The sequence below is a fragment of the Triticum urartu genome, chromosome 5A, assembly GCF_056163025.1.
Source record: "Triticum urartu cultivar PI428250 chromosome 5A, HENAU_Tu73, whole genome shotgun sequence".
NCBI classification, from domain to species: Eukaryota; Viridiplantae; Streptophyta; class Magnoliopsida; order Poales; family Poaceae; genus Triticum; species Triticum urartu.
In genome coordinates this window covers 620,808,810-620,880,898 of record NC_141877.1, presented here as the reverse complement: position 1 = coordinate 620,880,898, position 72,089 = coordinate 620,808,810, and the positions used below count along the sequence as shown (strand labels likewise).

Sequence of the window (72,089 nt, the reverse complement as noted above, 5' to 3'; positions counted from 1 at the left end):
AAGGCAGGATAACCCGGAATTTTAGTGAATACACCTAGCATCCAAGCCAATCAAAAGGGTAAATATAGCTATGTTCATGGGCTGCACAGCCATTGAGTTAATCCTTTATTCAAACCTGTAAGCCGGGCCTCACATGACCAATTGCCGTTTTAACTTTGACAAGTTCAGGGTCTTTATAAGATTGACTGTCAAGAGTACGGTGGGTCATTCCAGGATTACCTGGGTGGAGTGGTAGACATATAAGGCAGGATAACCCGGAATTTTAGTGAATACACCTAGCATCCAAGCCAATCAAAAGGGTAAATATAGCTATGTTCATTGAACAGGAAGCCCCCAAGTGACCTATAATAAGCCGTCAAGGCAGGTTACCTATGTTTGAACTGCACATTGTAGCAAGTTATCGTTGGTAACTTTTTAATTTGGGAAGAAAGCCCCCAAGTCGTTTCCAACAAGGCGTATAAGACGGATCAAAGGGCAGTCATAGCTATGCTTAGTGAACAGGAAGCCCCCATGTAATTTGTAATAAGGCGTGCAAGCCGGATCAAGAGGGTAGTCACAGCTATGCTAAGTGAGCAGGAAGCCCCCAAGTGATCTTATGAATTGACAATTAAGACTCAGATACTCAGAAATGAAATGACAGAGGGCTTGAATTATCATGGATGCTGACTTTATTATAATGATCATAATATATACAGTGGTGAAAATATGTACAGCACAAGAGCCGATGGCTCAAGTGTAATAAGGCCGAAGATGAGCAATATTCCACGGACGGCGGGTCTCCTCCTCCGACGTGTGTGAGTCCTTGTGGTCTCGAACATCAATGAGATAATATGACCCATTGTTCAGATTTTTGCTGACCACAAAAGGCCCTTCCCAAGGTGGGGATAACTTATGCATATCTGTTTGATCCTGGATTAGCCGAAGCACCAAGTCACCTTCTTGAAAGGTCTGGGTTTTAACCCGGCGACTATGATAATGATGCAGATCTTGCTGGTAGATTGCTGAACGAGCCGCCGCAAGGTCATGCTCTTCATCCAGAAAATCAAGATCATCTTGACATGCCTTTTCATTATCAGCTTCAACATAAGTCGCCCCGCGAGGCGAGTCGTGGCGGATGTCACTGGGGAGAACTACCTCTGCTCCATAAAGCATGAAAAAGGCGTATAACCTATGGACCTGTTGGGGGTAGTACTTATACTCCAAATTACTAAGGGAAACTCCTCAACCCAACAACCCGGCGTCCTCTGCAACTGGACCATAAGCCGGGGTTTTATGCCTCTCAAGATTTCTTGATTGGCTCTTTCAGCTTGACCATTGGACTGGGGGTGAGCCACGAATGAAACGTCAAGACGAATATGCTCTTGTTGACAAAATTCTTTCATAGCACCCTTAGACAAATTAGTTCCATTATCAGTTATGATGCTGTGAGGGTAGCCAAAACGGAAAATCACCTTTTTGATGAATTGAATCACCGTTGTCGCGTCGCACTTGCTGACCGGCTCTGCCTCAACCCATTTTTTAAACTTGTCAACCACCACCAAGAGGTGAGTCTTTTTGTCCTTGGATCTTTTAAAAGGTCCAACCATATCCACCCCCAGACCGCAAACGGCCAAGTGATACGTCTCCAACGTATCTATAATTTTTTATTGTTCCATGCTATTATATTATCTGTTTTGGATGTTAATGGGCTTTATTTTACACTTTTATATTATTTTTGGGACTAACCTATTAACCGGAGGCCCAGCCCAAATTGTTGTTTTCTTTCCTATTTCAGTGTTTCGTAGAAAAGGAATATCAAACGGAGTCCAAACGGAATGAAACCTTCGGGAACGTGATTTTTTGGAACAAACGTGATCCAGAGGACTTGGAGTGGACGTCAAGCAAATCAACGAGGCGGCCACGATGCAGGGGGCACGCCTACCCCCTGGGCGCGCCCTCCCCCCTCGTGGGCCCCTCATAGCTCCACCGACCTACTTCTTCCTCCTATATATGTTCACATACCCCGCAAACATCCAGGAGCACCACGAAACCGTATTTCCACCGCAGCAACCTTCTGTACACAAGAGATCCCGTCTTGGGTCCTTTTCTGGAGCTCCGCCGGAGGGGGCATTGATCACGGAGGGCCTCTACGTCAACTCCATGGCCCCTTCGATGATGTGTGAGTAGTTTACTTCGGACCTTCGGGTCCATAGTTATTAGCTAGATGGCCTCTTCTCTCTCTTTGGATCTCAATACAAAGTTCTCCTCGATTATCTTGGAGATCTATTCAATGTAATCTTGTTTTGCGGTGTGTTTGTCGAGATCTGATGAATTGTGGGTTTATGATCAAGTTTATCTATGAACAATATTTGAATCTTCTCTGATTTCTTTTATGTATGATTGGTTTATCTTTGCAAGTCTCTTCGAATTATCAGTTTGGTTTGGCCTACTAGATTGATCTTTCTTGCAATGGGAGAAGTGCTTAGCTTTGGGTTCAATCTTGCGGTGCTCGATCCTAGTGACAGAAAGGGAAACGACACGTATTGTATTGTTGCCATCGAGGATAAAAAGATGGGGTTTATATCATATTGCATGAGTTTATCCCTCTACATCATGTCATCTTGCTTAAGGCGTTACTCTGTTCTTATGAACTTAATACTCTAGATGCATGCTGGATAGCGGTCGATGTGTGGAGTAATAGTAGTAGATGCAGACAGGAGTTGGTCTACTTGTCGCGGACGTGATGCCTATATGCATGATCATGCCTAGATATTCTCATAATTATTCGCTATTTTATCAATTGCTCGATAGTAATTTGTTCACCCACTGTAATACTTATGCTATCTTGAGAGAAGCCACTAGTGAAACCTATGGCCCCCGGGTCTATTTTTCATCATACAAGTTTCCAATCTATTTTATTTTGCAATCTTTACTTTCAATCTATATCATAAAAATACCAAAAATACTTATCTTATTATTATCATCTCTATCAAATCTCATTCTTGCAAGTGGCCGTGAAGGGATTGACAACCCCTTTATCGCATTGGTTGCGAGGTTCTTATTTGTTTGTGTAGATACGAGGTGACTCGCGTGTGGTCCCCTGCTGGATTGATACCTTGGTTCTCAAAAACTGAGGGAAATACTTACGCTGCTTTACTGCACCACCCTTTCCTCTTCAAGGGAAAACCAACACAGTGCTCAAGAGGTAGCACCAAGTAATTGGAATCATCATCAATTCTTGAGCCGGCACGTGAGCTCATCTGGAAAATTTCTGACAGCCATCACAGTTGCTAACCAGATCCTCTGCATCAGCATGAGCCGTCAGCCAATAAAACCCATGACGAAAAGCCTTAGCCACGAGAGACTTAGAGCCGACATGATGGCCACAATCTCCTTCATGAATCTCCCGTCGAATATCATGGCCCTCCTCAGGAGAAATACAATGTTGAAACACCCTTGTAACACTGCATCGATGCAACTCGCCATTGACAATCGTCATCGACTTAAACCGCCGGTTTATCTGCCTGGCCAAAGTTTCATATTCAAGTAACTCACCCCGGGTCATATAAGCCAAATATGAGACTGTCCAATCCGGAATAACATGAAGATCCGCCACCAACTGTGCCTCCGGGTCAGGGATAGAAAGTTCCTCCTCCGTAAGCAATTTAACTAAAGGGTTATTCAAAATATAAAGGAAAACATTAGGTGGTAGCGGCTTATGTTGGGACCCCAGCCGGCTTAAAGCATCGACCGCCTCATTTTTTCTCCGATCAACATGTTCCACTTGATAACCCTTGAAATAACCAGCAATAGCATCAACCTCCCGGCGATAAGCCTCCATGAGTGGGTCCTTGGAATACCAAGTTCCTGAGACTTGTTGAGCCACCAAATCTGAATCGCCGAAACACCTGACCCGGTTCAGGTTCATCCCTTTGGCCATCCGAAGACCATGGAGTAATGCCTCATATTCAGCTGCATTGTTAGTACAAGGAAACACCAGCCTTAAGACATAACAAAACTTATCACCTCGTGGGGAAGTTAAAATAACTCCAGCCCCTGAGCCTTCCAATTGCCTGGATCCATCAAAATGAATAGTCCAATATGTGTTGTCAGGCTTTTCCTCAGGCATCTGCAGCTCTGTCCAATCATTGATAAAATCCACAAGTGCTTGAGACTTGATAGTTGTCCGAGGCATATACTTCAAACCATGGGGTCCAAGCTCAATGGCCCACTTGGTCACCCGGCCTGTAGCTTCTTTATTCTGAATAATATCCCCCAAAGGAGCAAAACTGACCACAATGATGGGATGACCAAGGAAGTACTGCTTCAGTTTTCGACTAGCCATGAACACTCCATAGAATAGCTTCTGCCAATGTGGGTATCTTTGCTTAGATTCAATTAACACCTCACTGACATAATAAACCAGCCTTTAAACTGGATATTCCTTGCCCGGCTCCTTCCTTTCCACAACAACTACTACGCTGACGGCTCTGCTGTTAGCAGCCACATATAAAAGCAAGGGCTCCTTGTCAATGGGAGTTGCAAGAACCGCCGGCTCAGCTAACTACTTTTTAAGCGCCTTAAATGCCTGATTTGCAGCATCACTCCAGACAAAGTGATCTGTTTTCTTCATCATCTAGTACAGAGGGATAGCCTTTTCTCCCAGATGGCTTATAAACCGGCTCAAAGCCGCAATACGACCCACCAAACGCTGGACATCATTGATACATGCTGGCTTAGCCAAAGAAGTGATAGCCTTAATTTTCTCTGGGTTAGCTTCAATGCCTCTCTCAGAAACCAAAAAAAACAATAGCTTGCCTACTGGCACACCAAATATACATTTGTCCAGGTTAAGCATCATCTTGTAGACCCGGAGATTGTCAAAGGTCTCCTTCAAATCATCTAACAAGGTCTCCTTCTTTCTGGATTTCACAATGATATCATCCACATAAGCATGAACATTGCGCCCAATATGGTTGTGGAGGCAATTCTAAACACAACGCTGATAAGTCACCTGGGCACTCTTGAGCCCAAAAGGCATGGACACGTAGCGGAAGGCCCCAAAAGGAGTGATAAAGGCTATCTTCTCCTGGTCCTTAACTGCCATCTTGATCTGATGATAACCAGAATAAGCATCTAAGAAACTCAAACGCTCACAACCCGTCGTAGCATCAACGATCTGATCAATACGAGGGAGAGCAAAAGGGCCAGCCGGACAAGCCTTATTAAGGTCTGTGTAATCCATGCACATGCGCCAGGTGCCATTCTTCTTATGTACCAGCACCAGGTTAGCCAACCATTAAGGATGAAAAACTTCAATAATTAAACCCAGCCGCCAAGAGTCGGGCCACTTCTTCACCAATGGCCTTGCGCCTCTCCTCATTAAAACGACAAAGGAATTGCTTGAGTTGCTTAAACTTTGGATCAACATTAAGAGTGTGCTCAGTGATTTCCCTCGGTACACCTGGCATGTCTAAAGGCTTCCATGCAAAGATGTCCCGGTTCTCATGGAGGAACTCGATGAGCGCGCTTTCCTATTTCGGATCCATATTGGCACTGATACTGAACTGTTTGGATGAGTCGCCAGGAACAAAATCGACATGTTTGGTATCATCTGCCGATTTAAACTTCAACAAGGGGTCATGCTCCGTGGTTGGCTTTTTTAAGGGGGTCATATCCACCGGGTCAACATTATCCTCGTAGAGTTTCAACTCTTCTGTTGCACAAACAAACTCGGCATAAGCAGCATCACCCTCTTCACATTCCAAAGCTATCTTCCTGTCACCATGCACCGTGATGGTACCCTTACGACCCGGCATTTTAAGTTGCAGATAAACATAGCAAGGCCGTGCCATAAACTTTGCATAAGCCGGCCGCCCAAACAAGGCATGGTAAGGGATCTTGATATTGACCACTTCAAAAGTCAATGTTTCGGCCATGTAATCATGATCCTTGCCAAAAGCGACCTCCAAGGCTATCTTACCCACCGGATATGCCGACTTACCAGGCACCACCCCATGAAAAACAGTAGAAGACTGCTTAAGATCTTTGTCAGTCAAATTCATATGACAAAAGTTATCATAATAAATGATATTGATACTACTGCCTCCATCCAGAAGCACCTTCGTGAACTTGTATCCTCCAACCTGAGGCGCAACCACCAAAGCCAGCTGACCTGGGTTGTCAACCCGGGGCAGGTGATCTTCATGGCTCCATGCAATGGGATGCTCTGACCATCGCAAGTATCGAGGGACTGTCGGCTCAACCGCGCTCACCGCTCGTTTATGAATCTTCTGGTCTTGCTTGCATAAGCTCGTGGTAAACACATGATACTGACCACTATTCAGCTGCTTTGGATTACTCTGATAGCTAGACTGTTGTTGCTGATTCCCTTGATTAGATTGCTGATTAAAACTGCCTTGATTGCCTTGGCCCTGAAAACCAGAGTTTGAGCTGCCACCTCCAAAGGCAGCCCCGTGAGAACTAGATCTTGATCCGACTTGCAGGCCATGATTGTTCTGGAAAAAGCTGGAGTTTCTATACTCCATCATGATGAAGCAATCTTTCCATAAATGATTGGCTGGCTTCTCTTGAGAACCGTGCTTTGGGCAAGGTTGATTCATTATCGGCTCAAGGTTGAACTTTCGCCCGCCAAACCGGGGCCTTGACGATTTCCCCTTACGGCATTGATTGTTGCTCTGCGTGTTTGTATTGGCCACAAAGTCTGAACCGCCGTCCATCTGCTTGTGCTTACCATTATGACCTTGACTCGCCTCATTATGCTATTGTCCCTTTGCATTGCTGTTCTTCTTCCCCTTGCCGGCCTTCTCCTCCTCAGACTCTGGGTCCTTGGTGTTATCAGGGTCAGCGTATTTGATAATAGCCGCCATGAGCTCTCCCATATCATTGCAGTGGCGCTTAAGCCACCCAGTTTCTGTTTGAGGGGAAGAAACATCAATTTTCTCCAAAATCAGGACGGCTGAACCGGCATTGATGCTATTCGATGAATGGATAATAGCAGAAATCCGGTGCACCTAATCGGCGGTTGACTCGCCCTCATCCTGGATGCAAGTGTCTAAGTCAAGAATCGACAGAGGCTGCTTGCATGTGTCCTTGAAATTCTGAATAAAGTGTGTCTTCAATTCAGTCCACAATCTGATGGAGTTAGGGGGCATCCCCTTTAACCAGGTGCGAGCCAGCCCATCCAACATCATGGTGAAATACTTAGCGCACACAGCGTCATTGACATCCAACATCTCCATGGCTAACTCATAGCTCTCTATCTAAGCCTCTGCAGGCTGATTCGCTGTGTAATTAGGCACGTTGCAGGGACCCTTAAAGTCCTTGGGCATACACTCATTACGCAAAGCCGGCACCAAGCACGGCACACCCAGGGTCCAAGATGTCATCCCAGCCTTGATAGACACCAACGGGTTAAACTGCGGTTACTGATGAGCCGCCAGCTCAGCCTCCCGACATGCCCTGCCCTGATCCACCAAAGCCTGAGCATTGTTATCAGCACGTGGCGGGTTATGCCCACGGGGCTAGTTATGGTGCCGCTCACTACTTGAAACCGCTGGCGACTCAATATGCTTGCTATACTTCCAGCTTTGACGAGGGGTTGAATGAATCCGATCACGACTGTATGAGTAAGCCGCCTGTTGAGCCACTGCTGTCTGAAGAAGCTCCCCGGCCCTTCGTATCTCCATCATGGCTGGAGACTCGCCTTCAATGGGGAGAGCCGACAATCGTGTAGTCGCGGCAATCATATTGTCCACAGGGTTAGAATAATGACCCGGTAGCGTCAGTACTTGCTAAGGCGGGGTCAAATTCAAATGAGGCGGGTCTGCAACACGTGGTTGAACCATCGCCTCGGTCATGGGCGCCTCAACGACCCGGTTTACACCGGGCGGGTCACTGGTTCCTGCCCTCGGTGTATTGAAAAGGTTACTTGCCTCAAACTCTGTGGGTAGACGGATCTGGTGCCTCCTCCTCATAACAACATTTGAAGCGTTCTGGTCCAAAGTGAGCCAGAGCAATTCTGCCTGAATCCGTTGTGACACAGCATCCAGAGTGGCTCGTTCAGTTGCCATCCTAGCATTCTCAACATTAAACTCCTCCTTGGCTTGAGATATCTCATCTTGCAGTTTCGCGACATCCACCTTATGCTGTGCTTGATTCTCTGGGGTTACCTCGGCAGCCAATAAGGTTGCCAAAGCCTCCAAGAGCTCAGATAAAACTTGAGTCGGCGGGCGCACAGAGCCGCTTGCCCCAACTGTTTCCACAACCGTTGAACCAGAAGTCATAGCTGCAGCTGTTGATGAATTGAGTATCGGTTGTGTGCTGGCCATGAAGATCGTGACTCTGTTCGGCGGCTCATAGGGGTCCGGGATACTGTCACCATCGGAACAGCCCCCAAGCCCGCCGTCTTGCAGTTGATATATTGAATTGGTCTCACCGGTTGAGGACTCACCATCAGAATAGATTACCGTCTCTCCCCCGGACACAAATCCTTCCTCAAGATCCGCACCATGGACGAAACCAAAGCATGCTTCCTGGCGGTTTGAACCTTGGTGAGTCGTGCGCGCTGAGCCATCTCGAAGATGTCGCTGCAGGTGTCCGGCTTAGGCTCTGACTCACCGGTCTTGCCGATGAAGACATGGATTCCACTGAAGGGGTCCCGGTACCCGTACTCGATTGAACCGGCCTCAGGGTCCCAACCAGCGTCATCGATGTAGAGCTTGCCGCGGAGGCTCTTAGTCATCCGGCCAATGGCGTATCCCTTGATCCCTGCGAAGCTGCCCTTCAAGAACTCGAAACCACCACGTGCTGGCCCACGGTGGGCGCCAACTATCGTGGACTTAACACGGCAGATGCCCTAGCAAAAGGACTTAGGTGTGGAGCCATCACAACTGGGTTAGCATGAAGGGGTTAAACGGAACAAAGGAGACAGAGTTTACCAGGTTCGGCCCCTCTCAATGAGGTAAATGCCTACTCCTGCTTTAGGTTGTATTGCTTGGGTTTTGATTACCAGTGAGCGAATACGCTTGACCTAGTTCTCATTTGATTGTTTCTTGAGTTAATTAACCCGCCATTGGGTCACCGCTTTATATACAGGTGGATGCCCGGCAGCTTACAGAGTCCCGGCCGGCTCACACAAACGTGACCGGCTCGGTTTCTAACTATGCTTGCCTTACAAAACAAGTTAAACATATGGAGGCTCATCCCTTTGGGCCTCAAGTAACCTCTGGGTCTTGGGCCTCCAATGAACCTGCTTCATGAACCGCCATCTTCATATCTTCTTAAACCTTATCGGGCTTCTTTATCTTTAAGCCGCCAGTGGCGTGACCCGGCCCCTCCTGGGCAGGTCATACCCAGTAGTTATTGAAGGAAATATGCCCTAAAGGCAATAATAAAGTTGTTATTTATATTTCCTTATATCATGATAAATGTTTATTATTCATGCTAGAATTGTATTAACCGGAAACATTAGTACATGTGTGAATACATAGACAAACAGAGTGTCACTAGTATGCCTCTACTTGACTAGCTCGTTGAATCAATGATGGTTATGTTTCCTAACCATAGACATGAGTTGTCATTTTATTAATGGGATCACATCATTAGAGAATGATGTGATTGACTTGACCCATCCATTAGCTTAGCACGATGATCGTTTAGTTTGTTGCTATTGCTTTCTCCATAACTTATACATGTTCCTATGACTATGAGATCATGCAACTCCCGAATACCGGAGGAACACTTAGTGTGCTATCAAACGTCACAACGTAACTGGGTTACTATAAAGATGCTCTACAGGTGTCTCCGATGGTGTTTGTTGAGTTGGCATAGATCGAGATTAGGATTTGTCACTCCGAGTATCGGAGAGGTATCTCTGGGCCCTCTCGGTAATGCACATCACTATAAGCCTTGCAAGCAATGTGACTAATGAGTTAGTTGCGGGATGATGCATTACGGAACGAGTAAAGAGACTTGCCGGTAACGATATTGAACTAGGTATTGAGATACCGACGATCAAATCTCGGACAAGTAACTTGCCGATGACAAAGGGAACAACGTATATCATTATGTGGTTTGACCAATAAAGACCCTCGTGGAATATGTGGGAGCCAATATGAACATCTAGGTTCTGCTATTGGTTATTGACCGGAGACGTGTCTCGGTCATGTCTACATAGTTCTCGAACCCGTAGGGTCTGCACGCTTAACGTTCGGTGACGACCGGTATTATGAGTTTATGTGTTTTGATGTACCGAAGGTAGTTCGCAGTCCCGGATTTGATCACGGACATGATGAGGAATCTCGAAATGGTCGAGACATAAAGATTGATATATTAGACGGCTATATTCGGACACCGGAAGTGTTCTGGGTGATTTCAGAGAAAACCAGAGTGCTGGAGGGTTACCGGAACCCCCGGGGAAAGTTGGGCCTTCATGGGCCATTGGGAAGAGGGGAGGCAGCCCACAAGGGGCAGCCACGCCCCCTCCCTATAGGGAGTCCGAATTGGACTAGGGAGGGGCGTGCCCCCCTTTCCTTCTCCTCTTCCTCTCCCTTCCTTCCTTCCCCTTCTCCTCCTAGTAGGACTAGGAAAGGAGGAATCCTACTCCTACTAGGAGGAGGATTCCTCCTCCCTTGGCGCGCTACTAGGGCCGGTCGGCCTCCCCCTTGCTCCTTTGTATACGGGGGCAGGGAGCACCCTAGAACACACAAGTTGATTGTTTCTAGCCATGTGCGGTGCCCCCTCCACCATAATCCATCTCGGTCATATCTTAGCGATGCTTAGGCGAAGCCCTGTTCCGGTAGCATCATCATCACCGTCATCACGCCGTCGTGCTGACGAAGCTCTCCCTCGACACTCCACTGGATCATGAGTTCATGGGACGTCGCCGAGCTTAAGGTGTGCAGATCACGGAAGTGCCGTACTTTCGGTACTAGGATCGGTCGATCGTGAAGACGTATGACTACATCAACCGCGTTGTCATATCGCTTCCGCTTACGGTCTACGAGGGTACGTAGACAACACTCCCCCCTCTTGTTGCTATGCATCACCATGATCTTGCATGTGCGTAGGAATTTTTTTGAAATTACTGCGTTCCCCAACAGTGGCATCCGAGCCAGGTCTATGCGTAGATGTTATATGCATGAGTAGAACTCAAAGGAGTTGTGGGCGTGGGTATATACATATTGCTTGCCATCACTAGTTGATTCTTGATTCAGCGGTATTGTTGGATGAAGCGGCCCAGACCGGCATTACGTGTACGCTTACGCGAGACTGGTTCTACTGACATGCTTCGCACACAGGTGGCTGGTGGGTGTAAGTTTCTCCAACTTTAGTTGAATCGGATTCAATGAACATGATTCTTTCTGAAGATCAAAAAGCAATCACTATACCGCGTTGTGGTTTTTGATGCGTAGGTAAGAACGATTCTTGCTCAGCCTGTAGCAGCCACGTAAAACTTGCAACAACAAAGTAGAGGACGTCTAACTTGTTTTTGCAGGGCATGTTGTGATGTGATATGGTCAAGACATGATGCTAAATTTTATTGTATGAGATGATTATGTTTTGTAACAGAGTTATCGGCAACTGGCAGGAGCCATATGGTTGTCGCTTTAGTGTATAAAATGCAATCGCCATGTAATGCTTTACTTTATCACTAAGCCATATGATGAACTCTCACTAAATTTCAAGGTATAAGTGTTCTCCCCGAGTATGTACCGTTGCTACAGTTCGCCGTGCCGAGACACCACGTGATGATCGGGTGTGATAATCTCTACGTTCACATACAGTGGGTGCAAGCCAGTTTTGCACATGCAGAATACTCAGGTTAAACTTGACGAGCTTAGCATATGCAGATATGGCCTTGGAACACTGAGACCGAAAGGTCGAGCATGAATCATATAGTAGATATGATCAACATAGTGATGTTCCCAATTGAAAACTACTCCATCTCACGTGATGATCGGACATGGTTTAGTTGATATGGATCATGTGATCACTTAGATGATTAGAGAGATATCTATCTAAGTGGGAGTTCTTAAGTAATTTGATTAATTGAACTTTAATTTATCATGAACTTAGTACCTGATAGTATTTTGCATGTCTATGTTGTTGTAGATAGATGGCCCGTGCTGTTGTTCCGTTGAATTTTAATGCATTCCTAGAGAAAGCTAAGTTGAAAGATGATGGTAGCAACTACACGGACTGGGTCTTAACTTGAGGACTATCCTCATTGCTGCACAGAAGAATTACGTCCTAGAAGCACCGCTAGGTGACAAACCCGCTGCAGGAGCAACGTGAGATGTTGTGAACACCTGGCAGAGCAAAGCTAATGACTACTCGATAGTTCAGTGTGCCATGCTTTACGGCTTAGAACCGGGACTTCAACGACGTTTTGAACGTCATGGAGCATATGAGATGTTCCAGGAGTTGAAGTTAATATTTCAAGCAAATGCCCGGATTAAGAGATATGAAGTCTCCAATAAGTTCTACAGCTGCAAAATGGAGGAGAATTGTTCTGTCATTGAACATATACTCAGAATGTCTGGGTACCACAACCACTTGACTCAGCTGGGAGTTAATCTCCCTGATGATAGTGTCATTGACAGAGTTCTTCAATCACTGCCACCAAGCTACAAGAGCTTTGTGATGAACTATAATATGCAAGGGATAGATAAGACGATTCCTGAGCTCTTCGCAATGCTAAAGGCTGCGGAGGTAGTAATCAAGAAGAAGCATCAAGTGTTGATGGTCAACAAGACCACCAGTTTCAAGAAAAGGGGTAAAGGGAAGAAGGGGAACTTCAAGAAGAACAACAAGCCAGTTGCTGCTCAAGTGAACAAACCCAAGTCTGGACCTAAACCTGAGACTGAGTGCTTCTACTGTAAAGGGACTGGTCACTGGAAGCAAAACTACCCCAAGTATTTGGCGGAGAAGAAGGATGGCAAAGTGAAAGGTATATTTGATATACATGTTATTGATGTGTACCTTACTAATGCTCGCAGTAGTACCTGGGTATTTGATACTGGTTCAGTTGCTAACATTTGCAACTCGAAACAGGGGCTACGAATTAAGCGAAGATTGGCTAAGGACAAGGTGACGATGCGTGTGAGAAATGGTTCCAAAGTCAATGTGATCGTCGTCGACACGCTACCTCTACATCTACCTTCAGGATTAGTTTTAGACCTAAATAATTGTTATTTGGTGCCAGTGTTGAGCATGAACATTATATCTGGATCTTGTTTGATGCAGACAGCTATTCATTTAAATCAGAGAATAATGGTTGTTCTATTTATATGAGTAATATCTTTTATGGTCATGCACCCCTGATGAGTGGTCTATTTTTACTAAATCTTGATAGTAGTGATACACATGTTCATAGTATTGAGGCCAAAAGATGCAGAGTTGATAATGATAGTGCAACTTATTTGTGGCACTGCCGTTTAGGTCATATTGGTGTAAAGCGCATGAAGAAACTCCATTCCGATGGACTTATGGAATCACTTGATTATGAATCACTTGGTACTTGCGAACCATGCCTCATGGGAAAGATGACTAAAACTCCGTTCTCCGGAACAATGGAGCGAGCAACAGAGTTATTGGAAATCATACATACTGATGTATGTGGTCCAATGAACATTGAAGCTCGCGGCGGATATCATTATTTTCTCACCTTCACAGATGATTTGAGAAGATATGGGTATATCTACTTAATGAAACATAAGTCTGAAACATTTGAAAAGTTCAAAGAATTTCAGAGGGAAGTGGAAAATCATCGTAACAAGAAAATCCAGTTTCTGCGATCTGATCGTGGAGGTGAATATTTGAGTTATGAGTTTGGACTTCATTTGAGACAATGCAGAATAGTTTCACAACTCATGCCACCTGGAACACCACAACGTAATGGTGTGTCCGAACATCGTAACCGCACTTTATTAGATATGGTGCGATCTATGATGTCTCTCACTGATTTACCGCTATCGTTTTGGGGTTATGCTTTAGAGACGGCTGCATTCACATTAAATAGGGCACTATCTAAATGCATTGAGACAACACCTTATGAACTGTGGTTTGACAAGAAACCCAAGTTGTCGTTTCTTAAAGTTTGGGGCTACGATGCTTATGTGAAAAAACTTCAGCCTGATAAGCTCGAACCCAAATCGGACAAATGTTTCTTCATAGGATACCCAAAGGAGACTGTTGGGTACACCTTCTATCACAAAACTGAAGGCAAGATATTCGTTGCTAAAAATGGATCCTTTCTAGAGAAGGAGTTTCTCTCGAAAGAAGTGAGTGGGAGGAAAGTAGAACTTGACGAGGCAATTGTACCTTCTCCCTTATTGGAAAGTAGTTCATCACTGAAATCAGTTCCAGTGATTCCTACACCGGTAAGTGAGGAAGCTAATGATGATGATCATGAAACTTCTGATCAAGTTACTACCGAACCTCGTAGGTCAACCAGAGTAAGATCCGCACCAGAGCGGTACAGTAATCCTATTCTGGAAGTCATGTTACTTGACCATGACGAACCTACGAACTATGAGGAAGCGATGATGAGCCCAGATTCTGCAAAATGGCTTGAGGCCATGAAATCTAAATGGGATCCATGTATGAGAACAAAGTGTGGACTTTGGTTGACTTTCCCAATGATCGGCAGGCCATAGAGAATAAATGGATCTTCGAGAAGAAGACTGACACTAACGGTAATATTACTGTCTACAAAGCTCGACTTGTTGCAAAAGGTTTTTGACAAGTTCAAGGAGTTGAATACGATGATACCTTCTCACCCGTAGCGATGCTTAAGTCTGTCCGAATCATGTTAGCAATTGCCGCATTTTATGATTATGAAATTTGGCAAATGGATGTCAAAACTGCATTCCTTAATGGATATCTTAAAGAAGAGTTGTATATGATGCAACCAGAAGGTTTTGTCGATCCAAAAGGTGCTAACAAAGTGTGCAAGCTCCAGCGATCCATTTATGAATAGGTGCAAGCCTCTCGGAGTTGGAATATACGCTTTGATAGTGTGATATACAGACTTTTGGAGAAGCCTGTATTTACAAGAAAGTGAGTGGGAGCTCTGTAGCATTTCTGATATTATATGTAGATGACATATTGTTGATCGGAAATGATACTGAATTTCTAAATAGCATAAAAGGATACTTGAATAAGAATTTTTCAATGAAAGACCTCGGTGAAGCTGCTTATATATTGGGCATCAAGATCTATAGAGATAGATCAATACGCTTAATTGGACTTTCACAAAGCACATACCTTGATAAAGTTTTGAAGAAGTTCAAAATGGATCAAGCAAAGAAAGGGTTCTTGCCTGTGTTACAAGGTATGAAGTTGAGTCAGACTCAATGCCCGACCACTGCAGAAGATAGAGAGAAAATGAAAGGTGTTCCCTATGCTTCAGCCATAGGCTCTATCATGTATGCAATGTTGTGTACCAGACCTGATGTGTGCCTTGCTATCAGTTTAGCAGGGAGGTACCAAAGTAATTCAGGAGTGGATCACTGGACAGCGGTCAAGAACATCCTGAAATACCTGAAAAGGACTAAGGATATGTTTCTCGTATATGGAGGTGACAAAGAGCTCATCGTAAACGGTTACGTCGATGCAACCTTTAACACTGATCCGGATGACTCTAAGTCACAAATCGGATACGTGTTTTTATTAAATGGTGGAGCTGTCAGTTGGTGCAGTTCCAAGCAGAGCGTCGTGGCGGGATCTACATGTGAAGCGGAGTACATAGCTGCTTCGGAAGCAGCGAATGAAGGAGTTCATATCCGATCTAGGTGTCATACCTAGTGCATCAGGCCCAATGAAAATCTTTTGTGACAATACTGGTGCAATTTCCTTGGCAAAGGAATCCAGATTTCATAAGAGAACCAAGCACAGCACATCAAGAGACACTTCAATTCCATCCGCGATCAAGTCAAGGAGGGAGGCATAGAGATTCGCAAGATACATACGGATCTGAATGTTGCAGACCCGATGACAAAGCCTCTCTCACGAGCAAAACATGATCAACACCAAGACTCCATGAGTGTTAGTACAATACAATGTAATCTAGATTATTGACTCTAGTGCAAATGGGAGACTGAAGGAAATATGCCCTAGAGGCAATAATAAAGTTGTTATTTATATTTCCTTATATCATGATAAATGTTTATTATTCATGCTAGAATTGTATTAACCAGAAACATTAGTACATGTGTGAATACATAGACAAACAGAGTGTCACTAGTATGCCTCTACTTGACTAGCTCGTTGAATCAATGATGGTTATGTTTCCTAACCATAGACATTAGTTTTCATTTGATTAATGGGATCACATCATTAGAGAATGATGTGATTGACTTGACCCATCTGTTAGCTTAGCACGATGATCGTTTAGTTTGTTGCTATTGCTTTCTCCATAACTTATACATGTTCCTATGACTATGAGATCATGCAACTCCCGAATACCGGAGGAACACTTAGTGTGCTATCAAGCGTCACAACGTAACTGGGTGACTATAAAGATGCTCTACAGGTGTCTCCGATGGTGTTTGTTGAGTTGGCATAGATCGAGATTAGGATTTGTCACTCTGAGTATCGGAGAGGTGTCTCTGGGCCCTCTCGGTAATGCACATCACTATAAGCCTTGCAAGCAATGTGACAAATGAGTTAGTTCCGGGATGATGCATTATGGAACAAGTAAAGAGACTTGCCGGTAACGAGATTGAACTAGGTATTGAGATATCGACTATCGAATCTCGGGCAAGTAACATACCGATGACAAAGGGAACAACGTATATCGTTATGCGTTTGACCGATAAAGACCTTCGTGGAATATGTGGGAGCCAATATGAACATCTAGGTTCCGCTATTGGTTATTGATCGGAGACGTGTCTCGGTCATGTCTACATAGTTGTCGAACCCATAGAGTCTGCATGCTTAACATTCAGTGACGATCGGTATTATGAGTTTATGTGTTTTGATGTACCGAAGGTAATTCGAAGTCTCGGATTCGATCACGGACATGACGAGGAGTCTCGAAATGATTGAGACATAAATATTGATATATTGGATGGCTATATTCGGACACCGGAAGTGTTCCATGTGATTTCGGTGAAAACCGGAGTGACGGAGGGTTACCGGAACCCCCCCCCCCGGGGGGGGGAAGTTGGGCCTTCATGGGCCATAGGGAAGAGGGGAGGCAGCCCACAAGGGGCAGCCGCACCCCCTCCCTATAGGGAGTCCTAATTGAACTAGGGAGGGGGGCACCCCCCCTTCCTTCTCCTCTTCCTCTCCCTTCTTTCCTTCCCCTTCTCCTCCTAGTAGGACTAGGAAAGGAGGAATCCTACTCCTACTAGGAGGAGGATTCCTCCTCCCTTGGCGCGCCACTAGGGACGGCCGGCCTCCCCCCTTGCTCCTTTATATATGGGGGCAGGAGGGCACCCTAGAACACACAAGTTGATTGTTTCCAGCCGTGTGCGGTGCCCCCCTCTACCATAATCCACCTCGATCATATCGTAGCGGTGCTTAGGCGAAGCCTTGTTCTGTTAGCATCATCATCACCGTCATCACGCCGTTGTGCTGACGAAGCTCTCCCTCGACACTCTGTTGGATCGTGAGTTCATGGGACGTCACCAAGCCGAACGTGTGCAGATCGCGGAGGTGTCGTACTTTCGGTACTAGGATCGGTCGATTGTGATGACGTACGACTACATCAACCGCGTTGTCATAATGCTTCCGCTTACGGTCTACGAGGGTACATAGACAACACTCTCCCCTCTCGTTGCTATGCATCACCATGATCTTGCGTGTGTGTAGGAATTTTTTTGAAATTACTGCGTTCCCCAACAGTTTTATCCCCAACACATATGATACTGCTCATGTGGGAAGCTACAGCATCACCACATCATGTTATCAGGTTCAGTAGAGATAAGATGAAGCAAAACCAAGAAGTTGTTGATTCATATTTGAATATACCTATTTATCTTTCTTCATTGGTTATTTTGAAAGTTGTTTTCGTAGTTCTAAAACCTACTTGGCCTTTTCTGGCCTCTTCTCCAATGCGATTTGCTACAAGTCAACGGTTTGCACTAGCTTGGGCTATGTAGCTACATATACATGGGCTTTTGAAGTTGGGAATAACTGCTACTAACCTAACCTTTATTACTGAAAATTAGATAAAAGTAAACGACAATATTCTTCTCTACTTTATTGAGAGAGGTCGGCCCCTTTATATAATAAACAAGACTTGGACAACAAGCTAGAAATCTATTCAAACTCTAATACAATCTCTAAACTGACTGGACTCTTTCCTAACAAAGATACTTAATCAACTAGGACACTAATTAAGGGATAAGACTCCCCGTTTGATTGGGTGGTCCATATAACATCTCTCCCTTCCTTGAAAAATAGCTTGTCCACAAGCTGTAGCTTGTCACGTGCCTCATAGGGGACCATGGGTGCTACCATATGTGGAAGAAAAAAATCTATTTTACTACCTTGAATAAAGTTTGTGGTTCACATTACCCCCTTGTAAGTGCATCTAGTGCCATCCCTAGTTGGTTTTGGAGTATTGATGACAAACATGGTTGAGGGACTAATGGTTTGTGAGAATTGCGGGATAACACAGGTAGTAGTCCTTCATTGATCGATTTACCTACCATAGAGGACCCCTAAAAATGTATGAAGACATTGATGACAATGGTGGTTCGTGAATACATTCACGTTGAAGATAGTGACCTGTGAAGACTATGGAGTGCAAAGACATAGTTTCTTTCGTAGTTTCCTTTTCTTCTTTATTGAGTCATAGGAACCACTGAACTGTTAAGTGGGGTCCTAGTGAACAAAGTCAGATGACTGAAGTGATGCTCAACCAAAATCCTATGTCTTCGAGCGAAGACAATGAGAGCAAATCTTATCCAGAGTTGGATGAGTCAGGTTTGCTTGTAGCCCAAGTCAAGCTGTCGCGTGTGTTTGAAATCTGACCGTTGGACACGTGTTAGTTCCTTAGTGAGCCATGATCATTTCAGACATATCATGTCGGGTTGCCTCCTAGCTATAAATAGCCCACCCCTACACCATAAATTGGTGGCTGCTCAGAGTTAGTGCATGGCTTTTGTCGTTTGAGAGCAACCCACCTCCAAAGCCTTTGAGGGAAAGATCCTTGCGAGGACAAAGCCCAAAATACCTAGAGCCAAAGAGTGTTAGGCATCACTGAAGTCTTTCTGTCCGCGACCTGAAGACTTGTTACATTTGAGGACTGTGCATCCTCCAGCCGTTTAGGCGTCATGTTTTGAGGATCCAAGAGTTATTGTGGATCGGGCAAGGACTAGGTGTCCTTAGCTCAAGGGGAATAAGGTTTGGAAGTTTACCTTGAAGACATACCAGAGTGATTGGGCAAGGACTAGGTGTCCTTATCTCAAGGGGAATAAGGTGAAGACACAGTCTTCTGAGTTCAATCTCAGCCTCCCTAACCAGACGTATAGTTGTCACAGCAACTGGAACTGGTCTACCAAATCCTTGTCTTCACCAAGCTACTAGTTTTATCCCTTCCCTTCTTTACATTTCAGTTTGTCTTCGTGAAGCCTTTGCTTGCTTGCCTGATCTGTTTGACTTCACTGTGCAAAGACTATTAACTTTTTGACTTCATACTATCTTCCATTCCGATCGATACTACCTAGCTGCTATTAGTCTTCATGCTTTCACTATATTGCTTACTTGACTATGGCATGTCTAGTGTAGTTCATCTTCCGCTGCATATCATATAGGTTCAATTGCTTTTTTGTCTTCAAAGACCTCATGTTTTGAATACTTTCATAAAAATTGCCTATTCAGCCCCCTTCTTGTCGATAACCAACACTTTCACCCCTCATCTATTTTTCTGCTCTTTTAACACCCTAAACAAACCCCTACCGGACAAAAAAATCTAGGTGGTTTGTCTCGATGTGCAGCTGACGTGGCATTAGTCAATCATTGTTTTGACCTGCGGGTGGGCCTCCCTTGTCAGGTGTAGGTGAGAAAGAGCTCCCGCACCTCTACGGCTGCCCATGGAAGCTGGGGCTAGGGATTTCGCCCGCGGAGGCCATCCTCATGCACTTGCCTCGGCCGGCAATAAATAGCTGCTTGCTCGAGCTCCTCTAGCACCCACACCACTCCCTTCCCCTCCTAGGAGCCCCAGCTAGAAGCATTCAAACTCCCATGCTCGAATTCCTACGTCATGATCATCATTGATGTCAGCTTCCATCGCTCAAATTCAAGCCAATTACCACCCCCTGCAACTCTACCCACCAAAGAACTCCCCTGTCCACTAGGGATCCATCCCGCACTTCGCCTTCTTCTCCCTGATACGTCTCCTACGTATCTATAATTTTTGATTGTTCCATGCTATTGTATTATCAACCTTGGATGTTTTATATGCATTTATATGCTATTTTATATGATTTTTGGGACTAACCTATTAACCTAGAGCCCAGTGCCAGTTTTTGTTTTTTCCTTGTTTTTGAGTATCACAAAAAAGGAAAACCAAACGGAGTCCAATTGACCTGAAATTTCACGGAGATCATTTTTGGACCAAAATAAGCCCACGGAGTATTAGAGATGGGCCAGAAGAGTCCCGAGGCACCCACGAGGGTGGGGGCGCGCCCTACCCCCTAGGTGCGCCCCCTACCTCGTGGCCACCTCGGGGACCCTGCTGACTTGTTCCCGACTCCAACACCTCTTATATATACCCAAACTTCCAGAAAGAAACCTAGATCGGGAGTTTCGCCGCCGCAAGCCTATGTAGCCACTGAAAACCAATCTAGACCCGTTCCGGCACCCTACCGGAGGGGGGGAATCCCTCTCCGGTGGCCATCTTCATCATCCCGGCGCTCTCCATGACGAGGAGGCAGTAGTTCTCCCTCGGGGCTGAGGGTATGTACCAGTAGCTATGTGTTTGATCTCTCTCTCTCTCTCTTTCTCTCTCTCTCTCTCTCTCTCGTGTTCTTGATTCGGCACGATCTTGATGTATCGCGAGCTTTGCTATTATAGTTGGATCTTATGATGTTTCTCCCCCTCTACTCTCTTGTAATGGATTGAGTTTTCCCTTTGAAGTTATCTTTTCGGATTGAGTCTTTAAGGATTTGAGAACACTTGATGTATGTCTTGCATGTGCTTATCTGTGCTGACAATGGGATATCACGCGATCCACTTTATGTATGTTTTGGTGATCAACTTGCGAGTTCCGTGACCTCGTGAACTTATGCATAGGGGTTGGCACACATTTTCGTCTCGACTCTCCGGTAGAAACTTTGGGGCACTCTTTGAAGTTCTTTGTGTTGGTTGAATAGATGAATCTGAGATTGTGTGATGCATATCGTATAATCATACCCACGGATACTTGAGGTGACACTGGAGTATCTAGGTGACATTAGGGTTTTGGTTGATTTGCGTCTTATGGTGTTATTCTAGTACGAACTCTATGATAGATTGAACGGAAAAAATAGCTTCGTGCTATTTTACTACGGACTCTTGAATAGATCGATCAGAAAGAATAACTTTGAGGTGGTTTCGTACCCTACAATAATCTCTTCGTTTGTTCTCCGCTATTAGTGACTTTGGAGTGACTCTTTGTTGCATGTTGAGGGATAGTTATATGATCCAATTATGTTATTATTGTTGAGAGAACTTGCACTGGTGAAAGTATGAACCCTAGGCCTTGTTTCAATGCATTGCAATACCGTTTTTGCTCACTTTTATCATTAGTTACCTTGCTATTTTTATATTTTTCATATTACAAAAACCTATATCTACCATCCATATTGCACTTGTATCACCACCTCTTCGCCGAACTAGTGCACCTATACAATTTATCATTGTATTGGGTGTGTTGGGGACACAAGAGACACTTTGTTATTTGGTTTCAGGGTTGTTTGAGAGAGACCATCTTCATCCTACGCCTCCCACGGATTGATAAACCTTAGGTCATCCACTTGAGGGAAATTTGCTACTGTCCTACAAACCTCTGCACTTGGATGCCCAACAACGTCTACAAGAAGAAGGTTGTGTAGTAGACGTCACTCCCCGCAACCTAAAGGCCATACCCATCATCAGCCGACGCCGCCGACCACCCTACCTGATGCCGTCGTGGCCCCTATCATTCCCAGACTTTATGAACCAGATGGGAGGACGTGCCGCATCGCGGGGATCACTCTGATGGTCGTAGCTCCGTCGGGGGTGGCCCGTGCCATCGGGACGAGCAACGAGCTCCTCTTTGTCCCACAGGCGAGCGATAGAGGAAGGAGACAGACCAGCCATGCCGGCCCCTGATACGTCTCCAACGTATCTATAATTTTTTATTGTTCCATGTTGTTATATTATCACTCTTGGATGTTTTATAATAATTTTATAGTCATTTTATATCATTTTTTGGTACAAACCTATTGACATAGTGCCAAGTGCTAGTTGTTATTTTTCCATGTTTTTACATCGCAGAAAATCAATACCAAACAGAGTCCAAATGCCATGAAACTTTACATAGATTTTTTATGGACCAGAAGACACGTAATGGGCCCTGATTGCGCCTGGGGGGTGCTCCGAGGAGATCACAACCTACCAGGGCGCGCTAGGAGGCCCAGGCGCGCCCTGGTAGGTTGTGCCCACCTCGGGTGCCCCCCGGACCGCCTCTTTGCTCTATAAATACCCCAATATTCCCAAAACCCTATAGGAGTCGACGAAATATTCATCCAGGCACCGCAGAGTCCAGAACCACCAGATCCAATCTAGACACCATCACGGATGGGGTTCACCACCTCCATTGATGCCTCTCCGATGATGCGTGAGTAGTTCTTTGTAGACCTTCGGGTCCGTAGTTAGTAGCTAGATGGCTTCCTCTCTCTCTCTCTCTCTGAATTCTCAATATAATGGTCTCTTGGAGATCCATATGATGTAACTCTTTTACGGTGTGTTTGTTGGGATCGATGAACTTTGAGTTTATGATCAAATCTATCTTTTTATATCCATGAATGCATTTGGTTTCTTTGATCTCTTTTATGCATGATCTCTTATAGCCTCGTATTTCTTCTCCGATATTTGGGTTTTATTTGGTCAACTTGATCTATTTATCTTGCAATGGGAAGATGTGCTTTGTAGTAGGTTCGATCTTACGGTGCTTGATCCCAGTGATAGAAGGGGAACCGATATGTATGTATCATTGCTACTAAGGATGAAATGATGGGGTCTATCTCTACATAGATGAATCTTGTCTATACCATGCCATCGTTCTTATTGCATTACTCCGTTTCTCCATGAACTTAATACACTAGATGCATGCTGGATAGCGGTCGATGTGTGGAGTAATAGTAGTAGATGCAGGCAGGAGTCGGTCTACTAATCTTGGACGTGATGCCTATGTAATGATCATTGCCTGGATATCGTCATGAGTATTTGAAGTTCTATAATTTTCCCAACAGTAATTTGTTCACCCACCGCTTTGCTATTTTTCTCGAGAGAAGCCACTAGTGAAACCTACGGCCCCCGGGTCTCTTTCTCATATTATTTGCCTTTGCGATCTATTTTTCCTTTGCTTTTATTTTCAGATCTATTAAACTAAAAACACAAAAATACCTTGTTGTAATTTATTTTATTTGGCGTTTGATCTATCAATATTTAAACTTTCTCCCATCCACGCACCAATTTCTGGCACCATACCCGAAAGGGATTGACAACCCCTCTTTTACGTCGGTTTGCAAGTATTTGTTCTTTGTGTGCAGGTACCGTTCACGTAGTGTTGCATGCTTCTTCTACTGGTTCGATAATCTTGGTCTCATCACTGAAGGAAATACCTACCGTAGCTGTGTTGCATCATCCCTTCCTCTTTGGAGAAATACCGACGTAGTTCAAGCCGCATCAGCTGTGCGCTCTCCATGGAAAAACTACTCGCTCCTATGGAGCCAATCAAGAGGATTGACTGAACCATCATACAGAGGAAGTCAAGCTTGTGGAAGTGAGGCACACCTGAACCAGGACCTGAGCCAAGGTGATTGTTAGGTAGGGGTGGAAGGGAGCTGATGGGCGGGGTGGATCCATAGATGGGTTTTGTAGGGGGCGCAACCATAGCGGTGTATGGAATCGGTTCGCAGGCGGAGACAACACTGAATCGAGCCAATCACCAAGCGCACCAAGTACTCTTTATTGAGAGGGTCGGCCCTTTATGTTTGTTCAGGTAAGCATAATGTGGTACAACACTGAATCGAGCGAACATTGTCCGACCTAGGAGGGTGTTGTAGCCGCTTCTAAAGGCTACTACATTGAAGCATAAAGACTCCAAACGATAGTTATCCGGGGTACCAAACACCACGTCTAGGGTGACCCTTTCGATGTAGCAGGCCTCCATGCCTGGGATGATACCTTTGAAATTGGTCCTGGTCAGGTCAAGGCGTGACTCATCGAACTACATCTTCTTCAATGTTTCGGCATAGATGAGGTTCAAGCTGCTGCACCGTCCGTCAGGACCTTGGTGAGGTGGAAACCACCAACAGTTGGGACCATAACGAGTGCGGCAGTTCCGCCGTGGCGGACCCTGGTCGAATGGTCACGTCGATCAAAGGTGATCGAAATTTCCGACCAAGGGTTGTACTTCCGCTCATCGGGCTCCATGGCATATACCTCGCGGAGGGCGCGCTTCCAGCCTTCTTTCAAGGTGTGATATGGATAAATCATGTTCACATCCTCAATGTGGTCGCGGGCTAGAAACGCACATGCAGAGGAAAGGAAAATTGACCACAGAAATGTGGTCGCGGGCGCATGTCAGGCTTTGGGTGCTTCCAAGCCCACTATTAGTTCAAAAAATGGAACTAACCCAAGGTTTCGATGCTCTAGCTCGTATAGAACGCCAATACACACACTTTAGCGAAAGAATATGATGACACAATATTGACTGGGCCAATGAAAAATTGAAGATACCAATTTACAATTACAGGAGTGGCTTGCATGATATAGGCACAAAGTAATTACAATTAAAGAGTGTCTTGCAGGATGTAGCCACAAAAGAAGACACACAAAGAAATAAAAAATAAAATAAATTATAGTTCCATGTCTTTCTATCCCCTCTCCCAAAGCGACTAGGGTAAAGCCTTCCTGGCCTCGATCTTTGTCGGCGAGCCCATGGATTCCCCTTCTATATGGCTGCCGCTTCGGCTACCGGTGGTGGGGAAGGAAATCCTGGTGGCTCGGTTCTAGCTAGTAGATTTGTTAGGGTTATCATCTTGGAGGCAGCGCTCGGACAGATGGTGGCGCTTCTTCTTCGAGTCAATATTCGGGCTCTGATCCTCCTCAAGTCCATCCGTTGGGGTGGATTAGACAGAGCTCCAAGAATCCTACTAGCTATTCGGAGCGACAAGATTTGGTGTTACTTCTTTAGGTAGACTCAAGGGTTCAATGATGACTACTGTGGCTCTCGGACACTGGTCATTAGGGGCATATGGATGAAAAAGACTTGTCAGGTGTCATCGATAAGGTCGGGTCGGCTCCAATATGGCAACGGTGACATCGACGCTCCGGCGGCTCATTATGATGACGGCAGTTGTTGTTCGGTGATCTAGGGACCTTGATGTATCCTTTTTATGATTTGGATGTTGCTTTGTAATTTTTATAACCTTTTATAATAGATTTGAGTCCTTTTCAACAAAAAAAAAGACGCACAAAGAGAATGAAATAATCCTAAGAGGCGCACATGTCCGGCAGAGGCAATGGACGTCGAAGCTTGTTGTGAGGTGGTACGAAAATTAGCCTCACCCTCGTGCTCACAACAGATGCACCTCGACGCGGTGTCTCAAGATATATTTGTTCTCTCTCAAAAAAAAATATTTGTTCATTCCATATATATTTGTTCAGTTTGTACTAGCCAATTGTTCATTTTTCTTCGTATATAGTTTAAATTAAAATCTTTAAAAGGACTTATATTTTGAACTAGACGGAGTAGCAAAGTGCGGCTGTGCGGGCAATTGGCTAGTCTTCACCTAGAAGTGAGCGGGGGTACTACATCTGTTGCGGTTTTTATTTATTTTGTGAAACAGTGCATAAGGTGTATAGTAGCTCCATTTTTTTTCTGAAGAAGAAAATATCAACGTGTGGTGCTGTCGGAAGATAGACATCAGGTTCGCCGATGGTTCCGGCAAACTCACTTATCTCTTTATCATCCTCATAGTTTTTGTCGAGAAAATCAGAAAAAAAGATTAGGCCTTCTTTGCTTCATAGGATAGAAATTTTATAGAAATAGAAAAATCATAGGAAGTGAGATGACATGCATGTCAATTCCTATACAGAAAAAGATGTCGGTGCATATGATAGGATTTTTTCCATTGAGTCTAGACTAATGTTTTTTCCCTCCAAAACGTGAAGGATTGATTCCTATCCTACATAGGAATAAGAATTTATTCCTATAAACCAAAGGACTTCACATTGATTTTTCCTTTGCAAATTCTATTCTATAAAATTTTTACAAAAATCCTACAAACCAAACCAAAGGAGGCTTATAGACCAAGCAATGCCCCTGACGAGGCTTCCTACATAAGGACAACCGACAACCTAGTAAACATCGGTGGTCGGCAGATACATTTGGGTGCTGATGTATGTAGCGCAGGCTGCCGACCGGACCGACCACGTTTGCATGCATGCATGTAAAGAACAAATGAACTATACGTCGGTGGCCGCTGCCTTCCCGCCAGCAAACCAGCAGCGCCATGATTCAGAGCTAAGATTATTGCCCCTGTCCATGTTTCGTGCGAGCTTCCGTCTTGGTCAGGCGCGCATCGGCCATATCCCTCACCTTCCAAAATGTAATTTGCAGTCAACATTTTGTTTTGGCCAGTACTCCCTTCGCAAGTGTACATCTAACTTTTGTCTTAAGGTTTTAAAACTTTAATTAATTTTATAGAGAAAAATAGCAACATTATTTATGGCACTAAATTAGTATCGCTGGATTCGTTTTGAAATGTACTCCCTCCATCCTAAAATGTAAGATGTTTTAAAAACGTCTTACATTATAGGACGGAGGGATTAGTTCACAATATACCAATCTGATGTCATATATGCTACTATTCTTTTTTATAAAGTTTGTCAAGATTTTAAAATTTTGACTTAGACACAAGGTAGAAGTACTTATTCGCTGACGGAGGGAGTACTTGCTGCAACTGGAAGGGAGAATTGCACGCCAAGGCATCGGAACGTACGTGTGTTGTGTACCTTGTCTGCTAAGGAAGACCACTCGATGCACGGTGCTAGTCTGCTAGAGCAGCATGTCAAGCAAAATGAGCATCGATGTCACTGCCCACTCAGAAGCCAGAAGGACCTTGTGTTACTTGGTCAAGGCACACACTTGGGCCGTGCATTTCCTGTCAACTAATTAATTAATTAACGTGAACCTTGTACACATCGATCTTATTATTCAACAACACTGATAAAACATACATTCGATTTCGAACGGATTGAGGAACAACCCGAAGCTACACACCAACGAAACAATGAAAAATATGGACATGAGGCACGCGACTTGAACAGTCTGACTTCACAGTGCACCACTGTTTAGCGAATTACGTACTTCGTACGTGCTTAAACCGCGTGCTCCATCATGGCTTTGAACTCGGGGAACCCGAGCCCGCCGTCCGCGCCGCCGTGGCGGGCGGCCGCGGCGGCGACCATCCTGGCGCAGTCCTCGTACCTGGCGCCCTCGGTCATGCCGAGCCGCCGCAGCACGCCCCACAGCTCCGCCGCGCTCACCAGCCCGTCCCCGTCCCGGTCGAACACACCGAACGCCTCCCGCAGCTCCGCCTCCCCGGCCTCCTTGCTCCCCCACGCCACCTCCTCCACCACCCCCATCGCCTCGCATCCACCACACACAACCATCCCGTCGTCGTCGTCGTCGTCACTGCCGCGTCGGGGTGGAACCAGGCCCAGGGTCGCCATGACCGCCGCCGCGTCGGAGCTCCACAGGCGCGCGCCGTCCCTCGCGGCGCACTGCTCGCAATGCTGCCCACGTGGAGCGGCCGCGGCGCTCGCGTTGCCGGCGCCGTCGCCGGCGAGGAGGGCGAGGATGCTCCGGCCCGTGAGGATGGCGTTCTTGGCCAGGGGCTTGATGACGAGCGAGATCAGGAGAGATGAAACCGACGCGACCATGCCATTGTTGTGGCACACTCTCGCGGCTTGGCACATACTTGCGGTTGCGGCTGGCACTTACAGAGTTACAGTAATATGCAGATCGACAAACACGTGGAGATGGCGTTGTAAATTACAGGAAGCTGTGCTGTTGATGTATAACCATGGACCCTCGACTGCATATATATAGGGAGACAGGATCAAACTTGGAGCGGGATGCACGCAAGTGCCAAAAGGTGGTGCAAGTTCGCGGCAAGTCGCTACTGTTTTGGTCTTCTCGACCGTTGTCTTAATCCACTTCTTGTACTGATACGTGTATGACTTTCGGACTTCGGTGAGTGATGATTAGTTTCCTACTAGCTGGTCTACATGTCTAAAAAAAACTCTTCATGTGAGTGGTACAAGATGAAAGCACAGTCGAGTCGTCGTGGAAGTTTCGCGTTAATTGTTCTTTGAGTACAATGTAGATGTATGGCGCGTCATTCGAAAGTTTAGTTTTAATTCTCATCGAGAAGAGAAACACCAAGTACTACAATGAAGAAGCATGGCGCGTCATAGTAGAAGTTTCCTTTTAATTCTCATTGAGAAACACCAGGCACAACGTCTACTAGCTACAGATTAGAGTTCTTCTTTTTTTGCGAGAAAGCTAGAGATTAGAGTTAAAGAAGTTCAAGATTAACGAAACCAACATATGTGTCCCGCCATCGCCTAAACTAAGCTATGCAATCCACAAGGTATCAAGGATTTAAAATAGAAGTAAAGCTCAAATTCGTGGAATGTTTTTTAAGGACGATAACCTATGGCCCTTGCATCGATTGGCGTAAGTACCATCTATTGACGTATCCATCATTTAATTACAACACATACACTCCTACAAAATAACGCAGCTCATGCATCGAAAATGCAAGTGTGAGCTCAGGCTCCCATGGGCCTGAATTTTTGAAAATCCAAAATGCAAATGTGACCAGGTAGTTTAAATTTTGGGAAAGATCTGAAAAAAGTTAACATGATCGACGGATGGGAGTTTAGTTTCCCCGTATTGGGGCATTAGGGCATCCCTAGCCGATCCCCTAAAAATAGTGGAGTAAAGCGCCAAGTTAGCTATAGTGAAGTAAATTTACATCACTAAGTTTCGGCCGGACCTAACCGAACTCTTGAATTTGGTGGAGTAAATTTTTGTTTTTGTCAAATTATTTTCATTTGTGGCCACCGAAATAAACCTGACTACTTTTTTATTTTCTTCAATGACATCTTGATGACCGGAGTACATAATTTACCAATTTTTTGCTAGAGAACCGATCCAAAGAAAATTAGAACCATAATTAGCCACTTTAATAGAAATTCAACTTCCATAACTACTCCCACTAATTGACTGATATTTTCACTATGTCTTCGTTTCCCACGCTGTTGCGGTTCTCGGTCGGCTTCTTGAACTTGCACACATTGTTCTTCTCTGCCTCCATGCAATTGGACATTGTGTCGTCTCTATTATCATCTCTAGTCCCAACTTTAGCAAGTAGTGCATAAACATCTAACAATTTTTTTTCTATCCTTAGATCGAAACACTCTTCTTCCAATACCAAACTTGCATCCATCCTGCACACAATTTTGAGCAAACAATAGGCTACAAATTGCGACGAATCCGATGAACAACTGGACAAACAAGCACTCACCGCATCTTTTTTGCACTTGTAGAACGCCCACCCGGGATGTTGCGGCGTGATTAAAACTCGGCGCAGCACCTGCCACGGGCAGTGGTCACACTTGATGATCGGCAACGGGCAGCCGACGGGCTGCTGGGCTAGTGCCGAGCCCGGACGACTGCCGCCATGCGTAGTTGTGCCGGTGGCCAGTCGACGGTTGAGATCCGTGCGCCTAGGGAGAAGCCCATACCAAGATGCGGCGCGGAGTCATTGCGGGGGTTGCACGAGTAGGTACCCGCCAAATCCATCCCAACTCGATGGCGCTGGTGCCCTGATGCGCCGAATCCGGCGCCGGCGGCGAGGCCCATAGACCTGTCGATTTAGGCGCCGACAACGGCGAGAGAGGCCCAAATCCAGGTGGTGCAGACCGTGGCGGGTCCCCCGGAGCGTCGGCGGCGATGGGTAGTCACCGGCGGAGGCGGGAATGGGCGAGCCGGAGTAGATGCAGCGCAGGGTGGGGTGGGAGTGGCCGAAGGGGTGAGAAGAATTTTTAGTCCGCCGCTCGGCGGAGAAGTATATTTAGGCATCCATGGAGCCGAGGAGTAAATTGTTTAGTCCTTTATATGGTTTAGGAGTCCGGCTAGGTGCCGGTTAAAGGAGTAAAACCAAAATTTTACTCCTCTATAGCTTTTTAGGATTGCTTAAAGATGCTCCTAGGTAGGTCTCCACTTGTCTATCACTTTGGCCCTATTGGCGGCGATGGTGGTGGTGGCGGTGTTTACTAATGGTTCGTACGACTTCTTCGGCCTTGGAGATGCGTGCATCGGATCCATCGATGAGATTGGACGGACATGTAGATCTTCATGTCCACCACTTCAGCCCTTCCTGCGGTTGTGGCGCTAGTGTCACGGACAATGTAACTACTCCCTCCTTCCATCTATATGGGGCCTAATGTGTTTTTCAAGACCGTCTTTGACTATTGATAAGACTAATAATACATGAGATGTATAATGTGAAAATTATATCAACGGAAGCTCCTTTCACGTACGAGTTTGATGGTATACTTTGTGTAACTTGCATGTCATATATTATTGCTATAACACTTGGTCAAAGTTAGTCTCGAAAAACGATTAGGCCCTATGTAGATGGAAGGAGGGAGTATGTGTTTTGGTTCTCCGACTCCAATTTGACTGGCAAAGCTTGGCCAACTTCAGCCTTGTTGGAGAGCATGTGAGATTTATGTTCCCGACTTCGTCTAGCCGAACCACAGACATATCTACATGCCGTTTTCAACATTTTCTTCTTTCAGGCAGCGATTTGCTAGCAAATAATGGCGTTGGCGTCTCCTAATCTATATCGACAACTTTCCAACTGTCGTTTTTACAAGCTTCTAGATTTTAACAATTTTGGTCCACTGAGAGGGAGGCTCAGAGGCGGCAATGATCTTTGCTCACGACGCGCCGCTGGTGGATGCATGAGAAAAAAATATGTTGACGCCCCGACAAATTTGGGTGTATTTCTCAATTTCTGTAAGGGTGTTTTTGTACGGGTGTGTGCTACTTATATATTGCTTTTGATATTCTCGCAAATAAGTGAACTGGGTGAATAAACCTCGCGCGGCCATTTCCAACTGGTTGCACCCTGTAGTCATATAATCCGACCGCGCTCCACACGCTGTAGTGTGCACCAAGCATAGATCCAGTGGGTACGTAGCCAGCAGAATGGTCTACAAAAGGTAGAGCACACAAAAGCGTGTGTATGTTTATTTTGAGAAGTCGTGTGTTGGAACTTACACCTACCTAGCTAATTGTTCAGCCAGTCGAATGTGAGAGAGGAGGGAGGATCGAGCGAATTTCCAGAGCTGACCCGCCGGCGTCAAGTCAAGCCCAGTCGCGTGAACAAACGCACGGCGCACCGATCATACACTGCTAATAAAGTCGTGATGACTGATGTATGCATATTCGAATCCAAAGGCGCGGCAAAAGCGCGTGCGGTGCCGGCCCAGGCCAGACCAGACCAGACGAGAGACTCTAGTGTTACATTACTGAAAAGTAGCTAGGTGGGAAACTTCCTGGAAATTTTGATGATAGACGCCCCGTTTACTATTCCTTACCGTACTGTCACCCCTAACGTAAGGGCAACTCCAACGCCGATCATCAAATCGGACACATCAAACATTCACGGACGCATCCATGACCACGTATAGGGGAGTTGGCCATCTAACCGCGTGCACCATACAGAGGTCACTGACGGGCGTTGGATCCACGCTCGGCATCTGTGACCGGACAAGTTGTGGCGGCGGTGACTCGGTGAAGTGAAGTGGCAGCCCGCTTACAGGCCGGTCATATAGGGCACGCGCGGCGCAACAGACATGAACGAGGCTGGAGAATTCTGTTATGCACCAGCTGCGTGGCCGCGTAGTATTACGTTCCATGCAGCTCCTCCGGCCAGAGCAGTGAGTGCACGGGCACTACCTCCCGTCTGGTCACCTTCTTTGCCGCACAAGCGGACGATTGATCAGTCGCCGCAGCTGCTACCTCTATGCTCTTACGTTTGCGGCATCGCTCGGTGCGTATCATCAAGTTGGCCTTGCCACCACCTTTGGGTCCTTCATCTCCGGCTTCGGTGGAACGGCGAACATCTTCAAGGTGTCATTTGACTCCATCGCGATAGTGGATGGCGAAAAGAACGAATACCGGGGTGGAGGGCGGCAATGATCGGAGCGGGGAGGGTGGGAAATGGCAGGCTTTCGCACGAAAACTGCATGGCGACCAAATTCACCACAGAAACTCTCGCATTGCGACCAAATGGATAAACAATCTGCGCCAGCCAAATCCACGCACAAGTCACCGGACTAAAACTTGAAGCGTTTATATCATCACCATACTTATGCGAGAATCATCCATCATGTGTTCGACCTACTTGTTGGCTCAACTCCATCACACAAATGACTCTCTTCTGAAGCCGCTGGTGTGGATTTTTTTTTTTTGAAATAGAGAGTTTTATTAATTAAAATAGGAAACATTGTTCTTACAATCTTGCAAGGACACGCTCAACACGCGGGTTGGCACTGTTCCTTAAATAACACCGTCAAGCAACTCTCTATGCTCAAACTGGGCAAGACTATGGGCTAAACTATTGACTCTTCTATCTACTTTTCGAACTTTAACTTCTCTGCTTCCTTGCTTGATGGTTTGAAATTCCCTCGCAACCACTTTGATTTCCGATATGTCCTTCCATGAAGGGTCAAGTGCCTTTGTCATCACGCTGTTGTTCATCTCAATAACTAAAGGTAGGTCCGTACCCAACATCGCTTTCCGTAGTCCTTCTAGACAAGCAGTAGCTTCTGCAAAGTTTGCTCCTTTGCATCACAGAATATAGTACCAGGCCGATAATATAATTCTCCCATCATGATCTCAAACCATGGCTCCCCACACTCCACTGCCACTCTCCTGCAAAAAAGCTTCCATCCACATTGACCCCGACGGTGTGGAAATTTTTGGTTCCTCCTAAGCATAAATTCTTCACATGGCTCGTCATCGTAGATCGGGTATGGATGGGGAACTGGCTACAACGAAGAGGTTGGCCGAATTGTGGGTTCTGTCAATTATGCAAGAGGGAGCCGAAGATGGCAGCGCACATCTTGTTCAAGTGTAGATTCTCAAGGGCCGTATGGAACGAAATCAAGGGATGGCTTGGGCCGGAGCAAGTGAACTTTGATGAACGGAATTATTTTAACTCCCTTAAAGATCGATGGTCCTCCACGATCAATGGTAACGGGAACACAAGGAAGGGTCTGGCCTCAAGTTAAGTTTGGGTATCTTCGAGGATCACCAAATATCCGTGGACACATCAGAAGATGCCCGCTGAGCAAACCATCCAACAGCGCACTTCAAAAGTCCACGGACACCAGATTTTTTATTGATTTTCGTGTTACATTTTGCAAGGCAAAAGACCCTGAAACAAACTAAAACAACAAAAGAAAACTAATATACTCCTCGTTGCCGTCGAAGGTGAGGTCGAGGATCCTCGCGCCGGACAGTCCAGCCTCGTCGTCGTTGGGGGCGGCATGAACGAGTCAGAGTTGCCGATGTGTGCCTCATTGCCATCATCGTCATGCTGCTTTGACGCCTCGTTGTCCTCGGCCTCTGGCTCCTCGAAAAGTCGGGTACGTCTTGCTTCGTTGACGCGGAGCTGCCAGCGCTCACGGCAGACCGTGGTGGCGCTCTCTACGAACGCGAGCACTGTCCTATTCATGTTGGCGTTGCTCGGGTCCACCTCAGCGATGGGCGCGGCGTCAATGTTGGGCCCACGCTCCGCCTCCAGCTGAGCCTTCGCCAACCGGTGCTCCTCTAGGAGCGCCAGGTTGTCTTGCTGTTTCGCGCGGTATGAATGGGGGTAGCCCGACGAGGACGACCGCTCACATCCGGGTGTGAATGTGCGAACAGTTCTAGAGTCGGACATGCGAAGAGGGTTTTCAGGGTAAGTCCAGCTTGTCGAAGTCCGGCATATGGTGGACGTCCGGACTCCCTTAAAACTTAGTACCTGGTTTGGAGCCGTTTATCGAATTTCGAAAGTTTGAACTGGCCCGGCCTAATTTGATGACATGTGTTGAAGGACTAAAGAGTCGGAACAATTAGCGACAGTTTGGTGTTCCGCGTTGTGTTGGAGATGCCCTTAGCATCAGTATCTCTGGTGTGCTCTGACCACATCAAGACCCGTTCACACCAGAGATACCTCTACGGCTGGCCCAACCGAGCTTGCTTGGATCACTCTCACCCACTGCACTAGCACTACGCATGCGCGTTGGGGTGCCGCGTCGGGGGAGCAGGTTTATACTGTAGGAGTGGTTTTATTTACACACACGGTTCGTCCGCATCCCTAACGGAAACCTGCCCCACCGTAACAGAAAGGGAAAACGACTCTGTCCCATAGGTCATGGCTTGACTCTTTTTTTTGCGAGGATAAGGGAGTTTTATTAATGAGTAACAGTGTTGCAATCAAGAGGCCATATTTCCTCGATACATGGTGGAGCTGAGGTCAACCACACAGCAGTTGTGCTCTCGGTGCGGCTATAATTGGCCAAACGATCTGCAACTCTATTTTGACTACGAGAAATTTTCTGTGGATAAAACTCCCTACCAGACATTAACTCTTTGATCTCACTAACCAAATGCCCATAAGCTGAGCGCTCGAGTCCCCGGTTCAACAAGCAAGCAAGCGCCTCTGTTGAATCTGACTGAACAACCACCGGTAAATACGAGTGTTGGATTGCCAATGCCATACCCTGCATGATCGCATGAATCTCGGCTTCCAGAGAGTCGTTGCAGTTGAATATCACACGGTAAGCCGAGAAGATAATGTGACCGGTGCTGTCTCGCAGTACCATCCCAGCAGCCGCCGAGCCATCCGAAGCACTAAAGGAACCATCCACAGAGAGTGCAACTTGCCCTGGTACTGGATTCGGCCATGGCTCAACTGACGGCACTGTTTTCTCAGCCATAAGAGGGATAGCCGAAGATGGCATCTTCCCTTTGATGATTTCATTCGTTGAAAACCTCCCAGCTAACCTGACCGACTGGTAGTAGCTATCCAGGAAGTCTACCGTTACATGAGCTGGAGGAACTTCTTTCCCATGGGTTTGGTCTGACCGCAGCTGCCATATACGCCAACAAAGCATAATGATCATATCCCGTGTATTCTCTGAACACCTAGACAGAAGATGTAGCAGCCATTCCTTTCCATTGTCAATAAGCATTTCATCTCCCGGTAGTGGCCATCTTGTCCTCATGCTGATCCAAATATTTCTGGCATGAGGACACGCTACCAGGGCATGATAGGAACCTTCCTCCTCGATACCACATAAGGGGCACGTGGACCTAGTTGAGAGATGTCTGAACCTTTTACATTTTTGTGTTGGGAGGGCCCCCGTAGCTACTTTCCACGCTGATATTTTCATTCGTTGGGGAACCGAGGAATTCCATATGCAGTTCCATAGCGTGCGTCGACCACACGGTTCGGAGCTGGAAGACCCTCCTGCAAGGGCGGAATCATGATCACATGTAGCCACTTTGTAAGCGCTCCTCACCGTGAACAACCCACTTTTCTCCGGCGCCCACGCGACAAAATCAGTCTGCAACCTCGGAGAAGTCCGTATCTTTAATATATGCTCTATATCCATTGCCCAGAAATGATCTCTTAGTCTGTCCATCCTCCAAGCACCATTCATATCCAAGAAATCAGAAACTCTATTAAAACGACAATTGCGCTTCGGGGTGATAGGTCTGTAAGATTACGGCCGTGGGATCCAAGGATCTCTCCAGGTCCTGATAAGCGTTCCGTTCCCGATGCGTCAAATTATACCCTTCTTTAACAGCTCAAGCCCATGCAAAATTCCCTTCCACACCGCCGAGCCATTACCTGTGAATACTGTATCAAGAAGATGGCTCGCGGCAAAGTACTTGGCTTTCAGCAGTCTAGCACACAAACTATCAGGTGTTTCAATAAGCCTCCAAGCTTGTTTAGCAAGAAAAGCCTGGTTGAAAGCTCTCATATCTCCGAAGCCCATGCCGCCCATGGCTTTCGGAAGTCTCATCTTCTCCCAACTAAGCCACGCCATTTTCCTTTTTCCTTTTTCCACTCCCCACCAGTACTGACGAATCATACGTGTGAGTTCATCACATACAGACATGGGGAGCTTAAAGACACTCATTACATAAGTCGGAATCGCTTGGGCCACTGACTTAATAAGTATCTCTTTATTGCCTGAGGACATATACTGCTCCCCCCAATCTACCAATCTCTTCCGGAGCATGTCTTGGATAGTTTCAAATTTACCTTGATGCATTCTCCCCTCTGGCACTGGGAGACCAAGATACTTAGGCTCAAAACATTCCTGAGTAATTTCGAGAACACTCTTTACTTCTGTAACGACTTCCGGCGGGCAATGATCGGCGAAAAGGATGGAGCACTTTGATGGGTTAATTAATTGGCCCGTGGCCACCGCGTAAGTGTTCAACAAACCCTTCACCAATCCTGCCTGCTGCTGAGACGCTTGGAAAAATAAAAGAGAGTCATATGCAAATAAAATGTGAGATATCTCGGGAGCACCTCTACAGATTCTTACCCCTTTCAAACCATCCTCTAGCATTGACTTGTTTAAGAGGGCTGACAAGGCATCTGCTACAAAAAGGAATAGAAAGGGGGATAAGGGGTCACCTTGGCGCAGGCCCCTCGAAGGGGTGAATATCTCCGTCAACTTGCCATTGATCTTCACAGAGTACTTGACTGAAGAGACGCATGCCATGACACGAGAAATCCAGTGCTGGGAGAACCCCCACTTAAGAAGTGCCTTCTCCAAAAACTCCCAATCAACACGGTCGTATGCCTTCGACAGGTCAAGCTTGTAAGCACAATAAGCCTCCGAATTTTCTGATAAAGTCTGAATATGATGGATACATTCGAAGGCTATAATGGAGTTATCTGTGATCAGCCTTCCTGGGATGAAGGCACTTTGATTCTCCGAGATAAGTTCTGAGAGCAGAGGCCGAAGCCTGTTTACCATACACTTGGACACTATCTTATACACGACATTACAGAGACTAATGGGTCGGAAGTCCTTCAGTTCCTTTGGATGGGGAACCTTTGGAATCAACACAATGGACGTGTCATTAATCCCATCCGTCATGTCTCCCGTAATGAAGAACTCCTGCACTGCTGCAATAATTTGTTCCTTGAACACAGCCCAATTCCGTTGATAAAAACGTGCTGGGAAACCATCCGTGCCCGGGGCCTTCAACGGCCCGATCTGAAAGAGAGCATCCGAAATTTCCTTTTCAGTATATGGCTGACAGAGTGATTCATTCATTTCCTCTGTAACTTTAGCGGTGATACAGTCTAAAACCTCCCCGGGAACAAGGGTTGGGTCTTTAGTATATACTTCCTGAAAGTACGACTTTGCCATTCGTTCCATTTCAGTCGGGGCTGTGCACCAGGATCCATCAGCCTTTAACAGTCGCTGTATATAATTCCTTCTAGCTTGCCAGACCGCCCTTCTATGGAGATAGCTAGTATTACTTTCACCCTCTTTTAACCACTCAATGCGTGAGCGTTGCAACCACATCATTTCCTCTCTATACAACAATTCATCTAGCTGGTACATTTTACGTCGTATCTGCGAATGTTCAGCCCCGCCGAGCTGAAGTTCAGAAAGTTGTGAACGGAGAATCTCTATCTCCTTTAGCACATTACCAAAATTTTCTTTACTCCATCCTTTTAATTCTTTCATCATCCCAGCCAACGATTCCGCGATCGAACCAAGCCCCTCGGCTGGCTTGTTCTTTGCCCATGCTTTAGCGATCACCTCCGAGAAAGCTGGATGACGTTCCCACATGATTTCATACTTTGGGTGTTGAAATCTCTGACGACGATCTGGTACGTCCTGTAATTGCACTAAAAGCGGTGCATGATCAGAGCATGACATGGCTAAATGCAGGACCTTTGCCGCCGGAAATAACTCCCTCCATACCTCATCTGCATAAGCACGGTTGAGTCGCACCTGCACATTACGCTCACCTATCTGTCCGTTATTGTATGTGAACGGAATGCCAGAAAAACCCAAATCCTCCTGTTCGCATACAAGTAAACAATCTCTGAAAGCAGACATTTGTGACTCTGATCGCATAACCCTAGACAAATGTTCATGTTGCCATAGCGCCTCGTTGTAGTCTCCACAAACGAACCAAGGATCTTGCGAAACAGCTCGTAAACTAGACAAGTGATCCCACATTAAGTATCTGTTCTCGACTCTCGGCTCACCGTAGACGAAAGTCCCTCGCCAAGAGACCCCAGTGCCACCATCTACAATCTGGACATCTATGTAACGATTGCACGAGTCCATGACTGTCACTGTTAGAGACTCGTCCCAAAACAATGCTAAACCTCCACTTCTTCCATCACTACTAACGCCATGAAATCCTTTCAACCCAAGTCTCCACTTGAGTTTCTGTACCTTAACTGAATCTTGCCTTGTTTCACAAAGGAAAACAAAATTGGGGTTATTGGCTTTAGAGAGGGCCAACACCTCGCGAACTGTCCGGCGGTTCCCCGCCCCCCTGCAGTTCCAAGATAATATATTCATTGCGTCCGGCGGTCCTCCTCTAGGGAGGCCGCCGATATCTCATTTTTGTCACTCTCAATGGCTATTTTCATCCTTTTGCTGCTTGAGTTACTGCTTGTGGGCGAGGCGTCTTTTGCAACATGAACATTTGTCTACGGGTGAGGTCATGGCTTGACTCGAGAGGTCTTTTGCCAGGACCAGCACCAGGGAGCGCGACTGGACGGATATTGCACCACAAGTGGTGCACCTCCTATCGTGGTTTCCCATCAGAAAGTGACCTGTCTTTGCACCACAAGTTACGGTTCTGCCTGGCTTGACTTGATGATACTGCACCGTTTCAGTCGAGAGGGTGGATATTTCAGCGCACAAAACATCCATGAGCACTGCTACACGGACGACACTAGTCCGACCAAAACATGCACGACATGCCCATCGCACCATCCATTTGCTAGTCTAGACAGCAGCATGCGGTGGGATTAGCTGTCGTGCATGTGTCGTTCAGCGAAACATCGTCCGCGAAGTACTTCCGAACATCCATCCATCCATGGAAGTCATTGCTGCCAGATGGATAAATAATCTGCGCCAAGTAAAATCTAGACAGCTCACCGGACTTCAATCTGACACGTATGTACTGCTATACGCCCCTACTTATGTGACTAACAACCAACGTTGCGTTCAAGCTTAAACATGAAGACACGAGTTCAAACTTAAGCATAAAGACTCACTACCCACACACTACTCATCATCATCATTCCTGCTGTCGACACGGTTCCAAAGCTCTAGGATCGCCTCATCCTCACAATCCATGTGCTCCTAGGCTTTGTTGTCGCTCGACTCAAGCTTGATCACCGAGGGGCCAGCCTCATCCTCCATTTTGATCGCCTTCTTGCCTTGCGCGTCCCTACTGGCAAAGAGCCCTTACTCCATCTGCAGGAGGTGTAGATTTTCCGCGGCGAACCTCGCCATAGGCACCTTATCGCTCTCGCAGTTGTTGTGCTGCTCTAGGATGATACAGTCTTCCCTCTTCTCCTTGTCGGACACAATCTGTACTTCGGGCCGATGAATTTTGTCACCTCCCAGGATGCAATTTCGAAAAAGTTCAACTCGCACTTCGGTCGGCTGAACCTCCAACACGCAATCTCGAACGCGCTCGCCGCAAGCTCCGACGTGCCGAAGGTCCTTAACCAATGTCGCTCCCCGTCACACAATAACTCGGCGGCATAGCGACCAGACAGCCGGAGTTGAATGACGCGAAAGCCTGCCTTGCTCCTCGACAACATTCTCAGTGGTCGATTCGGTGGTGCGGATGGACACAGGAGGGTGGTGGATCCGGCGACAGGTTGGTGCAGCAAGGGTTGTGGTAGGAATTGATCTGCATGGCGGTGACAGCGGCCGAATGCGGTGCGGTGACGGTCGATGGCGGCGGCGGGACGGTGTGGCTATAGTGGCCGGATTTGGCAGCGACGTCAATGCACTGCAAGGGGAGGGGGCTTTCTTGTTGGTTGGTGTGCACACGGTTGCGTTTTTGGTTTGTGGCAGCCGCGCATGATGTATATTTGCATCACTTTGCTGCAAAATTTTGGGCTGCCGCAAAAAAATTGCATCACCAAATAGAGATGAGGCATTTGCTGGAGGAAGATTTCTGTGTCCAAATGCCCTAAAAACAGTTTTTTGGATAAAGCCATGCCGGAAGTATTGCTTATATTACATATCATACCCAAGAACCTTCTCATACAAATACAAGGAACAATTCCACTCTTGCTGGAACAGCTACACCTTTTTCCAATCTGAAGCTGCAAAACACAAATATAGTCTCTCCGTCCCATAATATAGAACGTTTTTTGACACTACACTAAAACATCTTACATTATGGGACAAAACATCTTACATTATGGGACGAAGGGGGTACCAAACAAACAAGCAAGACAAGCTGGCAGCTTATGATCCCACAATCAACAAACTGTGACAGCAGATCCTTCTCGTGCTCCTTAGACCCCTGCGAATACCAAGAAATAACAGCAAACTGAGCAAGTGAGATGTAAGATCAGATGAGGCAAAACCTGCATCGTTAGCAAACCACTTGCCACCCCCACAACTTCTGGATCAATCTGAGTCCAGAATTCAGTTGGAACAAATTTTGAAGGAACAACAGCAATTTGACAACAAGTATCCTTCTGGTGTGAGGATTTAAGACCAGAGGAAGCAACACCACAGGTTGCCACTTGCCACCACACAAGTTTGGATCAGTATCCTGAATCCTGAATTCAGTAGGAAAAAACTTCAAAGGAATAACAGCAATCTGAGTATTTGACCACAGGATTGTGTAAGCACAGGCTGCAACAAAACCCTGAATTCAGTTTGGATCAGTATCCTGAATCCTGAATTCAGTAGGAAAAAACTCCTGAATCCTGAAGCACGAGCTGCATCATTGTGTAAGCACAGGCTGCAACAAAACCCACACTGGATCAGCATTTGAATCCTGAATTCATTTGGAACACAGGCCCATGGCCCCAAGCAAAGTCACTTCTCACTGCAAAGAGCCTCTTCCAGATCTCTTTCAGAAGATTTCTCTCACACTGATAAGAGTGTTTAGCCTTCGCTGAACAGATGCTCCAGACATAAACCATTCAGCAGGTGCAGGTTTCCTTTCGTCCAACTGCCAGTTGGATAATTATCCCGTTCACATAAACAACATACTAGAGTACTTTTATTTCACACACACGCATACTGTAAACACGGTGGCGGGCATTAAACGGTTACAAGCCACATAGGTTTCATAAGAAGCGAAGATAAACAGCTTTGTCTTGCAGGGTCGAATTGAAATATTTACAGGAAACCACAGCATAAAGACGCCGGCCTCACGAGAGTCTTCTTTCAGGACTCCGTCTACATGTTGGAAGCACAGGAGCCAGGGCGATGCTGGCTACAATAGAGATAACTCAAACCACTCAGCGAGATGTCAAGTATAATCAACAGGAGCGTTCTTACCGTCATTCCCATCAGTAGAAATCGAAGTAGCATAATTACCTTCAGCTCTCAGAAGCACGTGGACCATTTTCATCAGATGAGGATGATGAGGATCCATCTCCGAAGATCGCGTTCAACGCAGACGTCACATCTCTATCATTTATTGAACTTTCATCAAGCAGACTGCCTCCATCATGGTTAGCACCTTCTATATCACTATTACTTGACTCAGCATGATCTCCATCAGCACTCACTGTCCCACCACCACTGCCTGATTCACATGGGTTCTTTGACTCCTCGGTAGGCAACTGAAATCGACAAATTGGGCAAGAACTGTGGAGCTCCAGCCATGGAAGGATGCAATTGGAGTGAAACTTGTGTTGGCAAGGCATCTCCTTCGCCTCCGTCCCCATTTCAAACTCCTCAAGACAGACTGTACAGCCCAATACTTCCTGGATGTTCACAGTTGGCAATGCTGCCACAGATTCCTTTTTGGCAGGCGGGGTCCCAGAACGATTCAGGTCACTGTCTGCCAAACGCTGCAAGAGCATATCCAGGCCAGGACCAAGAAAGTAGTCTCCAAGTGAAACGCCAGTACTTGTGTTGCTTGAGTTCTCTTGGTTGTCACTAGGTCCAAATGTTCCTTGGAGAATAATGGCCTCATTGTTGGAGTTGATCAGTATTAAGCTCTCTGTCCTTTCTCCCCCTCGGTCTCTCTCCCTTGCTCTCTCCCTCTCTCTTCTAGCCCTCTCCCTCTCCCTTCTCTCCCTGTCCCTTCGTTCCCTTTCCCTCTCCCGGTCTCTCTCGCTGTCCCTGTCCCTGTCCCTGTCCCTGTCCCTGCCAATGCCATCCAAGCCCCTTAAGTCATCACGGAGGGTCTGGAGCAGCCTGACAAGCGACGAGCCCCTCCTCCTTCGCCTCCTAATCATGTCTTCAAGCTCACGGTCAGAATCATCATCATCATCTTCATCCTCATCATCAGTATCCCTCAGCGCACTTCTGATCCTTGCTTGGCGTGAGTCCTCATCAGAAGAAGAATCCATCATATCCCTCTGGGGCCTCGACCGCCGCGATGAACCACCCATCATCCCAAGCAGCAGCGGGGCCCAGAGCGAGAGGTTCCGCTCAGACCTCACGTTTGTGGACGGCTCAAAGCCCTCAGACCCCATCTCTTCCACAAACCCGCCATCACAGTCCGGGCACTTCTTCTCCGGCTCCACAGGAACAATCACCTCAGCGCAGCTGTGGCACCAGTACCTGCTTTCCTGACCTTCTTCCATCTTGTGACTCTCCAAATGCTTTCTTCTCCCTTACCCCTACTGTAGTATCTTGCAGTCCTGATCCACAGGCCGAAGCACTTTTATAGCACCCAAACAACTAATAACTACACAGACAAGAAGATGCCTTCCTTGAGCAGCACAGCGAAGCTATCCTTTACAGCACCCTGAAACAAAGTTTCCCCATGAGCATCTCGACTAAATTAGCACCAACACGAGAAGTAACAGATCTACGAACGGAGAAGTAAACCATTTCCTAGTAGTATAAGCCACACTTGACAATCAAGAAAGGAACACATGATACTTCCTGGAAACTTTCTACACGAGCATATCCACTGGATTTGCACCAACACAGAAAGTAAGAGATCTGCTAACAAGGAAAGGCAAACCAGTTCGTTTGGACTAGTGCAAGCCATGCTTAACAACCAAGAAAAGCAGGACAACACTCAGAAGCTTTCTTCTACCATACACCAGCATCTAGTACAAGCATAGCAGGCATGCCTACCACGAAACCGAGCCGAGCATCATTCACACCAAAAAATTAAGAAAAGGGTGGCCGGTTTGGGTGAAACCCAGGGTCCTCCTGCCCTCAGATTCGATTTCAGAGCAGCGAAGCCACTCCTAGTCGCCTACCGACACAGTAATCCAACCCACTACTCAACCAACAGCCAGAGATCCGCATCAGAAACAACCCTAGGCACGCAAGGGCCCAGGATCTGCGACCGCGGGGGCGCGGGGACTACAAGCGAGGGGAACGAATCGAATCGCGCTGGAGTACCGAACTGATCCAGAAGGCTCAAACAAAAGAGGAAGAAGAGGCGCGCAAACCATTCCGCGTCGAGGATCCCGGGCTCGGCTCAGGCCATGATTCTTCCGCCGGAGCGTCGCTCGTCAGTGTGGGCGTCAGCAAATTGGTTGGGTAGGGGTTGGGGGGAGGCGGAGGGGACGAAGGGAGGAAGGGGAGAGGAAAGGGAGGAGGGGGGATAAAGTCGTGCGCCAGTCGAAGACCCCGCCGTCGGGCCGAGTAATTTATATTTTCAGCGGGGACTTCGGTGTAAATGCCGGTTTATTACCGGCTTGTCCCTGGGTTTATTAGATTATTGATTTGAGTGGGTGGGAGGGAGGGAGTGGGGCCTCGGGATTCCGAGACGTCAGTCCGCGTTGTACTCTTTGTCCTTTTTATTATTTGTGGGATGTGGGAGTCCGCGTAACCGCGTTGTACTGCTTGCTTGCTTCGGCTCACTTGTGAAAAGCCGCCCGGTTTTTAATCCAGGCTAGTGTGAGAGTGCGACGTGTAATCCAACGGGCCGTCGCTGATTAGTGGGTGCGACTAGGTGTGCTCGAGTAATTTGGAACGGAGGAAATACCTGTTTGTGTTTTTTGTTCACAAGATTGATTACGTGGCGACTGCGATTTGTTAAGCATTCCTATTTTTTTATCTAAAAATACATTATTCAGTGTGTTATCTTGTGGTGCGAAGAGGTACATAGACGTTTTGAAAGAACACGCCAACATATACTCCATGTGGCAGGTTTTGATAAACATTTCATGTTGGTATTACGGTTTGATCCGTAGAAGTTTCTAAGAAAAAATCTCAAAAAAAAATTGATGTAATTTATTGCCTATGCATCTGCGAACGCACACCACCATGACTTCTATTAAAGTTGATGCAACAGGCGATAATATGGTCCAACCAGTGAAAGACACCACACATGAAAGCAAGGTAAGGCGAAAATGTTTCGATGTTAATATATCATAGTTAAGCAGATTTTTTTTTATTTCACACAGAACTGCCATGGTGTCCACCGTGATGAAAAAAGCCTCTAGCACCCGTATGGCATCTTGCTAATATAGTACTTCCTCCGTCCTATAATATAAAGACGTTTTTGACACTACACTAATGTAAAAAACGCTCTTATGGGATAGAGAGAATATTAAATATACTACTCATTCGTAGATACTCCCTCCGTTCGGAATTACTTGTCTCGAAAATGGATGTATCTAGAACTAAATACATCTAGATACATCCGTTTCTACGACAAGTAATTCCGAATAGAGGGAGTAGGATGGAAAGATGCAAAGTATCCATACTTATTCTAAGTCAAGGCTTCAACCAATTAGACGCCTCAAACGACCGTTGAAAATAAAGTCAAGTCTCCAGCCCTCTCAAGCAGTCTGATTATTTGGGGGACCTCACATGCTTTTGTATTATACTATATAAGATGCTCTTTTTATCTTAGATTATATTAGCATTTGGAAAATAACAAAGGCTGGATTTTGTACCAACTTCATTGTCTCTAGTGCCGAGACAAAAGTTTTGTTCCGTCTAACTAATCTAGAAGAAAGAATAAAATTGGACAATTGATTTAGCTGAAAATGCATTGTGTACTAGAACAAATATTGTGGTTATAAATAGTGTGATTTTTCCATTACGAGCAAACCACCAATAACTGCACGCGTATAGTACGCGCACATGCCGCGCTGAACTGACACACACGTCCTATATTTTTGTATCAAGATAAGTTAGACTTTAGGTTTAAAAATGTTGGCTAGTGCAGACTAGTAAGTCAGTGGAGTAGCAAACTCAAAATTCATATTTATATAGCAACTGGTTGTTTCGAACCGCAAGTTGCGGACGGCGTGACACGCTCGGCGTCATGGGCCGGCTACAAGAAACGAAAAAAACTCGGTGCGTACGCGGGACCCTCCGTCATCCACACAGAACAGACACCGTGGTGGACGGGTAGAAATCATCCGGTGGAAATCACGCCGTTTTGCTCCGTCGTCTCGTGCGTAGGCTTGATGGTGATTAGCAGCTGCATCTCTTCGACTTGATCGCTCCCACCTGTTGTTTTTGCTGACACAGAATGCATCGTGGGATACTGGGATGAGGACTGGTGGACTGCACTGCGGGCTGTGCCAAAGCGCGTATCAGCTTCAGGCACACGTGGGGTCCTGTGATTGCGCTGGTCTCGCAGATGACAGAGACGACCGACTTTGCGGTCGCGGGGATCTTCTTCTTTTTCTCTAGAAAAAAAAATCCTCTCTCTTTATTAGGGCATCTCTAACCGCGTCCAGGCCCAGGCTAACAGGGCCATGGCCTGGGCGTGGCAGCTGATCTATTTGGGAATACTATGCCATTATTTACTAGTGTAGTTAGGTTGTTGGCCCGGGGTGTGCTGCCAATCTAGCCGTACCTTTGCGTTCATAGACACGGATAAGGAAGCCGCTCATCCAACTCAATGCATCAAATGTCTGTCCATCTCTAACATTCTCTCCTTGACAAGAATATATCGAATCAATAGCATTATTTGCATACGTAAAAATAGTTGCAAACATATGCGTTACAATGAAAATGCATCTACTGTTGGGCAAGTTTTTACATCCAACAGATCCCAAAGTTAACAGTCCCACTGTCCGTGCAAAAAAACATTGGTTTTTGCATGGACAGACGGCTATCCATGGCAAGTACTTCGCTCTGCAGCAGGCAACTCCTTAGCTTGAGCTCCTTCAACTCAACCGCCAAAAGCTTGAACAACTTTGCACGGTAGGCTTGCACAATCCTCGCTGCATCGGGTTCCAAGACCGACATCTTCAAGGTCAACATCTTGACATAGTCCGAGTTGGTCGTGAGCTCAATCCTCTTATTTTCGAGATTGATCTTCTTCTTTGTCGCCGCCATGAACTTCTCAAACCTCTCGGCATTTCTTCCACATTCGCGTCATTGCGCTTGACGCATGCTTGCTCCTTTTTCGCCATGATATCCTCGAACCTCTTTGTTATCTTGGTTGACATCCCTTCTCGCTTCTCCTTCTCCTCCCACTTCCTTCGACGAAATCCCCTTTTGACCTTCTTGGTCGACTCTCCTTTTGTAGGGTCACTATCTTGTTTTTCACTCATGATGATGTCGGAGGTCTTGATGGAATTGGCAATGGATAAGAGCCATTTGGGGTGCGCATTCAACTTCAACCAATAATACATGTAGATGAAATGCTTCTTCTCCACACTCAAGAACAATGTACACGCAAAGGCTGGCTAGCAAAAAAGGACATGGTCAACATGCTATTTCACATAGAGCATCCAACCAAAAGACCAACACAGAGAGCATATCCGGCCAAATGACCAACACATAAAACAACTTATTTGCTCGTTGGTTTGCACAACACTTGGCCACCAGGTTTTGATTTGTTTGTAATGGTCGCAGTATTTAATGATGACTGATACGTCTCCAACGTGCCTATATTTTTTTTCATGTTGTTATATTATCAATCTTGGGTACTTTTATTCAATATATCATTTTGAGGGCTACCCTATTAATCCAGTGCCTAATGTCAGTTGTTGTTTTCTGCTTGTTTTTTGGTTTTTCAGAAAATTTGTAGCAAACGGAGTCCAAACGCTATGAAACATTTTGAGATTTTTTTTCTGGACAAAAGAGACCCTAGAAACTTTGGGTGGAGACCAGACGAGAAGCGAGGAGACGGCAAGGCAACAGGGCGCGCCTTGATGCCTTGTGGGCCCCACATGGCTACGTCTGATCTAATTCCACTTCTATAAATTCGTGTCAATCGCAAGGGCATGGCATCGCTGGCAATGCTTGTCTCGTGGGAACTTTGGATTGAGCGCAACGCGGGGGTCTTCAACAATAGATGCACGACTTCAGGGTTCATCTTCTATGAGGAGTACTTGGGTTAAGGCGGGGGCCAAGCATTTGAGTAAATTAGTACTGAGAGAGTAGGCTTTTTGTTTCCGATGAGGTGGCCTTTGGGCATGTACGAAACTCATTTCTCTCTTAATGTGGCAAAGCTTTTGCCCTTTTCCAAAAAAAAACATGCGACGAGTAACTAAACGCCTATACCATGCGCACACACGTACTATGAGGTAAATACACCGGGAGTCATACTTAAACACGACGGTCAGTTTAGTGCATAAACTTGTAAAATACGTGTTTCTGGTCATCAAACTTGCACGGGCTTTCATATACGGTCTCATTTCACGTATGTGGACGTATTTGTGGCCTATGTGGCATGCCAGCGTGGCCAGAGCCAAATTGGGGTTTCAAACCCGTGACGTGCCCCTAGTTGGCTCGGGTGGACAACCACTAGACTGATGATCATTCATGTCTGGGTATCATGACTAATTTCTATATCATATAAACGCGAATCGGATATTTTTTTATAAAAAATGTAACCCCCAAAAAGGAAGCACCATGGCTCAACCAATGCGACTTCCAGGTCCACGTTAACTAAGATTACCACCAGGCTACGACGACACAACATGTCCCGATGGGATAAATATCTTTGTTATTCCTTCTTGTTCTATGTAAGGAAAAAAAAATATTCCTATGTTTGTGACATTTTAAAAATGTTTATGTGTTACAAAAAAGAGTTATGTGACATTTAATTTTTTTAAACATTGTAAAATGCATTTGTGTAATTAAAAATGATATGTTTCAATTTAAAAATGTTCACGCATGCCAAAAAAACTGTTCATGACATTTTTTAAAATGTCCATACAATATACAAAATCGTTTGCATAGTTTAAAACTGTTTTGTACAATCCAAAAATGTTTTACACGTATTTGAAAAAAGTTTGAAAACTTTTATTTGAAAAAGCTAATTGTATGTTTAAAAACATTGAACATATATTATATACATTTAATATTTTTTTAATATGTGATTAACATTTTCCAAATATAAGTTTTTAAAGCTTTTTCAAATATGCTGTTAAGCATATGATTAGCATTTTGTTCAAATACAAATTTTTGAATTTTTTTCAAATACATGGTTCAACATATGATTAACATTTTTGCAAATACAAGTTCTTAAAACTTTTGTTTTCTTACATAGAACAAGAAGGAATAGCCAAATGAAAAATGTTTATCCCATCATGTTGTGTTGTCGTATGTTGGTGGTGATCTTAGTTAACGCCGACCATGAGGTCACATGGTGGAGCCATCGTGCTTCATTTTTTCGGGTTACATTTCTTTTAAAATTTATTTTTTGGTCCATCTTTATATGATATAGAAATTAGTCGTGCAACCCAGACATGAATGAGCACCGGTCTGGTGGTTGTCCACCCGAGCATAATAGGGACACATCGCGGGTTCGAAACCCCTGACCGTATATGAACGCTCGTGTAAGTTTGATGACCGGAAACACATATTTTACAAGTTTATGCACCAAACTGAATATCGCGTGCAAGTTCTATGGCTTTTGGTGAATTTACTGTTAGGATGATCTCCACCGTGTGGGCCCAACAGCCCACCGGGCCCTTAGATCCTCGCCCTGATCGGGAGCACTCAACCCACTATGGGTGACGGTGTAACGCCCCGAGACCGATGTGCCAGGTGTCCTCCAGTTATTCGCTGTTGTTGTCGTGTCATTGCTTGCGTGTCATGCATTGCATATCATGTCATCTTGTGCATTTCATTTGCATACATGTTCGTCTCATGCATCCGAGCATTTTCCTCGTTGTCTGTTTCGCATTCCGGCGCTCCGTTCTCCTCCGGTGGTCATTTCTACCTTCTTCTCGTGTGTGGGGATTAAACATTTCCAGATTGGACCGAGACTTGCCAAGCGGCCTTGGTTTACTACCGGTAGACCGCCTGTCAAGTTTCGTACCATTTGGACTTCGTTTGATACTCCGACGGTTAACCGAGGGAGCGAAAAGGCCTCGTGTGTGTTGCAGCCCAACACCCTTCCAAAGTGGCCCCAAACCCCACCTAAACCTCCTCCATCATCTCGGCCTTTCGATCACGATCGCGTGGCCGAGAACCGCATCTCATTTGGACTCTCCTAGCTCCCTCTACCTATAAATATGTGGCCATCCCCGAAATTTTCGTGGATGAACCCTAGCCTCCCTCTTCCTCGCGTCGCCGGACATGTCCGCTCGGCGACCGGACGTGTCCGCCCTCACCCTCAGCCAATCCGGCCTCGCCACCTCACCCTGCCGCCCTCTCTCTCCTTCCACCGCCGCCGCGGCCTGCGGAGCCCATCCGGGGCCCGCGCGGGCCCAGATCTCGCCGCCGCTTCCCCGCGGGTCGTCCCGCCCACGGCCGCCCGTCGCCGCCACGGCGCGCCTCGCCGCCGCCTCCTCCACTGGCCTTCGACGCCGACCGTCGCCCCGCCAACTCCGGCCGCCGCCCGGCCACCGTCTCCACCGCGCGGCCTCGCCAGCGCCCGCCGAGCGCCGCGTCACCGCCCTCCGCCGCCCTCCTCTCCGGCCGGCGAGCCGCTCCGGCAAGCCCCTCTCCTCCGGCGAGATCGTCCTTCCTTCCGGCGAGATCCGTCTCCGGCGTACCTTGGGCTACGTGCATGAACAGTGCCGGCCCGATCTGGATCTGAGATCCGTTTGCCTCGGTTGACTTTCTACTCACGAAACCCTAATTATTATGCACATGTTCATAGCATCATAACTTTGCATCCGTAACTCCGATTTGAGCATATAGCATATCAAATGTTCGTCTCAGAGAGTACATCATTTCATCTCATTGCATCATTTTCATTTGAGTTCATCTTGATGCCCGAAATGCTGTTAGAAGAGTGCTACTTGAGATAATTGTCAGATCTGCTGCTCCTTTTAGCTATTTGTCATTTTTGCCATGATTATTGTGTGCATGATATGCCCCTGAGATCTACATATATTTTGTTAAGCGTTTTGCCATCTTTCCAGAGGTGCAACCCATGTATTTTTGTGAGGTGTGTGGTGACTAGCACAAGCTTGCAAAGTGAGGCACTTGGTAATGCTGATTTTAGGGACTTAGCATTTCTACTAAGTCCTTGACCTGTTTTTCGCTATATGCCATATGTTCATGTTGATTCCTAGTGATCCGTGTCTCTTTTAAGGATGATCAGTAAGGATGTTTTGTTAATCTTGTAGTGCTCTATCCATCCATGTCTTTGTTTGCAATTATGGAGCACCCTAGCTTGAGTCAATCGAGCTCTACTTTTGCTACTTCGTGAATCTGGGCAGATTGTCTACTTGTTAGCGATTTTGCTGAGGATGTTGTAGTTGATCCGTGCATGCTATGCTATTGTTCTTGCCATGTCCAGCTTGCATTTTGTGTATTCTTGATGGGTGTATGCTTATCTTATCATGACTTGCTTTGTAGTGAGTGCATCGAGCTCGTAAACATGCCTACTTGATATCTGATTTGCATGCTCCAGTTTTCACTAAGTCTGTGATCTGATTGTGTTTTTGCCATGTTCACATGCTTGCAATTGTATTTTCTGATCCCTTTTGGCTCAAGGTCACTAAGGGACTTTTGTTAAGCTCTTTGAGTAGCTCCAAGCCATGCTTTACTTTGCCATGTTCAGGTCCTGTAGCATATAGTTTTGTTGCTCCAAAGTGTGCTACCTGATCTGAAATTCCAGACAAGTGTTAATCTCACTAAGTCTGAAATCTGTTTGCCAAATGCACTTTTGCCATGCTTGTTTGAACCTGTTAATGGATGGATTGGCCGTAGCTCAGTGTTCATCTTTTGTTAAGCATCATGAATGGATTCCTTCCATGTATTTTGTTGCCATATTTGAGTGTTGTAGCATTATTATCTTGATGCTTTTAGATGGCTACTTGCTGTAAATCGCAGACCGGTGCCATATTTGAATTGCTCGCCATTTCCAAACCGTAACTCCGATTCCGGTGATCTTTATATCGTTTTCAAGCGATTTCATCTCATCTTTCCAGTGGCACACTTGGATTTCCAAGTTGAGTCCAGGTTCATGCATTCCTTGTCCAATCATGCATATGCATCGCATCCCGCATCCCGCATATCATACCATGTTCATGTGTTGGTTGTTTACTATGTTGTGTGCTTCTTTCCGGTGTTTGCTTCTTCGGGTTGGTTCCGGTATAATCGCGTTTGTGAGGACCCGTTCGTCTACGCCCGTTTGTCTTCTTCATGGACCCGTTCTTCTTCCTTGCGGGATTTCAGGCAAGATGACCATACCCTCGAAATCACTTCTATCTTTACTTTGCTAGATGCTCGCTCTTTTGCTATGCCTATGCTGCGATATCTACCACTTGCTTTTCATGCCTCCCATATTGTTGAACCAAGCCCCTAACCCACCTTGTCCTAGCAAACCATTGATTGGCTATGTTACCGCTTTGCTCAGCCCCTCTTATAGCGTTGTTAGTTGCAGGTGAAGATTGAAGTTTGTTCCTTGTTGGAACATGGAGATCGTTCCTTGTTGGAACATTGTTTACTTGTTGGGATATCACAATATATCTTATTTAATTAATGCATCTATATACTTGGTAAAGGGTGGAAGGCTCGGCCTTATGCCTGGTGTTTTGTTCCACTCTTGCCGCCCTAGTTTCCGTCATATCGGTGTTATGTTCCCGGATTTTGCGTTCCTTACGCGGCTGGGTTATAATGGGAACCCCTTGACAGTTCGCTTTAAATAAAACTCCTCCAGCAAGGCCCAACCTTGGTTTTACCATTTGCCACCTAGCCTTTTTTCCCTTGGGAGTCGCGCATCTCGAGGGTCATCTTTATTTTAACCCCCCCGGGCCAGTGCTTGTCTAAGTGTTGGTCCAAACTAGAGCCCCTTGCAGCGCCACCTCGGGGAAACTCGAGGGCTGGTTTTAGTTGTACGGATTGTTTATCCGGTGTTGCCCTGAGAACGAGATATGTGCAGCTCCTATCGGGATGTCGGCGCATCGGGTGGTCTTGCTGGACTTGTTTTACCATTGTCGAGGATGTCTTGTAGAACCGGGATACCGAGTCTGATCGGAATGTCTCGGGAGGAGGTCTGTTCCTTCGTTGACCGTGAGAGCTTGTCATGGGCTAAGTTGGGACACCCCTGCAGGGATTTGAACTTTCGAAAGCCGTGCCCGCGGTTATGGGCAGATGGGAATTTGTTAATGTCCGGTTGTAGAAAATCTGAAGTTGACCTTAATTAAAATACATCAACCGCGTGTGTAACCGTGATGGTCTCTTTCCGGCGGAGTCCGGGAAGTGAACACGGTGTTGGAGTTATGCTTGGCGTAGGTTGCTATAGGATCACTTCTTGATCATACTTTATCGACCGTGCTTTGCCTTCTCTCTCGCTCTCATTTGCGTATGTTAGCCACCATATATGCTAGTCGCTTGCTGCAGCTCCACCTCATACCTTTACCTTACCCATAAGCTTAAATAGTCTTGATCACGAGGGTGTGAGATTGCTGAGTCCCTGTGGCTCACAGATACTTCCAAAACCAGCTTGCAGGTGCCGATGAGACCGTGCGGATGACGCAACCAAGCTCAGGAGGAGCTCGATGAAGATCTTGTCCTTTGTGTTGCTTCGATCTAGTTGATCAGTAGTGGAGCCCAGTTGGGGTCGATCGGGGACCTTTGTCGCATTTGGGGTTCTTCTTTATTTTGGTTCCGTAGTCGGACCTTGATTGTATTTGGATGTTGTAATGCTTTATTCATGTATTGTGTGAAGTGGCGATTGTAAGCCAACTATGTATCTCTTTCCCTTATGTATTACATGGGTTGTGTGAAGATTACCTCTCTTGCGACATTGCTTTCAATGCGGTTATGCCTCTAAGTCGTGCTTCGACACGTGGGAGATATAGCCGCATCGAGGGCGTTACAGACGGGACCCTGTCACCTGCACTATATAAAGAGGTGGGGGCCGGCGGCTCGCATCACGAGGTTCGTCGCACAGTCGTACACCCCGCCTAATCCCCTACCGATCTAGGGTTAGTGTAGTGCTGATGGGAAGCTCCGCCACCACTACTCTCTGCCATCACTGGCACCGGCACCATGGCTGGCACCAGGAGCTCCTCGAGCCACAAGGAAAGGTAATACCTATCGCCACTACTGGAATCCCCATGCCCACTGGATCAATAGACTCTATCAATGGTATCAGCCCAGGTTGGCATTGTGGATTTTCGGTAGCAACAACCCCCCCTCCCCAAAGAACCCTAGTAGGGCAGAGAAAAGCAAACAAAAGTTCACCGGAGAAGGCCTTGGGCCGCCGGCAAAGTGCACCGCCACTCCGGCCGCGCATGTTCCTCTCGATCCCCACAAGCATCGGCAAGCCGAGGTGCGGGGACGAAGAACCACCCCACACCGGGGCAAAGGGCACCACCCCCGAGCCATTTGACGGCGGCGCGTTCACTGTCGAGGTGCTCGCGCACGCCGGCAAAGGGGTCGGCAGGGGCGTTGCCGCAACTCCATCGCATCTGGAAATCGCAGTCGCGTGCGAAGGGAAGCAGAGGAGGCTCTGCTCGCGCTGCTCGCGTCTCTGTCTCGCTGGGGCGGTGGTGGATGGAAGAAAGGAAAGGAGAAAGGGAGGGGAAAGGGAAGGCAGCTCGTGCGGGCAGCGACTTCGTCGCCGTTGCCAGTGACAGGCGCGGCGCGGTGACCCGCGGTCGGGTCGAGAGAGAAGAAGAGCGGGGCGCGCGGAGGTAAAATGGAAAGGTGCTCGCGCGGTGGCTGCAAAGACGCCGTCCCTGGCAGCCGGCGTAGCCGCTGCGGGTGGCAGAGAAGTGAGCGGCACGCACGGGGAAGAATGGCCTAGGGTTTTCCCCTCGGCAGCGTCGCCAGCTGGTTTTGATCCAGCGAGATGCACGGGCCACCATTGGATCGCCATGAACGGCAGAGATAGAAAACCTAAGGCACTATGGGTTTTTTGGGCCGAAACCGGTGGCCAGCTGAGCTGCTGGGCCGGCAGAGCCGGCGACCCAGGCCGGCAGCCGCAGGGACAGGCGAGCAGGCCGTGGGCCGGTTTTCTCACCGCGGGGGACAGGCGGCGCTCGCCAGCTGGCCGTGGGCCAAGAGCAGCAGGCCGCAGAGCGACACGCTGAGCAGGCTGTGGGCCGCCGGCGTGAAAGAAACAGCCCACATACAGAGTTATCTCTGATAATTTTTACAGAGCACAGTTTTGATGTTTTTTGTTCAGTTTTTGGGCAAATTTTCACCTAGTTTTTCTATTCAAATTGATCCAACGAAAGTTTTTCTTAGAAAATAAGAAATTGACAGAAAAATTTCTGAAAAGTAAAAAGTTCATGAATTTTACGTTCATGTTTCCGCTGCAAAATAAGAATAAAAGTGCTCTTTTAAAAGTGAGTAGAACTAATGTGAAAGATTAAACTGTTGCTTCTCTAATTCAATTTTGAAGCAACCAGTTAAAATTAATTAGAGAATAAAAGAGTACAGAATTGTATATTGTAAAGTTTCCGCTGCAAAGTGAAGTTTTATCCTCCAATTAAATTGGAACCAACGGGAAAATTTAATTGGAATAATTATTCTTAGCAATGTTTTTCCCCTGTGGGTGAAATCAGATTCAGATAGTTTCCGTTATGACAAAAGAAAGATATTTGTTTTAAAGTTAAAATATGGTATTGTTATTTTCTGACCAATGTTGATGATAACAGTACTATAATTCTATGAGTCTTATGTTCAAAGCTTAAATCTCTGATAATTTTTGTATCAAAGTGATCAATTTTCAGAGAACAAATAAAAATCAAGAAATGCTCTTGAACTAGAGAAAAGTATATTTCTTGTTCTCGCTGCAATAAAGTTGATGATGATGATTATTTCTTAGCAAAGTTGTTTAATAGAAATACTATCATCACATTGTTTATGAGTTATATGCATTACTTCCATTTCTGCCCAACGATGATATGGAATTAATGTAGAAGAATGATATTTTATTCTAATTCTGCCCAACGGTGATTTAGAATATAAAAGAAATTTTTCATAGTTTAATGTGCATACTTTTTAACCAGACTAATATGGGGTTATTTTTATGCTCATTATTGTTGATTATTGGCTAAGTTTTCTCAGACTAAAAGTTTTTCATACTTTCATTCGGGAAAGCGAATGGCTGGGTACTTGTGACCCGAAATATGACCAAGAAAGGTCATAACGTGAGGGAGTATGTTCTCTCTAAAGAATGGCTTCAAAAGAAAAGAATTCTTGGATATTAAGACAAGAAAAGAAAAGAGATAGATCATTGAGAGTCTTGGTTGACAAATGTTTTTTGTACTCTCTACGAAGATTTTTCAGTCAACATGATTTGAAATGAAACAAGCAACATGCATGTTTAATTTGACCAACGTCGGATCAAGCATGTGTGTCAAAGAGCATTAGGATTTATTCCTAAATTTGATGATTGAATAATGCAGTCAAAAGAGTCAATTCTTGCATTTATGTCCCTTACAGGGAATTACCCGCATAGCGGGAGAAGATGATTATGATAAAACCCGCATGGCGGGAAAAGTCTGGGAAAATACCTGTGTAATTAACGGGGTAAAGTTGACATATTATTATGCCAAAAAAACTCGTATGGCGGGAGAAATTCTGGCAAAGGACTTATCCTGTATGACAGGAGAAAGATATGATGACTCATGTGCTTTTAATGTGTCCCACTCTAGGAGAAAAGTATGGAGTAGCTATTATGCGTTCCTAGTATCGACCGTACACCTTATGTGTAGCGGTCATTAAGCACTCAATAAATCCAAAGAGAATAAAAGTTACAGACGAACCTAAAGATAAGAATGATATGCAAGTGTGACTTGCAAAAGTACTAATGATAAAGAACTCTGTTGAGTTTCTGAAATGGAATGAGGAAAAAGTACTCCCATACTAGTTGAAAGAAAACTTCATTTTGTATGAATAGATAACTTCATTTCGTATGAAGTAATCTGATGAATGAAGTAGATAATCGAAGTTTCCTCAATTCACAAGAGTTATCAATGGTTTTCGAAATTGTGACAGAAAAGTTCTTGCCACATTTCGAGGGGGAGAAAGATATATGAGATAAATTAAGAATGATGAAACTCCCCTATACTTTAGATAATGTGATGAAGAATGTGATCGTCTGGGGGAGTATGACGGTCATATTAATACCCCTAAAGAAAAGAAATAGTTGTATTTCTGGATCTTTTACAGTTCCGAAAGCAGAGTAAGGAATACTAAGACGGTGCTTAAAGTGCCATAAAGAAGAAAGTTTTAACAGAATAAACCCAAATTATAAAGTTTAAAGATACGCCATTTTTAGTGAAGATGGAGTAATCTGGGGGAGCATGTTGTATGACCTATACAACACATGTTGTTAGCTCTATAAAGGATGAATGAGTAAACATGGATCTTGTGATACAGGTCCTGTAAAACCTATTGCCTCTTGGAAATGAAAGACTATAGAATTAGTTTGCCTCCTGCAATGACAGAGCAACAACATCCCCATATGAAACAAGTGCCAGTACCTGAGACACTGATGGTCTCAAGGAATGAGAAGATCAGATACTTCTGATTACTATAAAGTCTATGTTAGTTAAATTCAAATGGAGGTTAATCCCACCTCATTTAAAGCGCTCATTCGAGCTTTGAGAAGTGTCTGCTTATCTAAATGATAAGAGACTATGTGAGATGAAATGAAATTGGTGAATGCCGACGATGTTTGGGACTGATGAGTGATTTCCAATGGAGCCAAAACAGTAGGGTGTAAAGAGTCTACAAGGACAATGTGACTCAAAAGGAAATATGTAAAGGTGTAAAACACGACTTAAATCGAAAGGTTTTTGCGCGTTTTGCATTGAATAGATTACAATGAGTGTTGGTAGCACATCATAATCCGAGTTACATCAGATGAAAGATATTATGATCTGAGTTACATCAGATGAAAGTAAAGAACACAGGGGATACTGCCTGAAGAAGTCTTTTATGGACTAAAGCAATCAAATGTTGTTTTGGGTTAAAGAAAATGAGAGGACAATTGTATTCGTGCAAAGTTATAGAATGGGAAATTCATTTCCTAATCCTGTGCATGTGGATGACATCCTACTTGCTAGTGGTGATGTCAACCTACTGCAGGAGGAGAAAAGAAGTTCTTGTCCTCAAAGTTCAAAAGAATGTTCTCGGTAGAGTGTCTCTCGTTATAAGTATCGAGATTCATGAAGAAAAGAATAAAAGGGGGTATTAGGGATGTCGAATGGACATGTTAAGAAAGGTGTCTAAAGTATGCATGCGAGAAAACCTACGCCTGTTCTTATAGTCAAGGGTAATGGAAGTGGAAACTATGGTGTTCCAAAAATTGACGAGAAAAGATTGAAACGGATATGGTACCATATGCTTCAGCTGTTGGAAGCTCAATATATTGCCCTAACATAGTTCACATATCCGGATTGTTTTGGCAATGTCCAGTCCATATATAGATCACTAGAATGGAGTCAAAGATATCGGCCTCATGCTAAAAGAAATAAGTGCTCTCAAAAGATTGTGAATACGAAGACATGACTTGTGAAATGTATAGCGAAATCCACAATTGTCGCTAACTTTCATACTTGGAGATTTTTGTGTGGAAAAGCTCCAAAGAATGAAACAATTATCATCAATGTGATGCAAAGATATTTCGTAGCTTAATATGAGGCCGAGGGACAGGCAAAATGGTTAAGGAGACCTGTACCCGGAGTTGATAATGGTTGACAACAGCGATAACCATTTTAAGTTTTTCGCTCCTATGATAACGAGTCAAGTGTTGATGCCAAACACACTGACACAGTGTTATGCGTTGTAAAGGAGAAAGTCCGGAATTATGTAGAAATGTTTGAAGCATAAAAACAACAGACAAGTGTTTGCAGATCTGCTTATTAAAGGCTTAACGTCCAGTGTGTTCGGAGAACACACAGTCGACATGGGTTTTATGGTATAGTCTAAGTTTTCCGGACAATAAAAAGGCCCAAGGTTAAAGAATTTGTTTCAAAACAGAGAGGTACGTTGTGGCTATCTGATTCTATCGGCAATTGAGCTGTGACGATGAAACATGTTCGATGTGTTGATCTGTTATGAAACGAGTAAAGTAAAAGTATAAGGTCAAATGTAAAAGTTGAGATCAAACGGAAGAATGTTAGGATGATCTTCACCGTGTGGGCCCAACGGCCCACAGGGCCCTTAGATCCTCGCCCTGATCGGGGGCGCTCAACCCACTATGGGTGACGGGCCCCTGTCACCTGCACTATATAAAGAGATGGGGGCCGGCGTCTCGCATCACGAGATTCGTCGCACAGCCGTACACCCCACCTAATCCCCTACCGAAATAGGGTTAGTGCAGTGCTGATGGGAAGCTCTGCCACCACTACTCTCTGCCATCACCGGCACCGGCACCATGGCCGGCACCAGGAGCTCCTCGAGCCACAAGGAAAGGTAATACCTATCGCCACTACCGGAATCCCCATGCCCACTGGATCAATAGACTATATCATTTACCTCTTTTAAAATGTAGGCTAGTGGAGTAGCAGTAAGCTGTGAAGCTTTTCTTTTCTCTTTTGAAGATGTAAGCTGTGAAGCTAGCAACCGACTATTTTGAAGCACTCTGTAAGTACCGTAATACAACGACATATATTACGGTACAGAGGGAGTAGTACCCAGTATATACGTGGAAGCCCCGATCATCCACCCAAAAGAATACCATAATGTGGCAGTGCTACAAAATGTAGTGGAAGGGTGAAATTATCAGTGGTATTCACGTTGTTTGACTCCGTTGTTTCGCGCAGAAGCTCGAACCGAGTCGTGGGTCTGTTGCATCCACGAACCTCAGAGTGTCGACGTTTCATCGGTCACTTGGGCCCTGAGAAGCTTCTCTGCATCAAGCTCCGTGGCTAGCCAGCTACAGAACCCGGCTCCAACTGACTGTAAGGTGGCAACTTCAGAAATCTTCAATTCATTTGCCCAGGCTTTCTTGATGGACGACTTCACTTGCATTTTCTTCAGAGGGCCAGAGCAGAGGTTCAGCAAAAACTCCTGGAGAGCAGCGCGTGAGACTTCCGTGCAGGCCCAGGAGAGGAAGTAACCAGAGCAGCTCCAGGAGTAGATCCACCATTAAGAGATGAGCAAACAATGGCGAAGGCCAACGAGCAAACGGGAGCGTCAACAGTTTGTTCTTCGGAGATGTTACCCGCGCCATGAAAATTTAAGTGTCAATGGAGGCAGGGCAAGCACAGGCTCACGGCTGAACAACAACAGTGATATCAACTCTTCCAGGAGAAGGAGGGAGTTCAGGGTTGAGTTGACAGCTACTTCTATCACTTTTAACATCACAAAAACAGAGTCAGACGTACAATACATAAGTAAATTGCAAACTGGGGATAACAGAGGCAGACATATCCAAATGGCTAATTTTATTATTGGAGAACTTAGATGTGAGCAAACACCGATAGCTAGTACCACAATCATGAATCAAGGAGTTTCTGTTTGTCCAGAACAAAGAAGGAAGAACCACCTCCAATGCTCCTAGTTTGCTGAGGAAAGAAATGTAATTGTCACTAATATAGGAAGGCGAGTTGTGTTTTTAATTAGATTTTATATAACTTTCAGAGCTTGCAATTTCATTTACACCTTAACTAAAAGCAATATGGAATCTTACTTAGGCCTGAAAATTCCTCATTGTGTATATTTGATTCTTTTAGAAAAGGATTATGTATATTTGACGCAAAGCTGGCCCTTTTGACTAACTGGCTGAATTTGGTCACTTTCAATGCTACATTCCTTGACAGTCAGAAGGGTTGATTTTTATATGGCTGTGCATCTATCATCTTTTCTCCAGTGCCCAGTAAACCATTAAGGCCGCATTCGGCTCTTCTCCACTCCCTCCACTCCGCTCTGGAGCGGACGATCCTCTAAGCTCATTTTTACGGAGCGGCCTAAACTGTGTGTTAAACGTGTGCATATATATGTGTGTAACGTTGTGTTGTAAACTGAGTCCTCTTCTATATTATAGGATCCACCAACGTTCATGGCCTGCGTGCCTTGTATCTAGGAGCGTTAGCTCTCTCCCTCTGTGGATATATTCTGTAACTTGTAACTCAGTTGTGCAGTGAATACAATTCAATTCTCCAACTTGGTATCAGACACCAGGTGCATCATGGCCACGGACTCCTCCTCTAGCGCCGCCACGAGCTCCGCCACCTCTCCTGGATCTCTCTCTTCCTCCTCGACGGCGCCTGCTACGGCCACCTCGACGGCCTCCTCGCCCCCATTCATCTTCGTCACCTCTCCCTCTCTTCTCAGCGGCTCCTCCCCCACCACCTCGGGCACCCGATTTGCCCCTCTCTTCAACTCCGGCATCGCTCCCGCCCCGCCGCCCCCCGCCCCGCGCCTTCCTATCTTCCAAGACCACATCACCAACCACATAAAATTCCCCCTTAACCCCGTCGATCACAACTATCACAAATGGAAGACCTTCTTCCTCGTGGTTCTTATCTGCTACGGCGTCTCCTTCCTCATCGAACAGCCGCCGCCACCCAACGCTTCCGCCACCTACCTCGAGCTCGATGCTCATGTCGTTCTGTGGATCTATGCCACCCTCTCGGACACCATGTGTGATCATGTCGTCGGCGCCACCACCACCTTCGCCCTCTGGAACAAGATCTGTGACTATTTTCTCGCCAATCGCGCCGCCCGCTTCATGATTCTCAATCGCCAGTACCACAACCTCAAGCAAGGCGATCTTTCCGTCTCCGAATATGCTCGCCGGATGAAGCTCCTCACCGACGGCCTCGCCGACATCGATCGCGTCGTCACCGAGGTGGATCTCACCACCCAGTTCTCCACGGCCTCGACAAGCGGCTCGACACGATCCGGGTCATGCTTGGCGATCAGTATCTCCCCTTCGACACCGTCCTCTCCCGCGTCGTCCTGGCTGAGGAGTCCCGGGAGCAGCGCGCGGCTGAGGAGAGCGTCTCCGCCTTCGCCATGCCTGGCGGCGGTGCCTCTAGTGCCGGCTCTAGCACCGGGGCCGTGCCCCGACCGATCATGTGGATCGCCCTCCTGCCGACGCGCAGGGCGCTCCCCCACCGCCAACCCCGCACCCTGGTCGTGGGCGTGGCGATCGCGATGGTGGCGATCACGGTGGCCATGGACGCGGTCGTGGGCGTGGAGACAACAACGGTCGTGGCCATCCCTCTCCGCATCCGGCTTCGCCCTTCACCGGCTACTTCACATCCTACGAGATGGCGTTCCCCTCCCCGCGCTCCGGATGGATCCCACCGAATGTTGCCGGCGTTCTCGGTCCGTGCCCCGGGTCGCATGTGCTGGCTTACCCGCTCCTGCCTGCCCCGGCGCCCCATGCTCCGTTCTATTCGCCTGCTCCATCGTCATGGGAACACGTTGCTATGCTCAATGCCGCCTACAGCAACGGTGGATTTCTGGCCGCCCTCGCTCCCGAGTGGTACTTTGACACTGGTGCTTCCTCCCATGTGACCGGCAATCCAGGTAACCTCTCCAAGTCTAGTTATTCCTTAAAGCATGTTCCATCTAGCATACTTGTCGGCAATGGCCACCACTTACCCGTCACCGCCACTGGTTTTGCCACCCTTCCACCTCATGACTTTCGCCTCACCGACGTTCTTGTCTCTCCCAATGTTGTCACAAGCTTAATTTCCGTTCGTCGTTTTACTAAAGACAATTCTTGTTCCGTTGAATTTTACCCTTGCGTTTTCTTGTGAAGGATCTTCTCACTCGAAGGGTTCTCATGATCTCCGTTAGCAACGGTGACCTCTATCCATTCCACGGCAATAATCCTGCTCCACCGTTGGCGTTCACCATCTCCACGTCGGATCTGTGGAATCATCGACTTGGGCACCCCGGAGCTCACTCCCTGTATACATTAGCAAATGACTTTCTTAGATCTTGTAATAAAAGTGCACACACCCCATGTAATGCTTGTCAACTAGGACGCCAAGCACGTCTTCCTTTCTCTTCTTCCTTTAGTAAAACATTTGCACCTTTTGATTTAATACATTGTGACTTGTGGACCTCTCCCGTTGTAAGCTTCTCCAGTTTTCAATATTACCTAGTTGTGCTTGATGATTTCACACACTACTCTTGGACGTTTCTGTTGGGTTTCGTAGTAATTTCCAAAATTTTCCTACGCACACGCAAGATCATGTGATGCATAGCAACGAGAGGGGAGAGTGCTGTCTACGTACCCACGCAGACCGACTGCGGAAGCGTTGACACAACATAGAGGAAGTAGTCGTACGTCTTCACGATCCAACCGATCAAGCACCGAAACTACGGCACCTCCGAGTTCGAGCACACGTTCAGCTCGATGACGATCCCCGGACTCCGATCCAGCAAAGTGTCGGGGAAGAGTTCCGTCAGCACGACGGCGTGGTGACGATCTTGATGTACTACAGAAGCAGGGCTTCGCCTAAACTCCGCTACAGTATTATCGAGGATTATGGTGGCTGGGGGCACCGCACACGGCTAAGGAATAGATCACGTGGATCAACTTGTGTGTTCTAGGGTGCCTCTACCTCAGTATATAAAGGACCAAAGGGGGGAGGCTGGCCGGCCACAAGGGGCGCGCCAGGAGAGTCCTACTCCCTCCGGGAGTAGGATTCCCCCCTAATCCTAGTTGGAATAGGATTCCTCGGGGGGGGGGGGGGAGAGAGAGAGGGGGCCGGCCACCTCTCCTAGTCCTAATAGGACTAGGGGAGGGGGAGGCGCGCAGCCCACCTTGGGCTGCCCCTTTCTCCTTTCCACTAAAGCCCACTAAGGCCCATATGGTTCCCAGGGGGTTCCGGTAACCTCCCGGTACTCCGGTAAAATCCCGATTTCACCCGGAACACTTCCGATATCCAAACATAGGCTTCCAATATATCAATCTTTATGTCTCAACCATTTCGAGACTCCTCGTCATGTCTGTGATCACATCCGGGACTCCGAACTAACTTCGGTACATCAAAATGCATAAACTCATAATATAACTGTCATCGTAACCTTAAGCGTGCGGACCCTACGGGTTCGAGAACAATGTAGACATGACCGAGACACGTCTCCGGTCAATAACCAATAGCGGGACCTGGATGCCCATATTGGCTCTTACATATTCTGCGAAGATCTTTATCGGTCAGACCGCATAACAACATACGTTGTTCCCTTTGTCATCGGTATGTTACTTGCCCGAGATTCGATCGTCGGTATCCAATACCTTGTTCAATCTCGTAACCGGCAAGTCTCTTTACTCGTTCCGTAATACATCATCTCGCAACTAACTCATTAGCTGCAATGCTTGCAAGGCTTAAGTGATGTGCATTACCGAGAGGGCCCAGAGATACCTCTCCGACAATCGGAGTGACAAATCCTAATCTCGAAATAAGCCAACCCAACATGTACCTTTGGAGACACCTGTAGAGCTCCTTTATAATCACCCAGTTACGTTGTGACATTTGGTAGCACACAAAGTGTTCCTCCGGCAAACGGGAGTTGCATAATCTCATAGTCATAGGAACATGTATAAGTCATGAAGAAAGCAATAGCAACATACTAAACGATCGGGTGCTAAGCTAATGGAATGGGTCATGTCAATCAGATCATTCACCTAATGATGTGATCCTGTTAATCAAATAACAACTCTTTGTCCATGGTTAGGAAACATAACCATCTTTGATTAACGAGCTAGTCAAGTAGAGGCATACTAGTGACACTCTGTTTGTCTATGTATTCACACATGTATTATGTTTCTGGTTAATACAATTCTAGCATGAATAATAAACATTTATCATGAAATAAGGAAATAAATAATAACTTTATTATTGCCTCTAGGGCATATTTCCTTCAGTCTCCCACTTGCACTAGAGTCAATAATCTATATCACATCACCATGTGATTAACATCCATAGTTCACATCATCATGTGATTAACACCCATACTTCACATCGCCATGTGACCAACACCCAAAGGGTTTACTAGATTCAGTAATCTAGTTCACATCGCTATGTGATTAACACCCAAGGAGTACTAAGGTGTGATCATGTTTTGCTTGTGAGAGAATCTTAGTCAACGGGTCTGCCACATTCAGATCCGCATCTATTTTGCAAATTTCTATGTCAACAATGCTCTGCATGGAGCTACTCTAGCTAATTGCTCCCACTTTCAATATGTACCTAGACCGAGACTTAGAGTCATTTAGATTAGTGTCAAAACTTGCATCGGCGTAACCCTTTACGATGAACCTTTTTTTTCACTTCCATAATCGAGAAACATATCCTTATTCCACTAAGGATAATTTTGACCGCTGTCCAGTGATCTACTCCTAGATCACTATCGTACTCCCTTGCCAAACTCAGTGGTAGGGCATACAATAGATCTGGTATACAGCATGGCATACTTTATAGAACCTATGACTGAGGCATAGGGAATGACTTTCATTCTCTTTCTATCTTCTGCCGTGGTCGGGCTTTGAGTCTTACTCAACTTAACACCTTGTAACACAGGCAAGAAACGTTTTCTTTGACTGTTCCATTTTGAACTACTTCAAAATCTTGTCAAGGTATGTACTCATTGAAAAAACTTATCAAGCGTCTTGATCTATCTCTATAGATCTTGATGCTCAATATGTAAGCAGCTTCACCGAGGTCTTTCTTTGAAAAACTTCTTTAAAAACACTCCTTTATGCTTTGCAGAATAATTCTACATTATTTCCGATCAACAATATGTCATACACATATACTTATCAGAAATGCTGTAGTGCTCCCACTCACTTTCTTGTAAATACAGGCTTCACCGCAAGTCTGTATAAAACTATATGCTTTGATCAACTTATCAAAGCGTATATTCCAACTCCGAGATGCTTACACCAGTCCATAGATGGATCGCTGGAGTTTGCACATTTTGTTAGCACCTTTAAGATTGACAAAACCTTCTGGTTGTATCATATACAACTCTTCTTTAATAAATCCATTAAGGAATGAAGTTTTGTTTATCCATTTGCCGGATTTCATAAAATGCGGCAATTGCTAACATGATTCGGACAGACTTAAGCATAGATACGAGTGAGAAACTCTCATCGTAGTCAACACCTTGAACTTGTCGAAAACCCTTTTTCCGACAATTCTAGCTTTGTAGATAGTAACACTACTATCAGCGTCCGTCTTCCTCTTGAAGATCCATTTATTTTCTATGGCTCGCCGATCATCGGGCAAGTCAACCAAAGTCCATACTTTGTTCTCATACATGGATCCCATCTCAGATTTCATGGCCTCAAGCCATTTTGCGGAATCTGGGCTCATCATCGCTTCCTCATAGTTCGTAGGTTCGTCATGGTCTAGTAACATAACTTCCAGAACAAGATTACCGTACCACTCTGGTATGGATCTCACTCTGGTTTACCTACGAGATTCGATAGTAACTTGATCTGAAGTTACATGATCATCATCATTAGCTTCCTCACTAATTGGTGTAGGTGTCGCAGAAACAGTTTTCTGTGATGTACTACTTTCCAATAAGGGAGCAGGTACAATTACCTCATCAAGTTCTACTTTCCTCCCACTCACATCTTTCGAGAGAAACTCCTTCTCCAGAAAGTTTCCGAATTTAGCAACAAAAGTCTTGCCTTCGGATCTGTGATAGAAGGTGTATCCAATAGTTTCCTTTGGATATCCTATGAAGACGCACTTCTCCGATTTGAGTTTGAGCTTATCAGGATGAAACTTTTTCATATAAGTATCGCAACCCCAAACTTTAAGAAACGACAGCTTAGGTTTCTTGCCAAACCATAGTTCACACGGTGTCGTCTCAACGGATTTAGACGGTGCCCTATTTAACGTGAATGCAGCTGTCTCTAATGCATAACCCCAAAATGATAGTGGTAGATCGGTAAGAGACATCATAGATTGCACTATATCCAATAAAGTACGGTTATGACGTTCGGACACACCATTATGCTGTGGTGTTCCATGTGGCATGAGTTTGTGAAACTATTCCACATTGTTTTAATTGAAGACCAAACTCGTAACTCAAATATTTGTCTCCGCGATCAGATTGTAGAAACTTTATTTTCTTGTCACGATGATTTTCCACTTCACTCTGAAATTCTTTGAACTTTTCAAATGTTTCAGACTTATGTTTCATCAAGTAGATATACCATATCTGCTCAAATCATCTGTGAAGTTCAGAAAATAACGATACTTGCCGTGAGCTTTAACACTCATCGGACCGCATACATCAGTATGTATTATTTCCAATAAGTCAGTTGCTCGCTCCAGAGAACGGAGTCTTAGTCATCTTGCCCATGAGGCATGGTTCGCAAGCATCAAGTGATTCATAATCAAGTGATTCCAAAATCCCATCAGCATGGAGTTTCTTCATGCGCTTTACACCAATATGACCTAAACGACAGTGCTACAAATAAGTTGCAGTATCATTATTAACTTCGCATCTTTTGGTTTCAATATTATGAATATGTGTATCACTACGATCGAGATCCAATGAACTTGTTTCATTGGGTGTATGACCATCGAAGGTTTTATTCATGTAAACAGAACAACAATTTTTCTCTGACTTTAATGAATAACCGTATTGCAATAAACATGATCAAATCATATTCATGCTCAACGTAAAACCAAATAACACTTATTTAGGTTCAACACTAATCCCGAAAGTATAGGGGAGTGTGCGATGATGATCATATCAATCTTGGAACCACTTCCAACACACATCGTCACTTCACCCTTAACTAGTCTCTGTTTATTCTGCAACTCCCGTTTCGAGTTACTAATCTTAGCAACTGAACTAGTATCAAATACTGAGGGGTTGCTATAAACACTAGTAAAGTACACATCAATAACATGTATATCAAATATACTTATGTTCACTTTGCCATCCTTCTTATCTGCCAATCACTTGGGGTAGTTCCGCTTCCAGTGACCAGTCCCTTTGCAGTAGAAACACTTAGTCTCAGGCTTAGGACCAGACTTGGGCTTCTTCACTTGAGCAGCAACTTGCTTGCCGTTCTTCTTGAAGTTCCCCTTCTTCCCTTTGCCCTTTTATTGAAACTAGTGGTTTTGTCTACCATCAACACTTGATGCTCTTTCTTGATTTCTACCTTCGTCGATTTCAACATCACGAAGAGCTTGGGAATCACTTTGGTCATCCCTTGCATATTATAGTTCATCACGAAGTTCTACTAACTTGGTGATGATGACTAGAGAATTCTGTCAATCACTATCTTATCTGGAAGATTAACTCCCACTTGATTCAAGCGATTGTAGGACCCAGACAATCTGAGCACATGCTCACTAGTTGAGCGATTCTCCTCCATCTTTTAGCTATAGAACTTGTTGGAGACTTCATATCTCTCAACTCGGGTATTTGCTTGAAATATTAACTTCAATTCCTGGAACATCTCATATGGTCCATGACGTTCAAAACGTCTTTGAAGTCCAAATTCTAAGTCGTTAAGCATGGTGCACTAAACTATCAAGTAGTCATCATATTGAGCTAGCCAAACGTTCATAACGTCTGCATCTGCTCCTGCAATAGGTCTGTCACCTAGCGGTGCATCAAGGACATAATTCTTCTGTGCAGCAATGAGGATAAACCTCAGATCACGGATCCAATCCGCATCATTGCTACTAACATCTTTCAACACAATTTTTCTCTGGGAACATATCAAAATAAACATATGAAAGCAACAACGCAAGCTATTTGATCTACAACATAATTTGCAACATACTACCAGGACTAAGTTCATGATAAATTTAAGTTCAATTAATCAAATTACTTAAGAACTCCCACTTAGATAGACATCCCTCTAATCCTCTAAGTGATCACGTGATCCAAATCAACTAAACCATAACCGATCATCACGTGAGATGGAGTAGTTTTCAATGGTGAACATCGTTATGTTGATCATATCTACTATATGATTCATGTTCGACCTTTCGGTCTCCGTGTTCCGAGGCCATATCTGCATATGCTAGGCTCGTCAAGTTTAACCTGAGTATTCTGCGTGTGCAAAACTGGCTTGCACCCGTTGTAGATGGACGTAGAGCTTATCACACCCGATCACGTGGTGTCTGGGCACGACGAACTTCAGCAACGGTGCATACTCAGGGAGAACACTGAAGGAAATATGCCCTAGAGGCAATAATAAAGTTATTATTTATTTCCTTATTTCATGATAAATGTTTATTATTCATGCTAGAATTGTATTAATCGGAAACGTAATACATGTGTGAATACATAGACAAACAGAGTGTCACTAGTATGCCTCTACTTGACTAGCTCGTTAATCAAAGATGGTTATGTTTCCTAACCATGAACAAAGTGTTGTTATTTGATTAACGAGGTCACATCATTAGTTGAATGATCTGATTGACATGACCCATTCCATTAGCTTAGCACACGATCGTTTAGTATGTTGCTATTGCTTTCTTCATGACTTATACATGTTCCTGTGACTATGAGATTATGCAACTCCCGTTTGCCGGAGGAACACTTTGGGTGCTACCAAACGTCACAACGTAACTGGGTGATTATAAAGGAGCATTACAGGTGTCTCCAAAGGTAGATGTTGGGTTGGCCTATTTCGAGATTAGGATTTGTCACTCCGATTGTCGGAGAGGTATCTCTGGGCCCTCTCGGTAATGCACATCACATAAGCCTTGCAAGCATTGCAACTAATGAGTTAGTTGTGAGATGATGTATTACGGAACGAGTAAAGAGAATTGACGGTAACGAGATTGAACTAGGTATTGGATACCGACGATCGAATCTCGGGCAAGTAACATACCGATGACAAAGGGAACAACGTATGTTGTTATGCGGTCTGACCGATAAAGATCTTCGTAGAATATGTAGGAGCCAATATGGGCATCCAGGTCCCGCTATTGGTTATTGACCGGGGACGTGTCTCGGTCATGTCTACATTGTTATCGAACCGTAGGGTCCGCACGCTTAAGGTTTCGATGACAGTTATATTATGAGTTTATGAGTTTTGATGTACCGAAGGAGTTCGGAGTCTCGGATGAGATCGGGGACATGACGAGGAGTCTCGAAATGGTCGAGACGTAAAGATCGATATATTGGACGACTATATTCGGACATCGGAAAGGTTCCGAGTGATTCGGGTATTTTTCGGAGTACCGGGTAGTTACGGGAGAAGTAATGGGCCTTGATGGGCTTTAGTGGGAAGAGGAAAAAGGCTGCTGCGCCCCCCTCCCCTCTAGTCCGAATTGGACTAGGGAAAAGGGGGCCGGCCACCTTTCCTACTCCTCCACTTCCTTCTCCCTTCCTCCCCTCTTGATGGACTCCTACTAGGACTTGGAATCCTAGTAGGACTCCCATCCTGGCCGCACCAAGGGCCTTGGCGGGACTCCTCCTCCTCCATCCTTTATATACTGAGGCAAGGGGCACCCCATAGACACACAAGTTGATCCACGTGATCGTTCCTTAGCCGTGTGCGGTGCCCCCTGCCACCATATTCCACCTCGGTCATATTGTAGCGGTGCTTAGGCGAAGCCCTGCGACAGTAGAACATCAAGATCGTCACCACGCCGTCGTGCTGACAGAACTCCTCCCCGACGCTTTGCTGGATCGGAGCCCGGGGATCGTCATCGAGCTGTACGTGTGCTAAGAACTCGGAGGTGCCGGAGTAACGGTGCTTGGATCGGTCGGACCGGGAAGAAGACGTACGACTACTTCCTCTACGTTGTGTCAACGCTTCCGTTGCGATCTACAAGGGTACGTAGATCATACTCTCCCCTCATTGCTATGCATCACCATGATCTTGCGTGTGCGTAGGAATTTTTTTGAAATTACTACGTTCCCCAACAGTGGCATCCGAGCCTAGGTTTTATCGTTTGATGTTATATGCACGAGTAGAACACAGGTGAGTTGTGTGCGATATAAGTCATACTGCCTACCAGCATGTCATACTTTGGTTCGGCGGTATTGTTGCACGAGACGACCCGGACCAACCTTACGCGTACGCTTACGCGAGACCGGTTTCCCCGACGTGCTTTGCACACAGGTGACTTGCGGGCGACTGTCTCTCCAACTTTAGTTGAACCAAGTGTGGCTACGCCCGGTCCTTGCGAAGGTTAAAACGGAGTCTATTTGACAAACTATCGTTGTGGTTTTGATGCGTAGGTGAGATTGGTTCTTGCTTAAACCCGTAGCAGCCACGTAAAACTTGCAACAACAAAGTAGAGGACGTCTAACTTGTTTTTGCAGGGCATGTTGTGATGTGATATGGTCAAGGCATGATGCTGATTTTATTGTATGAGATGATCATGTTTTGTAACCGGGTTATCGGCAACTGGCAGGAGCCATATGGTTGTCGCTTTATTGTATGCAATGCAATCGTGCTGTAATGCTTTACTTTATCACTAAGCGGTAGCGATAGTCGTGGAAGCATAAGATTGGCGAGACGACAACGATGCTACGATGGAGATCAAGGTGTCGCGCCGGTGACGATGGTGATCATGACGGTGCTTCGGAGATGGAGATCATAGGCACAAGATGATGATGGCCATATCATATCACTTATATTGATTACATGTGATGTTTATCTTTTATGCATCTTATCTTGCTTTGATTGACGGTAGCATTATAAGATGATCTCTCACTAAATTATCAAGAAGTGTTCTCCCTGAGTATGCACCGTTGCGAAAGTTCTTCGTGCTGAGACACCACGTGATGATCGGGTGTGATAGGCTCTACGTTCAAATACAACGGGTGCAAAACAGTTGCACACGCGTAATACTCAGGTTATACTTGACGAGCCAAGCATATACAGATATGGTCTCGGAACACGGAGACCGAAAGGTCGAGCGTGAATCATATAGTAGATATGATCAACATAGTGATGTTCACCAATGAAACTGCTCCATCTCACGTGATGATCGGACATGGTTTAGTTGATTTGGATCACGTGATCACTTAGAGGATTAGAGGGATGTCTATCTAAGTGGGAGTTCTTAAGTAATATGATTAATTGAACTTTAATTTATCATGAACTTAGTCCTGGTAGTATTAGCATATCTATGTTGTAGATCAATAGCTCGCGTTGTTGCTTTCATATGCTTATTTTGATATGTTCCTAGAGAAAATTGTGTTGAAAGATGTTAGTAGCAATGATGCGGATTGGATCCGTGATCTGAGGTTTATCCTCATTGCACAGAAGAATTATGTCCTTGATGCACCGCTAGGTGACAGACCTATTGCAGGAGCAGATG

General features: G+C 45.8%; 2 protein-coding genes and 1 pseudogene across 2 annotated transcripts; 1 reads left to right on the top strand and 2 right to left on the bottom strand.

Moving 5' to 3' along the window:
* Positions 1–27,367: 27,367 nt before the first annotated feature.
* Positions 27,368–28,305, bottom strand: LOC147973440 (uncharacterized). Its single transcript, XM_087524998.1, has one exon. It carries the CDS (start codon positions 28,186–28,188, stop codon positions 27,589–27,591), a length of 600 nt encoding a protein of 199 aa, XP_087381124.1. The 5' UTR covers positions 28,189–28,305; the 3' UTR covers positions 27,368–27,588.
* Positions 28,306–41,507: 13,202 nt separating this feature from the next.
* Positions 41,508–44,149, bottom strand: LOC125529286 (E3 ubiquitin-protein ligase SIRP1). The gene is made up of 3 exons (XM_048693689.2): positions 43,965–44,149; positions 41,920–43,303; positions 41,508–41,815 (listed from the first exon to the last, which is right to left on the bottom strand). The coding sequence occupies exon 2, from the start codon at positions 43,137–43,139 to the stop codon at positions 41,922–41,924; it is 1,218 nt and encodes a 405-aa protein (XP_048549646.1). The 5' UTR covers positions 43,140–43,303; positions 43,965–44,149; the 3' UTR covers positions 41,508–41,815; positions 41,920–41,921.
* Positions 44,150–60,988: 16,839 nt separating this feature from the next.
* On the top strand, positions 60,989–62,610 carry LOC147973439 (uncharacterized; annotated as a pseudogene).
* The last annotated feature ends 9,479 nt before the right edge of the window (positions 62,611–72,089 follow it).

Excerpts from the sequence above, each read along its gene's own strand:
- LOC125529286 (XM_048693689.2), bottom strand. The coding sequence starts at position 43,139 with ATGGAAGAAGGTCAGGAAAGCAGGTACTGGTGCCACAGCTGCGCTGAG.
- LOC147973440 (XM_087524998.1), bottom strand. The coding sequence starts at position 28,188 with ATGTGCCAAGCCGCGAGAGTGTGCCACAACAATGGCATGGTCGCGTCG.